The 60,019-nt window shown below is 45.8% G+C and overlaps 2 long non-coding RNA genes across 3 annotated transcripts; both read right to left on the bottom strand.

Annotated features, from left to right (window-relative positions):
• Positions 1-15,470: 15,470 nt before the first annotated feature.
• Positions 15,471-16,929, bottom strand: LOC123579626. The gene is made up of 3 exons (XR_006702858.1): positions 16,599-16,929; positions 16,039-16,237; positions 15,471-15,596 (listed from the first exon to the last, which is right to left on the bottom strand). It is a non-coding gene; the product is annotated as an uncharacterized LOC123579626 (long non-coding RNA).
• Positions 16,930-25,442: 8,513 nt separating this feature from the next.
• LOC123580044 lies at positions 25,443-30,161 on the bottom strand. 2 transcript variants are annotated; one of them, XR_006703100.1, is made up of 3 exons: positions 29,280-30,160; positions 28,172-28,277; positions 25,443-25,897 (listed from the first exon to the last, which is right to left on the bottom strand). It is a non-coding gene; the product is annotated as an uncharacterized LOC123580044 (long non-coding RNA). The 2 variants fall into 2 exon arrangements; XR_006703101.1 differs by lacking the exon at positions 25,443-25,897 and adding an exon at positions 27,384-28,012 and having other exon boundaries at positions 29,280-30,161.
• Between the last annotated feature and the right edge of the window lie 29,858 nt (positions 30,162-60,019).

The raw sequence follows: 60,019 nt of genomic DNA, 5'->3' as shown, positions 1-60,019 counted from the left end.
CAATTATCAACGTGAGGACTTGGGTTGAGAGACGCTGGGCTTTACTTATGTCGTTAAACTGCCCCCGCAGCCCTGCAGTCTGTGCTCTTATTATTGCTATTACACAAATGAGGAAACTGAGGCTCCTAGGGGAAGCAATTCCCCCAAGCCTTGCAGTAAGGGCTCAAATCAAAACTGACCTGTCTCCCAAGGCAGACCTGTGACCACTAGGTGGTAACTTACCTCAACATTACATCTGGCTACTAATTCACACCCTGCAAGCTGGTATCCTACTCAGGATAGTGTGTGTGACCATAACCAAAAGAATGCTTTAAGATCAGCCCCAGGTCAGAAGAACCAGCCCAGCTTCAAGAGCCTTCCAGCTGAATTGGAGAGGAAAGTGTTCCTGGTGTAGATACATCTCCCAGGAACTGTGAGGCTGTCTTGGAATGCCAGAAGCAATCAGGAGGGATTCTTTGAGAGTCAACAATAATCCCACTTTCTATTCCTAAGGTAATTTATACTTTTTGCAGTGTCTGAGCCTGTAAGTGAGGGCTGTAGAGCCAGACTGTCTAGGTTCCATGGCTCCTATCTCTTCCATTCTTAGCTGAGTGACTTCAGGCAAGTTGCTTAACCTCTCTGTGCCTCTCAGTAAAATGGCGGATATTATTAGTAACAATTGCATCCAGTTGTTGCGAGGATTTGAGTAATCCATGCCAAACCAGGCACGTGGTAAATGCACATAGGTAAATGCACATAGCTCTCACCTAACCAACACCCCTGGAAAATGGGATGGGGCAGAAGAAGCTTAAACAACAAAATTTCTCTGCTTTTCTCGGCAGGGAATTTTGACTCGGATCTGGGTTCAAATCTTGGCTTGGTCTCAGCTAGCTATGTGACCATAAACAAGTCGTTTACCCCTCAGATTCTATTCATTGCCTACAAAATGGACCCAGTGTTGCCCACCTCTACAGGGACGTGATTCAGAGTAAGTGAGAGCTGAGTTGAGGCCCTAGACCAGAAATCTCAAACTGGCTGGAATAATCTGACCTGTAACTCCTTTTTGTTTGGCCCACACCATGGCCCCTGCCCCACCATGATCTCACAGTTTGTGAGTTCGAGCCCCACATAGGGCTCTGGGCTGACAGCTTAGAGCTTGGAACTTACTTCGGGTTCTGTGTCTCCCTCTCTCTCTCTCTCTCTGTCCCTTCCCCACTCTCACTCTGTCTCTCTCTCAAAAATAAATAAACATAAAAAAAATGAACAATTGGGGCACCTGGGTGGCTCAGTCGGTTGGGCATCTGCCTTCGGCTCAGGTGGTGACCTCACGGTTCAAGGGTTGGAGCCTGCATCGGGCTCTGCTCTGTCAGCGCAGAGCCTCCTTGGGATTCTCTCTCTCCGTCTCTCTCTCTGCCCCTACCCTGCTTGTGCTCTCTCTCTCTTTCTCTCTCTCTCTCAAAATAAATAAATAAACTTTAAAATTTTTTAAAAGTGAACAATCATACTGTAAATATGCTGTAATAGCCAGTACATTCCCAAATTTCCCAAATTTCCCCAATTGTTTAAGGAATGTCTTTTATAACTGTTATTTTTTTTTCAACAGCATCAAATCAAGACTTACAGATCGCATTTGGAATTATTTCCATAGTATGTACTTACTTACCTACAACCGTCTCTGTACCTTTTTTCATCATTTCTCCCAATATTTTATTTAAAACATTTTTAAACCTATAGGGAAGTTGAGCAAATGATACAGGAAACACCCAGATATTACCATGCAACGTTTTGTTTAACCGAACCAGTGCTGGATCCGTTGGATTTCCATGGGGGGAGAAAAGACTCTTCACTCCTACCTCACACTATCCACAAAATCAATTCAAGATGGATTGTAAATCTAAATGTGAACGATCACAAAAAAGCTTTTAGATGAAAACAAAGACTATCTTCATGTCCTTGACGTGGGCAGAAATGTGTCAGAGGACACAAACACCAACCAGGAGCGAAAATTGTGATAAATGAGGCTGCATTAAAATAAAACATTCTCTTCATCAAAAGACACCAGTAAGAGAAATGATAGGCAGTACAGTAAAAGAAACAGAAATACGTAGCTTATAAAGAACTCATGCAGAATTAAAAAAAAAATTTTTTTTAATGTTTATTTATTTTTTCAGACACACACACACACACACACACACACACACACGCAGGGGTGAGTGGGGGAGAGATGGAGACACAGAATCTGAAGCGGGCTCCAGGCTCTGAGCTGTCAGCACAGAGCCGGACGCGGGGCTCGAACTCACAAACCACGAGATCATGACCTGAGCTGAAGTCGGACGGTTAACCGACTGAGCCACCCAGGCGCCCCCAGAATTTTTAAAAAACCCACAGACGTATAGAAACAAGACTGACAACCAAATAAGGGGTGGGCAGGGGAAGACTTGAACAGGCATTTCATAAAGGAAGGTATCTAAATGGCTAATAAGCATATGAAAAGGTGCTTAAAGCTCTGAAAAAAGCAGAGGAAATCCACACCTCCATAGCGGGTGTGGGCCGCTGGTTCTGAGCAAGGGAGGGACAGCTTACAGCCAAGGCTTGAGGGCGCTTCAAAGGGCAGAGTAGTAGCAAAGTGAGGCTGTCAAGCTGACGGAGAAGGAGGAGCAAAGCCGGGAGGCTGAGCGCTCGGTGCCTCTGTCCCTGTGAGTAGGCCGACTTGTGCACTTCTGACCACGCTGCGGCTGGGAGAAAGAGGGTCCAGCCCCCTTGGATGACGCAAAATGGGCTTCAATTAGGAAAAGGCTGGTGGAGACCCAGCCCGCTTGAACCAAATGTCTCTACAATTGGATTCCCTTACCATCCACCCCCACCCTCGCCTGGGTGGGCAAGGAGTTCAGCTGTTCCACTGTGAAAGAGAGACAGGAAAGCCTCCCTACCCCTGGCCTAGGTTCTGATGACCAATCTCTACCCCTACTACTCCATCTGAAATAACAAGATCTTGAAAAAGATTGGGTTTTTTTTTTTCAACTTCTTTCTTTGATTTTTTTTTTTTGGAGCTTGACACTTTTTTAAGTTTATTTCTTTATTTTGAGAGAGAGAAAGGGAGAGCACAGGGGAGGGGCAGAGAGAGAGGGAGACAGAGAATCCCAAGCAGGCTTCGCACCATCAGCGCTGAGCCAGACGCGGAGCTCGATCTCACAAACCGTGAGATCATGGCCTGAACCAAAATCAAGAAATCAGGATTCTAAAGCTTAACAGACTGAGCCACCCAGGCGCCCCCGGGGTATTTGTGTGTGCATGTACGTGTGTGTGTGTGTGTGTGTGTGTTTCAACCTTCTCATTTCTGAGTTAGGCTTCCAACTCACTCAAATACGCATTCATTCATTCATTCATTATTAATTTCCTATTCAGCCGCTCAAACAAGCTCACTGCATTCTGGTCTCTGCTCAAATGTCACCTCTTCTGAGAGACCTTCCCTCTAAAATATCTTCTTCCCCACCCCAGGACTCTCTCTCCCCTTACCCAGCTCTATTCCTCTCCATAGTACTTTTCATTCCCGACATTCTATTATACACGTGTGTGTTTGTTCGTTCATTTTCTGTCTCCCCTATCAGAACATAAGCTCTGTGATCTCAGAGATTCTGTTTCATTCTCTGCTACATCCTTGCATCTAGCACGGTGCCCAATAATTGTTGGAGGAAAGGTGAAGGAATAGCAGGTGTGCACTAAGCATGATGGGCAGGTATCCAGGGTTTTTTGCAGCCCAGGGGCAGCACTGACAGGAAAATGGGTAACTGGTATGAGGTGTAAGGATAGGACCCTTGGGCTAGCAGTCAGGGGAACTGTTCTGTGAGACTCCAGATGGTCTTTTTTTTTTTTTTTTTAACATTTTATTTATTTTTGAGAGACAGAGCATGAGCGGGGGAGGGGCAGAGAGAGAGGGAGACACAGAATCCCAAGCAGGCTCCAGGCTCCGAGCTGTCATCACAGAGCCCAATGTGGGGCTCGAACTCACGGGCCATGAGATCATGACCCGAGCCGAAGTCGGTCACTCAGCCAACTGAGCCATCCAGGCGCCCCTCTAGATGGTCCTTGAAAGGGAGTTGAGACAGGCTTGCTGCCTGCCTGATTGGAACAGCCGCTCAGTCCGAGGACAAGGAAAAGACGAGGGGTGAGGCTGGAGGTGGCTGGACCCCATGGCTCAGCAGGGGCCCCTGAATTGAATCGAAAAGACCTACCTGGAGGCCAGCCAGGCCTGCCTCTTCCTTGTTCTCTCCCTGTGATCTGGGCAAGTCTTTTCACCTCTCTGAACCTCCATTTCCACATCGGGTTCCTTCTTCCAGGGTTTCTGGGAGGATTTGAGATAGTACCTATAAAGTGACTGGATGTAGCAATACTCAATCACTGTTGGTATTCTCACACTTTTTCCTGTGGGCCGTAGGGAGCCCTTGAAGGTTTTGGAGGAGGAGAGTGACCTAAAGAAAGGAAGGCCCCTGGAGAAATCCCAGAAAGCACAAGTTGGCCCTCATGTCTGCTCGTCAACACCTAATTAACAGGCTTGCCCAAAGCAAACACATAAAGAAGAGGCTCCACAGCCTAAAGTAAAAGATACCATGCCCCTCCTACCCCCTCATACTTTACTGGGAAAGATTCCAGGAACCCGCCCTGAGGAAGACATTGCATAATCCGTGGACAATAATCACCAGTAGTGTGATAACATCATACACTTCAAACTATCTCAGGTCAAACTCCCAGAGGCGTGAGCAGATAAATATCATTGACTTGTGCATAACTGCTCTCTATGTCCAAGGAGCCCTGGCATTGAGTCCTTCAGACGCCAGGGATGCCTATTGGCTGAGCATCGACTAGGTGGCTCACCCTGGTAAGCTTTAGCCAGGCAGTAGTTAATCAGCCCCTTTCAGAGAAACTGAGGCTCAGAGCAGAAGTGACTATCACTTCCTGCCAGCAGCTCACGGAGCCAGTGTCCTTTGCCACTCTTTTCCCTCTGCCGTAATAATGAACGATGTTCTGCAGAGCTGAGGCCCCACCAGCTGACTTCCAGAGTGAGGAGGAAACTCCCCTCACCCCATCATGATCAAGAAATGAGGGGTGCCTGGGGGGCTCAGTCAGTTAAGCATCCAACTTCAGTTCAGGTCACGATCTTGCGATTTCTGAGTTTGAGCCCCGCGTCGGGCTCTGTGCTGACAGCTCGGAGCCTGGAGCCTGCTTTGGATTCTGTGTCGCCCTCTCTCTCTGCCCCTCCCCTGCTCGCATACACTTCTCTGCAACATGCTTTCTCTCAACATTACTTTTATAAGACATGTCCACAGTGAAGCACGCAGCTTGAGTTTATTCATTTTCACGGCTGTGTAGCATTTCACCATATATTGAGGCCTGTTTTTAAGTCCTTTTTCCTGATGATGTCAATTTAGGTCGTTTCCCCTTTTTTGCTACTACTGGTCCATGGATTCTTAGCTAAAGTTCAAAATCCAAGAAACCTAAAACCTAAAAGCTTTTTCATAGTTTATTTCGCAGCAAGACCTGACCTGACCTGAACATCTTTAGTGGCAAAACTTGACCTCAGTAGACAGAAAGCTGCCTATAATCTTTATCTCACTGTGAATATCTGCAGGTTCCCCCGAGGAAACATGTAGATCTTCCTTTACAGAGTAACCCCCATCCCTCTCAAGAGGTGTTCTGTAAATATTCAGTGTATGTCTCATATTATCGTTTTTATTTTCATGTTATCTTTCAAAATTCTGTGATTTTCAAAATTTCAAAACACATCTGGCCCCAAGGGATTTGGGAAGGGGATGTGGACCCAATTCACACAGTGGGGCAAGGAACAACTGCGGCAGAATGCATTTTCCAAAGATGGTCTCAAAAATATTTTCCATCCTCCTGCTCTTCTAGAACTTTCTTCATTTCCCCCTTCTTTGCAGCTGGGTGGGGTTGTGAGTCATTTATAGCCAATAAAAACGCGTGGAAAGTGACACTACACAGCTTCTGACTTGTTGGTGGGGACACACATCTCTGGAACCTCTGGCCACCATGTGTGAGGAAGCCACACGGAGGGGCCACCTATGGGTGCTCTGGTCAACGGCCCCAGTGGGGATCCCAGCCCACGGCGGGCATCAATCACCAGACGTGAGAGAGAACAAGCCTTTAATTTTTTTTTTTAACATTTATTTATTTTTGAGACAGAGAGAAAGAGAGCATGAACAGGGGAGGGTCAGAGAGAGAGGGAGACACAGAATCTGAAACAGGCTCCAGGCTCCGAGCTGTCAGCACAGAGCCCAACGCGGGGCTCGAACTCACAGACCGCGAGATCATGACCTGAGCTGAAGTCGGACGCTTAACCGACTGAGCCACCCGGGCGCCCCAAGAACAAACCTTTAGATATTCCAGCCCCCATCTGGGACCTTCCGGTCTTCTCAGCTGAAGCCCCCCGACATGCTGTCCCCACTGCGCCCTTCCCAAATCCATGAGCATAATAAAATAGTTACCGTTTACACACAAGTCTGGTTTGCTACACAGCAGCAGTAACTCTAACACCACCCTTCTGTGCAATCCTATGCATATGGGCAAGAGTTTCTCCAGAGCACATACATGCAAGAGTGGATTTGCACATCTGCTTAACTATTTCTGAATTGCTTTTCAAAATGGGTGTACCCATTTAAACTCCCGGCTGCAGTAAATGAGGGTTCCCGTGACTTCCTGCCTCACCCACAATTGCTATGATCAGACTTTTCCAAGGTTCTATCCCTCGCCCATGAAACGCCTCTATAGAGACAAAGATATGAGGAACATCCCTTTTAAAAATTCTGCCACTGTCTTTCTATCCTGGACAGGTAGGCCAAAGGCATAACAGGGTTGCGGCCGGGGAGTATTAGCTGATAGAAGTAATTTTCTCATTCAACAAATATTTATCAAGTACCAAACTATGTGCCAGGCATTTTTATAAATGCTAACTGGAAAAGATGATGATGATGATGATGATGATGATGATGTCGTCCTGGTACCAGGCATTTATTGACCTTTTATGGTCACTTAACATTCATTCACCTTCTGCAACAGCTCCGATTGCCTTCACCTCTTGCTTTCATTCTGTGTGGTGCTTTGGGGTTGCTGACTCCATTTCTACCTTCAGACTTGTTATGTGAACCAGCCTGGTCAGTCATAACATTGTATCCCTCTGGTAACAGTGATTGGTTTGGAGTTGGGCAGACTGGTCAGAACCAATGAGACTCAACTCCCAGAAATTTAAATTTGTGCCTTGGAGAAGCCAACCATGTCTTTCACACTAGACTTTAATATGAAGCGTTGTAAGCCTGGAGCAATGGCAGCTATTTTGTCAGCATGTGAAACCTGGGAATGAAGCTGATGTATGCAAAGAGACTGATGTAAGCAACAAGGAGAAATTGAGGCCTGACGACATAATTTGAGTCCTGAATCCACTTAGCCCTGGTGGCCATCATTTTACCCCCACTTTGTACCTGCTGAGGTTTTCCTGTTTTGTTTTAACTGAAGTATAACATAAATACAGAAACATACGCATATCACAGACATATAGCTCTCCCACATAGGGTGACCGTAGACCCCTCTAGTAGAGCACTAGTCACAGTGCTTCATATGTGCATATGTGCACAAGGATGTAAGTTCAAGTGTAAGTACATATTTAAAGAAGCACTTAAATAGTACTTACTCGGTGTCAGGCACTGTTCTAAGCACTTTATACACAGTTACCTTACAAAAACATCTTGAGGGAGGTACAATCATCCTCATTAGCAGAGAAACTGAAACTAGAAAGATTAAGGAACGTGACCAAAGTCACAGAGCTGGTTTCTTTCTTTCCTCTTTTTTTTTTAAAGAGGTGGGTTTTTGGGGTGCCTGGGTGGCTCAGTGGGTTAAGCATCTGACTTCAGCTCAGGTCATGATCTCACGGTTTGAGGGTTTGAGCCCCGTGTCGGGTTCTGTGGTGACAGCTCAGAGCCTGGAGCCTGCTTCGGATTCTGTGTCTCCTTTTCTGTCTGCCCTTCCCCCGCTCACACTCTGTCTCTCTCTCTTTCAAAAACATACAAACATTAAAAAAAATTTTTTTAATCAATAAAGAGGTGGGTTTTTTGTTTTGTTTTATTTTGTTTTGTTTTAGAGACAGAGCTCAAGAGCATGAGCAGAAAGAGGGGCAGAAGCAGGGAGAGAGGGAGAGAGGGAAAGAGGGAGAGAGACAGAGAGAGAGAGAGAGAGAGAGAGAGGGAGAGAATCTCAAGCAGGCTCTACACTGATCATGGAGTCTGACGCAGGGTTCAATCCCACAACCCTGGGATCATGGCCTGAGACAAAGTCAAGAGTAGGACACTCAACCTACTGATCCACCCATGTGCCCCTCACACAGCCAGTTTCTTATAAATCATATGACAGTTATGGCTAAGTTACACATTTCCTTGAGGGCAAGAGCTGTCTCTTTTCCATCTTTGCACCCCCAATACCCAAATCAGGGCCTGGCATAATGTAGATCTTTGGTAAATATTGGTTGAATGAATGAATGATGAATGAATGAAAGAAAGAAACTTTATGAATTCAACTGAGTCTGCTGTGAGAAAACTTTAAAATACCCAAAAAATCCAAATATTTAAAAAAGACTCCAGGGTGTCTCTTAGTAAAGAGCCAGATAGTAAATGTTTTTGTTTTTGCAGGCCTTACATTCTCTGTCACAACCACTTAATTCTGCTATTGTACAACAGCTAATGTGGCTGTGTTCCAATTGAATTTTACTTTCAAAGACAGGCAGTGGGCCAGGTTTGGCCCTTGGGTTGTAGTTTGCTAACTCCTGCTCTAGAGAATGAGTCTTTATTTTATCAAAGTATTCGCTGTCGATTATTGCAGTTAGTAAAATCAATCAGTACCTTGATTTTTGCTTTGCTTTTTTTTTTTTTTTAATTTTTTTTTTAACGTTTATTTTTGAGACAGAGAGAGACAGAGCATGAATGGGGGAGGGTCAGAGAGACGGAGACACAGAATCCGAAACAGGCTTCAGGCTCTGAGCTGCCAGCACAGAGCCCGACGCGGGGCTCGAACTCACGGAGCGTGAGATCATGACCTGAGCCGAAGTCGGCCGCCCAACCGACTGAGCCACCCAGGCGCCCCTGCTTTGCTTTAAAAAATTATTTTTAAGCCACTGCCTTCCGGTTTATCCCATATACTTCCTTCACTATATTAAGCTTCCTAGAACATACTTTTCATCATGTCACTGTATTAATCAAAAAACTTTAGTGGCTCCCTATAGCTTATAGAAAATGGCTACTCTTCCTTTGACTTTTAAGACCCCTCCACAATCTGGTCGTGACCCTTTGCAACTCTTACTTCTCTCCAACAGGTAAGTGGGGGTGTAAACATCTCAAGTTTTATAGTGGGGAGTGTGGTTAGTAACGTTCTATGACTGTAGACCATAGGGCACTCAGTCAACATTCCAGGATTCTACACAGAAGAAGGGGGTTCAGCTAACATTCTTTAAGTCTGTACAGATAAGGAAGCTCTATAGACATTCCATAATGATTAGCAAAGAGGCTCTGCAAACACTCGATGATTTTGTAGAGGCAGGCATCCTATAAGTAATATAAGATTCAAGCCACAACAAGTGGCTTTGCAAGCATTCCATGATTCTGTGGACCTGAGGGTGTTCCTCAAAGACAGTTCATAATTTTATAAACAGGAAGGAAAAGATGTTCAAACACCCTCAAATTCCATATACAGGGAGTGTTCTGTAAGCATTTTATGATTTTCTACCCAGGAGGAGACTACAAATATTACTTAATTCCATAGAGAGAATAAGGCTCTGTAGATCTTCCTTGATTTTCCAATGTGCTTTGCAGATAGTTAGCGATCCTTGAGAGGGCTCTGCAGACAATAATTCTACATGGAGGAGAGTGTTTATTCCCTGAACAGGCTTTCTAGGTAGATTCCTATGGTCGATAAAGATTCCATGGTCCTAAACAATAGGAAACTCTGCCTGCGGTTAGTGATGGTACAGATAGGACAGCATTCTGTGAATATTTCTTCTTTTAATTTTTTTTAAATTTATTTATTTTGAGAGAGAGAGAGAGAGAGAGAACAAGAGGGGGAGGGCCAGAGAGAAAAGGAGGGAGAGAATCTCAAGCGGTCTTGATGCTTTTAGCGCAGATCCCCACGCGGGGCTTGAACCCACAAACTGTGAGATTGTGACCTGAGCCAAAATCAGGAGTCAGACACTTCACCGACTGAGCCACCCAGGCGCCCCTGTGTAAAGAGTTCTTGTTTTCACACAGAGGAGGGGCAGGGAATATAGGCCATGACTGTAAACAGAATGGTATTCTGCAAATAACTCTTACGATTCTATACATAGGAGAGAGCTCAACACAGTCCCAGATCTTACACAGGTGAAGGGGGTCCAGCAAATACTCCTTGAGGAGTATTTGGTCCTCTACCAAGAGGACCAAGAATCTCTGCAAATATCCCTTGGTGTTACCTATAAGATGATTTGGAAGCAGGTCATGATTTAATACACAGGAGGGTGCTTGGCAAAACCTCGGGGATTTTGTGGGCTCTAGTGGGCTTGGCACATCTGGTCTTACGAAGGAAAGCTGGGGGCTGGGCAGTTTTACCAAAGGACACGAGAGGCCAGAGGCCACAGGCCAGAGTCTCCAATTGTTTCAAGTGCACATAAAAATGCAATATTGACTCCAGAATATAAAAAGGAAGCTCCAAAAGTTGAAATTAATTGATGTTTAATTAAAATGTCTACAAAATAGTAAATCAACTAATCAACTGCCTCTGAACTCACGTGATTACATCTCATGTATCTAGTGGGCCATGGGGGTACATTTTCTTATGCTTAATAGGACATGGGTGGGCCTTAAAAACTCAAGACAGAAGCCCAGGAAGATCCTAAAATGGCCCTAGACTTGGAAGGGGCTGGAAAGTTCATGTGGGAAGGTCAGAGGACTCTCCAAGCCACCTGCTGCCCCTGTCCAGCCTCGTTCCTGAACAGGACACTGACATTCCAAGGCTGGGACTCTCCCAAGAGATGGACCGGGCCCCAAATATCACCACTGATTAGGGGAAAGGCCGCCCATGTCAGCAACGGGGAAAGCCAATTAGCCAAGGACATTATGTTGTGGCAGGTGTCTGGAAGAATCAGATATTGTCATGGTCTCGGGAAGGAAAAGCAGCTGTTTCTGTTTCTCCTCCATCATCCCGAGTCCCAGGAGAGGGCTTTGAGCTAGCAGCATTACTTGGAGCAGGGTAATGGGGGCCAGAGCAAGGATCTGTGGCCACAGGTAAGCCCCAGAGTCACAGGCAGAAATGAACAGTGTTGATCAAAGACAGTGAGGGAAAATCTGAGTCTAGGGTCTTAACATCCCAGAGCCCAGCCATAATCAATCAACCCACATGACAGCAAATGTAACATTGCCCTGAGCTAGAGGCCACAGGATGGCAGAGGTTATAGCTTTGTTAGTCAGTTTTCTTAACCCATACCCCATTTCAATGAACATAAAAGCATCTCAATCTCCTTTGACATCATTTTAGATTATAAAAAAATGTTTTTTTTCTTCGAAAACTCCAAAATGATTAAAGGAACACATAGAAGAATATCTTTATGACTTCGGAGAGAAAGGGATTCCCTAAAATGGCACAAAATGCACAAACTATAAAGGAAAAGATTAATATACTGGAGTACATCAAACTTGAATATTTCCTCTATGGCAAAAGACCTCACAAAGGGGAAAAACAAGTGACGAGCCAGGAGAAGATACAACCAATGTAACAAAGGAATTAAATCCAGAGTCTATAAGGAACTCTTGTAGATTAATAAGAAAGAAAAGATAGTCATCCCAATGAAAGAAAGCACTAAAGGATTTGAAAAGGCATTTCTGCGAGAATAGAAAGCCCAAAGGGCCATAAACATATGAAAAGAGGCCCCATCTCAAGATTAATCAGGGAAATGCAAATTAAAACCAGAGTCAGACACTGCTTTACGTCCAGAGATTGACAGAAATTCTACTTCTAGGTATGTGCTCCAAAGAAATTCTGGCAAGTGAGCACAAGGAGACATACATACAGGGTGTTCGTTGCAGCATTGAGTACAAAATTTGCAGACAAACTGAATTTCATTATTAGGGGAACAGGCTAATAAAATACAGTTTCACAGGGGCACCTGGGAGGCTCAGTCGGTTAAGCATCCGATTTCATCAACTCGGCTCAGGTGACGATCTCACGGTTTATGAGTTCGAGCCCCGCGTCGGGCTCTATGCTGGCAGCTTGGAGCCTGCTTGGAATTCTCTCTCTCTCCCTCTCTCTCTCTCTCTCTCTGCCCCTCCCACCACTCGCGTGCTCTCTCTCTCTCAAAATTAATAAATAAATTTTAAAAATATAATGCTTTTACTAGTGACATGATGGCGTGCTATGCAGCAGTTAAAACGAATAAACTAGAGCTTCTCTGTGTATCAATGTGAGAAAGCAGCAAGCTACAGAATGAGACACATGGTTGGATAACATTGGACTGAACTGTAAAACATATAAAAAACAAAACCATAGATATTATGAGAAAATATGAAAGAGGGCTTTCTAACCATGATTTAAAGTCCAGAAGCCATAAAGGAAAAGATTAATACATTTGACTACATTAAAAGAAAAAAACCTTATGGCAAAAACAAAGTAATAAAGAGAGAGAAAAGAAACAACCCATCCTATACAAAGTCAAAACACACATGACAAACTGCGGAAAAATTCTTGCAGCTCATATCACAAAGAGTTACTTTCCCTCATGTCTGAAGAGCTCTTAGAGGCAGATAAGAAAAATGGACAACAGCCCAATAGAAAAATGAACAAAGGGTGCAAACAGACAGTTTATAAAGAAGGAAACTCAAGTGGCCATTAAACATGAAAAACGGCTCCATTGCCACTATGCTCCATCTGTCACACTGGGAAAGTTCCAGAAGCTTGATAAGACTTCAAGGCCGTAGAGCACCTCCATGATTCTCGGTGGGGCATAAACTGGCCCATCCTTTCTGAAGGGCAGTTCAGCAAAGTTTATCAAAATTAAAAATGCGTACACCTCTTTGATCCAACAATTCTATTTCCGGGAGTTTGGCAAATAATCCCATGTATGTGTGAGATGACATTTGTATGGAATTACTTATGGAAAGCATGGGTTATAACAGAAAAAAAAAAAAAAAAGGAAAACCATTGTCTGTTATGAGGAGACTGGTAGCATAAATTGTGATCCACCAAATCATAGAATATTATGCAATAATAGGAAAAAGAATAATGATGTTCTCCACACATTGATACGGAAAAGTGTTTAAGTAACACTGATTGGTGTGTGGAAAAGCTAGTGTGATAGTATCTACCTTGCATAAAAACAGTAGGAAGACAAACACGTGTGTGTTTGTATTTGTTTATGCATGCAAAAAGAAACTCCAGGGGCGCTTGGGTGGCTCAAATGGTTAAGGGTCTGCTTTCAGCTCAGGTCACGATCTCATGGTTCGTGGGTTCGAGCCCCGTGTCGGGCTCTGTGCTGACAGCTCAGAGCCTGGAGCCTGCTTCGGATTCTGTGTTTGCCTCTCTCTCTGCCCCTCCCCTAGTCATGCTCTGTCTGTCTCTCTCTCTCTCTCTCTCTCTCTTTCAAAAATAAACATTAAAAAAAAAAGTAACTCCAAATGAACACATAAGAAATTAAAACACTAGTTACCTGTTGCAGGGGGAGGGGGACATATGAATTATCATCCACTTAGGGATTAAACGTAAAAACAAAATACACATTACACACACACACACACACACACACACCTAAATCAGTTTGTTTCTTCTCCACTTAAAAGGCTCCCAGAGCTGTCCCTGACATCACAATAAAATCCAACACCTGACTGTGAGGCCTCCCAGCCTTCCATGATCAAGTACCAGCCTTTCCCTCCCAGCCCATCTGTTCACCTTTCCTCACCTCCTACCTAGATGCTCATACAGTTGTGTGTCTCAAAAAACCAGCAGGTATGAAAAGGCATCTCCAAATCGGAACACTTACATGCAGCTGGTGGGAATGTAAAATGGTGCTGCCGCCTTGGAAAACATTGTGCAGTTACTCAAGATGGTGAAACATAGTTACCATATGACCCAGCAATTTCACCCGGAGGTATACATACAAAAGAATGGAAAACACACATCCAGGAATGCCTAGGTGGCTCAGCCGGTTAAGCATCTGACACTTGATACTGGCTCAGGTCTTGATTTCAGGGTCATGAGTTCAAGCCCTGCATTGGGGTCCTCGCTGGGTGTGGTGCCCACTTAAAAAAAAAACAAAACAAAAAAACCCAAAAATGTGTCCACACAAAAACTTGTACACAAATGTTCATAGCAGCATTAGTCATACGGCTCCAGAGTGGAAACCTTCGGTGCAAATTACTAAGTGAAAAAGCCAATCGGAAAAGGCTGTATACTGTATGATTCCAATTATATGACATTCCAGGAAAGGCAAGACTATGGAGACAATATAAAGATGAGTGGTTGCCAGGGGTGAGGAGAGGGGGAGATGAAGTGAGCACAGAGAATTTTTAGGGCAGTGAGAATACTCTGTATGTTAACGATGGATATACACCATTTCACATTTGTCCAAACCCATAGAATGTATAACACCCAGAGTGAATGTTTAACTGTAAGGTAAACCGGGGACTGTGAATGACTATGATGGGTCAGTATAGATTCATCCTAATAGCAGAGGCTGTGCATGAGACGGGGCAGGGGGTATATGGGAAGTCTCTGTACCTCCCTTTCAATTTTGTTGTAAAGCTGAAACTGCTCTTAAGAGAACGTGATCTTAGGGCACCTGGCTGCCTCAGTGGGTGCAACATGCAACTCTTGATCTCAGGGTTGTGAGTTTGAGCCTCATGTTCGGTGTAGAGATCACTTAAAAATAAAATTAAAAAAGCAAGAAGATCTTAAGAGTGCACACACACACAGACACACTTACCCCAAGACAGAAAAAGACATGTATATTTTTAACGTTTATTCATTTTTGAGAGAGAGAGAGAGAGAGAGCATGAGCAGGGGAGGGGCAGAGAGAGAGAGGGAGACACAGAATCTGAAGAAGGCTCCAGGCTCTGAGCTGTCAGCAAAAAGCCTGACGCGGGGCTCGAACTCACAAACCGCGAGATCATGACATGAGCCACCCAGGCGCCCTGAAAAAGACATAATTAAACAAAAAATTATTGAATGGAAGTGAAACTGAAGGCCACCTGTAGCCAAACCAGATGGCAAGCCAGGAGGAGCAAAGTGCCAGTCCGAAAGACTGAGTGAGCTAGGGAAAGGCAAATCCCACTGTGCCCTTCCTTCTCCACCGCCCCCCACCCCACTTCCCCATCCTCCACCTCTCCTGCCCACATACACACCTTTTCTCTGAAACCCTTCTCACCCTCCTAGGCTCACATACACCTACACCTACACACCTGCCAGCCTCAACTCAGACTTCACCTCCACCAGGAAGCTTCTGTGATAGAGGTTACAGCTCGCACTAGAGCCCAGGGGAGGGACCAAGGTGGTGAGTCGGGGCAGCAGGGAGGAGGTCAGTGTGGCTGGAGTGGAGCTGGGGGGAGCTGGAGGAAAGAGATCAGAGGTAATCTGATCAGGGAGGGTGATCACAGAAGGCCTTATTGATCATAGTAAGGCTTTTACTCGAATGAGGTGGGAGCCACGGATATTCTGAGGGACACCGGCTGGCTTAGGATTCCTTTGCTTCTGGAGAGTGGTTGGTGACAGCAGAAGCAAGAAGCGACACCCTCAATCAGAATTGGGGCGCCTGGGTGGCTCAGTCAGTTAAGCGTCCAACTTCGGCTCAGGTCACGATCTCGCGGTCCGTGAGTTCGAGCCCCGCATCGGGCTCTGGGCGGATGGCTCAGAGACTGGAGCCTGTTTCCGATTCTGTGTCTCCCTCTCTCTCTGCCCCTCCCCTGTTCATGCTCTGTCTCTCTCTGTCTCAAAAATAAATAAACGTTAAAAAAAATAATAATAAAAAAAAAGAATTAATTGGCAATGTACCCAGACCACATGCGTGAGCTCCTTCGACCAAGCGAAAGCCTTTATTTCTTCTGTTTTATGTTCCAGTTGACTATAAGCAGGTGTGAAGCATGGTGGTTAAGACCAAGGGCTCTGGAGGCTGGCCTCTGGGTTGAAGCCCAGTCTCCCCCATCAAATAGTCTGGTGTTGTTTCGTTCGTTGGAACTTTGGGTTTTTTCATCTGTAAAATGGGGTTGATAAATTGTATTGACCCCCACAGACTTTTGAGGATTAAATGAGTAAATCTACATTAAAGGATGCCAAGAGCATAGTGAGTGCCCAGTAAATATTAGCAATTATTAAAAAGCGTCTGTCTGCATGACTGTAACCAGAATTTCTCAGGAACTCTGTATTGATTTAAACAGGTACACTGAGGCAGCCCTCGGGGGAAGCTGGATGGAGAGTCAATTCTCTACTCACTGCAGGTCTCCCTACCTCCCTCCTTCACCTCCCCCTCTCCCTCCTTCCCCTCTGACCCTTCCTCCCCCTTCTCCCCCTGGGTTTGTTCTGATTCTTGTACCAGGTTCCTGCAGACTCTTTACCTGTTAACACTTCCAAATAACTCCATCCAGCAATCCACGCGTCTCTGGACAGGTGGAGAGACTGATGGAGGCATTCAGTCACACGGTGGAAGGGCTGGCAGGGCCTCAGAGCCCTTGCCTCATGCGCATTAAGGTAAAGAAATGGAGGAACAGAATGGTTAAGCCGCCACTTCCTGCACGAGTTAGGAACAGAACCGGGGCAGAAATACAAGTTTCCTCTCTCCAGGAATGAGGTACTTTTGTTTCCTTTTATAAATTTCTCATTACACAAGTAAAGCAGTCTCCTCATTTAAAAAAAAAAAAAAAAATGCAGGTGAGGGGCACCTGGGTGGCTCAGTGGTTAAGCATCCGACTTCTGCTCAGGTCAAGATCTCATGGTTTGTGAGTTCGAGCCCCGCGTCGGGCTCTGTGCTGACAGCTCGGAGCCTGGAGCCTGCTTCCGATTCTGTGTCTCCCTCTCTCTCTGCCCTTCCCCCATTTGCAATCCTTGTGTGTATCTCTCTGTCTCTCAAAACTAAACAAACATTAAAAAATAAAAATAGAGGGGCGCCTGGGTGGCGCAGTCGGTTAAGCCTCCGACTTCAGCCAGGTCACGATCTCGCGGTCCGTGAGTTCGAGCCCCGCGTCAGGCTCTGGGCTGATGGCTCAGAGCCTGGAGCCTGTTTCCGATTCTGTGTCTCCCTCTCTCTCTGCCCCTCCCCCGTTCATGCTCTGTCTCTCTCTGTCCCAAAAATAAATAAACGTTGAAAAAAAAAATAATAAAATAAAATAAAAATAGAAAAATGCAGGCAAGTGTAAAAAACGTCTTTAATGATCACCCTGTGCCATCTGCTAGCATCTTTATCCAAAGCACCCATTTCCACGACCTACCACCCGCTGGAACAAAACCCCCAAGAGGGCAGGGAGTTGGGTCCATTGTATCCACAGCTGAGGTCCCAGTGTAAGGATAGTGCCTGGCACAGAGTAAGTGCTCAATAAACACCTGCTCAAAGAATAAACGATATTCTGCAATCCTTCCTCTCTCCATGCCGGGGTAATTGCTGTTATCAATTTGACTTTTTTTTTTTTTTATTCCAAGTTAGTTATTGCATGCAGTAGTTTCCCTCAGTTTGGCTTTTTTTTTTTTTTTTTTCCCATCCAGACCAGCACCATCCAATAGAATGTACTAAAACGATGGAGGTATTCTATACCTGCACCGTCCAATATGCTAGCCGCCAGCCACTGGCCACATGACGCTACCGAGCCCTTGAAGGGTGGCTGATACCACTGAGGAGCTGAATTTTAAATTTTAGTTAATTTTAATGACTTTACATTTAAATGTAAACAGCTGCACGTGGCTCGTGACAGCTGTAGCAGACTGCTGCTCTTCAAGATGGTTTTCCTGTGCGTTTGCATATGTATGTTACTGATAGACGGCTTTGCGTTTTTGTGTTTTGCGTACGTTTTCAGGCTTTTTGTATCCTTCTGCTTCTTGGGTTTTGTTTTTTGTGTTTTTTTGGCTGCACACCAGATTTTAGAAGTTTTCTGTATCAGGCCACACGGCTCTGCTGCACTCTCTTTTAACTGCTGCACAGGATTCTATAGTGTGGATGTGCCATGATTGGTTCAGCCATTTCCTACTGAGAGATATTTAGCCAGTTTTCAATCTGTCACTATTAAAAGTCACGCTGCAATGAATATTACTATCCATATCTTCCTGGGCATAAAAATGACCTTTCTCTTTTGAAAATTAACAATAATAGTTATTGTTATAATAATAACCACTTGTACTTACTCAGCCTGTATTATATGCCAGGCATTGTACTGAACCTTTTCCTTGTATTAAATGATTCAGATCCTATTTCAGTCTGATAAGGGAGGTTTTTGTCATTCTCTCTGCAGTACAGATGCAGAAACTGGGCACAGAGAGGTTCAGTAATTTTCCCAAAGTCACACAGCCAGTAAATGGCAGAGCCAGGATGTGAGCTCAAGGAGTTGCGTCCAGAGTTGCACATCCAGTCTCAGTTTTCCTAGCCCCTGCAAACTACTCTGCAGAGGGTAGAGAGGCTGTGCCAGTGTCCACACAGCCACGGGTCCTTCCCACAAGGGTGAAATGTCACCCTAGGGATCTCTTTTCTGGGATGAGACCCTGGGATCCTCATTCTAGGGTCAGTCACACATCCCTGGAAACTGGAAACCTGGCGGGGCCACGCTGCTATTTGGGTCTGTCTGGGCAGCAGCAAACTCCTGCTGATATGCCCTGTGTCTTCCTCCCAGGCTGGTGTGAGCTCCGAGCGGTATGGAGACAACAGCAAGAGAGAGACAGTGCTTAGCAGCCGGCAGACTTATGCAATCCGGTGATACAGGCCGACTGGCTGATTGGAAACAAACAGGAAAGGAGTCAGGCAGAGCTTCCTGGAACCCAGGTCTAGGAGCTGCCGAAAGCAGGCCTCTTCTCTTAGGAACAATTGAATGTCACTGGGGTAACTGAACTCTGCTGGCAACAGAGGCCTCCTGCCCACGGCCTCACAGAGCGGCCTGTGTGAGCCAGGCCGGGCTCCAGAGGAAAAAAGGGCCTGGCAAAGTGCCCTGTGAGGCCATCTGAGGAGACACTGCAGTCTCTCACGCTGGACCGGCCTCTGCTGTAGCCAGGCTGACGGGCCACAGGCGTGGGGATTCCCAGGGTGAGTCTCAGGCACAGAGACAGCTCGCGGGGAGGGCCCTAGCCCAGTGGTCAGGCCCTGAGCTCAGGAGGCAGGATGCCTGAAAAGCAGAGACAGTAGGTATCCGCTCTACCACCCAGCTGTCTTTATGTGAGAACCGCTGTTATCATGCCAAACACAGGGCAGGAAGTGCAGTGGCTTCAGACGTTTCTGGAACCGGCGTCCGAAAAGTCACCTGGAATTGTGGCATCTGTATTCTGTGTTCCTTTACCACTCTGCCCACAGATTCCTTCATCTCTGCTCTCTGCTTCGCCTCTCTCTCTCTCTCCTTCCCCAAGCCCATGACCAAATATAGCTGCCTCACAGCACCTGAGGGTGCACCCATCCCGTAAGCAACAGCTCACGAAAATCACTAGATCATAACCCCAAAATCTCAGGAGAGAGGATCCAGTTGGCTCAGTTAATCAGGTCCCCGTCTTTATCCAGTCAACTCCGGCTGGAGGGTAGGGTTGTGCAGTTGTAAGCATGACTCCCTAGGGCGTCCACACCTGTTCCAAAGAGAGGGGTCACCATGGACTGGCCCAACCCCACGTAATGTGTCCATGATGCTCTGTACGTGAAGGAGACAATCCACAGAGAGATGGGAGCCAAGTTGCAGAAGCTGTGCCAGCAGCCAGGAATCTGTTTCCTCGGGACGAGACCGAGTCCTGCCTGTGGGGAAGGGCTGAGGCTGCTTGCCTGAGCACAGGACCCAGCTGTTGGGTGGGGCTCTGCATCCTACCAGAGCCTCATTCCAGCAGGAAGCCACGAGAACATCTGCAGGAAACCGAAATCATGACAATATAAAATAGTGCTACGAGTAACCCTTAGTCAGTGGTAGTGCAGACTTCGGGTAGGTATTGTACACGCTTCACATTTTTAATCCTCACGAGGATACAATAGAGTAGGTCTCGTGCTTATTTACAGAACACTTGTCGAATGACTTAGCACTAACTGATCACTTGTCTCCTTTGTCCATTTAGTCCTTCACTCACTCCCTGGACGAACATTTAACGGAAGTCAACTCTATGCCAGACATACATGTGTTGCTGGCTGTTGGGGCCACAGTGGAGAGCAAAAGTGATCCTGCCCTCACGAAGGCTGGAGCCCCCGAAGGACCGATAGCCACTAAGTAGCCATAGAGGGAAGGGAACAGCATCCTGGCACAGGGAAGAACATGTGCTAAGGCCCCGTAGGGGGAGGGAGGGTGTGAGGCAGCAGGAATGCTGTTAGACTAATGTAAACCAGGTAGACAGAGAAACAAGCAATTTACGACAGCTAACTCTCTGAGCCCTTACGATCCCGTGAGATTGTTTTTAATCTTACTTTGAGAGGACGAAGAGAGGGCGAGAGAGAAAGAAAGAATCCCAAGCAGGCTACACACACTGTCAGCACAGTGCCCAACGTGGGGCTCGATCTTACGAACCATGAGATCATGGCCTGAGCCCAAATCACGAGTCAGACCCTTAACTGATGAGCCACCCAAGCATCTCAATCCTGTGAGATTTTTTTAAAATATCACTTTGCAGATGAGGAAACTGGGGCACAGAGAAGGTGAGTAACTTGCCCAAGAACACACAGCTCCATCAGCAGTGGGAAAACCGGGGTTAGAACCCAGGCCTCTTCGACTGGAATCCCAAGCAGCTCTAATCTTAGGAAAGAAGGAGACATTCATCCAGTGGGAGCAGGTGTGTAGTCTGGGGGCCCTCCAGGACTATTTTTATTTGCAGCTGTAGCCACAGGATTTGTGGTTTCCATAACAGAGGGGAGAAGAGTGCACGCAGCCTTTCTCAGCCACGGACAGGAATCCTTTCAGGCCGTTATTGATATTCGGCTGCAGGAGATGCCACAGGGAGACACGCAGACGAGCCAGCCCAGGGAGAGGAAGTGAGGAGACCGGCATTTATCCTGGAGGGGCCCGTTTCCCTTTCCGTTAGGGGACAGTCTGTTAGAATGGAAGGAGCTTGGACTCTGCAGCCGGGCCAGCCAGCGTCTGTTTCAAATGACAGCCCCTGCCACCCACATGCTGTGTGGCCTTAGGCGAGTTACATCAGAGCCTCCATTTATTTCCTTGTACAAGCAGGATAAAAGGACCCAAAAACAGTAAGCCTGTCTGTCTCTCTTCCTTCCCTATCCCACTTCACCCGGTCCCCCACCCCAGAACGTATGCGTTATTGCTAGGTTCGTATGTCACCTTCCAGGTAAATTTTAAATCAGAGATACATGGATAGATAGATAGATAGATAGATGTACACCTATATATAATATATAGGGGTGCCCGGGTGGCTCAGTCGGTTAAGCGGCCGACTTCGGCTCAGGTCATGATCTCGTGGTCTGTGAGTTCGAGCCCCGCGTCGGGCTCTGTGCTGACAGCTCAGAGCCTGGAGCCTGCTTTGGATTCTGTGTCTCCCTCTCTTTCTACGCCTAACCCTCCCTTACTGAACACCTGGTTGCTCAATCCCAAAGGCTCATTAGAATCACTCTCGATTTCTCTCTTTCACTCACTTGTTACATCCCGTCCAACAACCAGTCCTGCCTGGCTTTCCCGTAAACCCAGAGGTAGATCTGCCATGAAGTGGATGAAGCATGAGTTCAGCACCCCTCAACTGGACAGCCCTTTCAGTGTGGTCACAGCGTCTTGTGATTCTGTAACGCCTGCCAAGGGAACGTGTTACAACTACAGCCATCAAGACCACTGTCTCTCCAGCTGCCCTCCCCCCGCCCATTCCCTACCTCAGTGTCAGGTGACATGGGAGAGCCTTGGGCACTTGGAGGGATCAGCTAAAAATAAGCTGAACTGGGGAGTCCACTCAGTGGGGTTTAGTGGATGTGATCACGAAGCTGTCCATCTCTTTTAAGCACAGTGGAGGTATGGCCTGCTGTCCTGGCATAGCAGTGGTGTTCGGGACACTCTTATAGCCCACATACCGAGTCACCTAATATAGAGACACAAAGGTGCAGGGACAGATGTCATACCTCTAAGGAGGATGCAGCAGAGGGACAGAAAGAATCTGGATCTTTGATGATATCATTACTTTCCCAAATGAACCAACTCTGAAAGTGTTCTATGAAAAGTCATACATTTGTACGTTAGATATTGGCTTTTTGGGATTTTTTTTGTTTTTTAATTAAAAAAAATTTTTTTTACATTTATTTATTTTTGAGAGACAGAGACAGAGCACAAGTGGGGGAGGGGCAGAGAGAAAGGGAGACACAGAATCCAAAGCAGGCTCCAGGCTCTGAGCCGTCAGCACAGAGCCCCACGGGGGGCTTGAACCCACCAACCGTGAGATCATGACCTGAGCTGAAGTCGGACGCCTAACCGACTGAGCCACCCAGGAGCCCTGGTTGGATAGTGTTTTGTACTGAGAGCCAAATCATCTCAATAGATACAATGATATATGCTTATATACATGTAAGGTTTACCTGGAAGGGGATGTGCAAAACTGGAATCCCTAGATGCCTCCTGGGATGGGGACAGGAGTCAGTGGGAAGCGGATGAGAGGGAGACTCACTTTTCCCGGATATTTTTATCTGCTTGAATTTTGTTTACTTTGGGTCAGCTTTTCCTATCTCAAGAACTAGAAAATAAAACTTCAAAAGTCAGTGGAACACTTGAGTTTTACATTTCTTTTAGTGTATGAAATAAATAAATTTAATCTGACAAGACTGGTCCTTGCTGAAATAGTCTCCAAGAGGCTGTTAGGATGGTGAAAGAAGAAATGTTGACAAGTTCAGTTACTTAAGGGTCAGAAGGTGATCTGGGACCCAGCACGCAAAGCTCAAGGGACATTCAGAATTTTTCCTGCCTGCTTTCCCGCCACTGAGCAGCTCAGCCAACCCAGCCTGATGTTCCCAAGGATTTCCAGGAAACTAACACCGGCCACACCCCTGGGAAGTTCTTTTGAATGACTGTTTCAAATGCATCAGGCTCCTTCCTTTTTAAAGACAGTAGAGAAAATGTTGCTGACTAGCCAAGGAACCTGGAAGATGGTTTTGCCATCTGTTTTAGAAGTCAAGGGGTAGGGGGTGCCTGGGTGGCTCAGTCGGTTAAGCGTCCGACTTCAGCTCAGGTCACGATCTCACGGTCCATGATTTCGAGCCCCGCGTCGGGCTCTGGGCTGATGGCTCAGAGCCTGGAGCCTGCTTCCGATTCTGTGTCTCCCTCTCTCTCTGCCCCTCCCCCGTTCATGCTCTGTCTCTCTCTGTCTCAAAAATAAATAAACGTTAAAAAAAAATTAAAAAAAATAAAAATAAAAAAAAATAAAGAAGTCAAGGGGTGGAATTTTTTTTTCAAGGTCACACAAAGTCAATAGATGACCAGGAGGGAGTCATCAAGGATTTCCCCGTCTGCCTGTGTGTACTTGGCCCCTTCATGTTCCCGGTTTGCCCAGGGTTCCTTATCTCCTCCAAGAGGCTTCCCTGATTTTCAATGTTAGCAAGGGGAGGACCTGTATGAAAAAAATGACCTTGACATTCAAAGTCCATGAGTCCAGAGAACAGCTGCATTCTATAGCCCCTTTTGTGGAGATGTACAGTGCATAATAGATGAAAGTCTCTGGAAAATTCTGTTGTAAAGAAAACCACTTAAAAAAAATTTTTTTTCCTCATCAATAAAATGAGGATACTAAAAGGACCCATCTCACAGAGTTGTCATGAGGATTGAGAGCACAAGTCCACAACCTCTTATCAGAAATCAGTGTTTCAAAATTTAGATATTTCTAGATTTTAGAAAAGCCATGTTGTCTATGTTCCACATATTTTAGAGCCATCCCATAATCAAACATATTGATATGAAACATATGAATACGGATTCACATGAAAAGGGTTTGATGAGATTATAAATAACCTCAGATCAGGTCAGGGTTTGCTCCCAAATGAGTTTGGGGTGCCAAATTTGTGGGAAACTGTTGGTTTTCACAATTGTAGATAAAGGAATGGGGGCTTAGAACAAAAATAATTACTAACATTTATTGAGCATTTGTTTGTTTATTCATTTATTTATTTTAAAGATTTTCTTTTTAAACAATCTCAACACCCAGCGTGGGGCTCCAACTCAGAACCCCGAGATCAAGAGTCACACGCTCCACCAACCGAGCCAGCCAGGCTCTCCCTTGAGCATTTATTTGAGTCAGGCAATGTTCCGAGCACTTCACATTTAACGAAGGGAATCCACAGAACCCCAAGTGATAGATAGATACTATTGTATCTCCCCATTAGGCAGAGGAGAAGACTGAGGCATACAGGGGCTAAGGAACTCACTCAAGCAGCAGAGCTGGGATTAAATGAGATTATGAATACGAATGGTTTATCACAGTGCCTGGCACATAATCACCATTCCATCAATGGTAGCTATTTTTACCTTACTAATATCATCCTCATCGATGGTGGAAGAGTTATGATTGATTCTCATCTTCTTCTCTGCACATATGTGAAATTTCCCATTTTGCTATAATGAAAATATCCTATGTGTGAGAAAAAATGTTTTTCTAAAGGTGAAACTCAATTTCTGAATTGAGCCTAATCTCTCAATGGTTCTTCTGATTCCTTCTGTCAAACTTGATGCTGCACCTGGGCAGAAATGGATTTGTCACCTCAAGTTTGACTTCTTTGGGCATAGCCAGGCCAGACACTGGGCACCCTATGACAGTCCTGGAGGGGCACAGCTTCAAGAACTTGCTAGCTGCCTGTGAAGAACGCAGCGAGCTGACAGCCTCCAGCTGCAACGTCTTAAGGGTCTGTCTCAACTTTCAAGCCAAGGCCATGCTCTTCCTGCGTTGCCCCAGGTCAATGACTGAGTATGGCGGGACACCAGGGCTGGCCATCTCGCCCAATGTGGGGCTCCTCTAACCAACAATCTTTGCTCCGGAGCCCCCCATGGAGTTGACAAGGACTTCGCGGACCTGCATTGAAGTGAGGCCCCCTTGATCAATTCTGCTTTCTCTCATATTTATTTTTCACAAGCAGAACACCTCTCCTACCTTCTACAAACCTCACTCTGTCTGACACACTGCCCCTTGCTACCCCAGAGGCATTCCCACCCCGCTTCCACATCTTCCCTGCCCAGAGAACCTTGATTTGGGGCCCAGCTAAGGGGTAGAAATCCCTTGATCTTTGGAGGGTGGCTGGCTCTCCAGCCCCAGCAGATAAATCATGACCCATCTTAAGTAAAAGTGCGCATTCTCCTTAAGCAATGATTCGTCCAGAATGGGCATATGATCCAGCTCTCAGCCAATGAAAGGTCAGGGGAAATCTGAGGATCCACTTCATTAATAATATAGAGCTTCAAGGGGGTGAAAGCCTTTTGTCCCCCCATCCCTTCCTTCCTGCTTTGATCGGTGTCCTGTGATCAAACGTTCTATGATGCAGCAGTAGCTGGGATGGGCATGAGTCTGAGGCCAAAAGCCAACCACTGGAGATGATGTAGCAGAAAGATAAGCCTGGGTCCTTGACATATCAAAACGACTTTGGAGCTGCCGACCTCCAGACTTTTTGTGATAAAGGATAATTCCACTTCTTCCTCGCTTAAACCATGGTCAGTCAGGCATGCTGTCACTTGCAGTTGAAAATATCGTAACCGGTGCGGTCACTTTCCCCATGTTCTATTGCCCAGATTGCCTGGGGAAATAGAAGGAAAGGAAGGAGAAGGAAGGAAACCAAAGTTAGCAAACCCTCGAAGATGCAGGGCTCAGGGTTGCCGTAGAGCTATTTGGACTTTTCCTGGAAGGGCGACATCAGAAAATCCTCCCATGTCCAACTTGCTAACACCTCTGTATGACACGTCCCTCCCCCTGCTTCAAATCCTTCCATGACTTCCCGTTGCTCCTAGGACAGAGTTCAAACTCCTTGTTATAAAGATCTGCAAACACCCTGGCATCGCCCTGACCCTCTTTATCTCATACTTAGGCTCCAGTCAGACTGATCTACTTTTAGCCCTCCAATATCCGATTTCACCTCTAGGCATTTGCATGTGCTAATTCCTCCGCTCTTCCCCCATTTCAACCGGCTCTCTCTTTACTATTTAGGTCTCAGCTCAAACGTTGTCTACTCCAGGAAGAGTTCCTTGGTTTCTAGACTGGATCCAGTAAACCCTTGCATCTCTCATTGTACCTTATGTTTGCTTCTATTAAAACACTCACTAAGGGGTGCCTGGCTGGCTCAAGTTGGAAGAGCATGCGACTCTTGATGCCAGGGGTTGTGAGTTCGAGCCCCATAACGGGTGTAGAGATTATGAAAACAAATGAACTTAAAAAAAGAAACACTTGTCAGACCAGTTTTGTAGTTGTTCTGTTCTCATGATTGGAGAACTTGTCTTTGCTTTCCACTATTCCACTTCTAGCTAGTCCTGCTGGCCAAAAGCTGTCTTAGGCCCAGGCAGCCTCACAGAGGTAACTACTTCCCGTAGATCTCTCCATTAACTCCCTACAGAGCCTGACGTGGGGCTTGAACTCACGGACCAAGAGATCACGACCTGAGCTGAAGTCGGACGCTCAACCAACAGAGCCACCCAGGCGCCCCAAGAAATATTGCTTTTTAAAAAAGAGAGCGAGACAAGGGGGTGGGGAGAGTATTATTCAAAAATTTCAAAGTCACACAAGACAAAGAAAGACTGATGCTCCAGATGAAAGGAAATTAAAGAGACATGACAACTAAATGCAATATCTGACCCTAAACGGACTGGTTCTTGTGATGGAGGAGAAAAAACACTTTAGGACATTTTTGGATCAATTAGCAAAATTGCATATTATTGTATATAATTGTATATTATTGGAATTAGTAAAATTTGTATATTATTGGAATGCAAATGGTAGAAAAGGTAAAGATTTTTTATCAATAATTTTAAAGTATGAAGGTTGAGGGGCGCCTGGCTGGCTCCGTTGGTGGAGCACGTGACTCTTAACCTCGGAGTCGTGAGTTCAAGCCCCACATTGGGCGTAGAGATTACTTAAAAATAAAACGTTAAAAGGAGCGCCTGGGTGGCTCAGTCGGTTAAGCGTCTGACTCTTGATTTCAGCTCAGTTCATGGTCTCACAGTTCGTGGGATCGAACCCCGTGTCACACAGCCTGCTCGGGATTTTTCTCTCTCCCTCTCTCTCTGCCCCTCTCCTGCTCATGCTTTCTCTTAGGTGTTCTTTGTCCCATTTTTATTCATCCAACTCTTCTGTAGGTTTGATATTATTAACAAATAAAAAAAAAAATTCAACACAAAAATTACAACGTTAGAGGCCAAACTCCTAGGTTAGCCCCGTCTTACCCTCTACACGGTAAATGCTTGCACAGGGCTTCAGGAAACCTTCAGACTAACAAGGAAGTTTACACAATTCAGCCCAGAGTGGTGGGGTCCTGATGAATTATTAATGCTTATTCAGCTGCAAGAGCTTCACGAGGAAAGAGTCAAAGAGCAAAGTGGGAGAAGCCTGACCGGCTGTAGAACCAGAACAATCTCAGAGAAGCGGCAGCCTTTTTTGTTCTGCCTTCCGTGCTTTAAACTTCTAAAGTCTGCAGGTGGATCCGTTAGGGCACGTTTGGGCTGCAGGTAACCTGACACTCAGTTAAGAGAGCCTTAAATGTCGATCTTTATTATCTCAGGTAACAGTAAGTCAGTAAGTAAAATGTTTTGGGATTGAGAACTTCGGCATCTCAGTATTAGGGCAACGGGTCAGTTTCTTGAGGATTCCCTCGGCCATTCCCTTAGAGTCTCAAAGTAAGTGCTCTAGCTCCAAAAGTCACGTCCTAGTACAACCGTGTCCAAAGAATGGAGGAATATATGTATGAAAGAAAAGGGGTTGGGGAGAAAACTTGTCTCTTTTAACAGAAAGGAGAATCCTACCCAGAAGCCCTCAGCACACTACCCCTGCTGCCTCGTTGGCCAGGATTGGGTCCCATGCTTACCCCAAGACTAGGTCAAAAGGACACAGGATTCCCATGCTGGCTTAGACCAAAAAGAATTCATCCTCTGGGCCTTGCACGCTGCTCCTTGGCCCCGCAAAATTCGGTTCTGATGGCCAGGAAGGAGGGAAAAGAAGCAATCAACAGAGCCTGCTTTATGGTTTTGGTTATTTCCTGAGTAGGAGCCTAATATTCTCCTTTTGTGATCTGAACCAAAGAATAACTTGGAGCCACAAGGGTGCCAAGAAGCCCAGAGCCCTCAAGATACATGGCCTACACCAGGGACTCCACACTGACCACAACCGTCCTTGCCTGTCCAGAACTCATTCCCCCATGTTTGCACACACCGCTCAGTACTCCTTCAGGGAACTTCCTCTCCCTATGTCCAGGTGGGGCCATCCCTACCCCAACAGGCATGTGACCAGACCTGGACAATCTGAACGTCACCTTCCTTTGGTGACAGTGACTGGTTCAGAGACAGACCATGTCCTAAGTTAGTCCAATCCGAGTGGATGCTGGAACTACAGTAGGGTTTTCGGGAAATGACCGTCCTTTTCCCACCGGACTTGTACCCAGCAGAATGCAGGCCTGGAGCCCCACTTGCCATCTTGTCAAGTGGAGTCTGAGAACGGAGCCAACGCACTGAAGAGAAAAGGCAAGAGATGGCAAGAGACTGTCTGGCGACCTCATCTGAGTTCGTGAATCCAGCTAGGCCTAAAGCCAGAACTCTTCGGTTACTTCAGCCAGTCCTTTTTCAGTTACTTCAGCCGATAAACTGCCTCTTTTGCATAAGCCAGTTTCAAAAGGGTTTTCTTCACTGAAATAAAGGAGTTCTAAGTTTCTTAACCTTTGGAGAAGCGTGTTTGAAAGACAAATTCCCGGGTCTGGTCCTCAAAGGTTATGACTGAGTCCCCCCAGGGCTGGGGCCTGAGACTCCACTTTGGAACGAGGTCCTCCAAGGCCCCCCTCGTAGGTGGTCCTGCTCACCACAATCTGAGACTCTAGGACCTTGGGGAAGGACGGCCTGATTTCCTAACTGGGGGTAAAAGGAAACCCAGATCTTTCGATCACAAAGTCCAGCTACCTTCTTGGCACAGAGTCGGGGAAATACCTTTCATTCTTTCCCAATGACTCTGGAGTTGAGGAAATGAAAAGTAGTTGATTTCTCAAACAGGTTATTCCGCCACCTTGAACGTTGGTAACTCCCCTTGCTCCACAATGTTGCTAAAGCAACGCAGAATACTCAGGCAAGAACGATTTCCCGGCCAAACCCAGGGACTGCAAACCCTGTCACTTGAGGGGCCAGATAGGGAGGGCAAACCCGAGGAGCTATGGGAAATAGGCCTGCCTGTGGGGAGCAAGAGAGCTCAGGATGGACCAGGCTAATAAACGGCACTTAAAATTATACACTGCGTTGGAACCAGGGATGCACATAAGGCCACCTGGATCTGATTTCGCTTCCTCAGCTCAGCACCAGCATCCTCTGAGGCGGCTTCATCCTCAGAGAACACCGGCCCCCAACCTAACGTCCCAAGAGTTTGGGGACCGCAGCAGAAAAAGGCTCCTGTTCCCAGTCGTCTCGGTAGAAGTCCAGGAAGAAGCTGTCATTGGCCTGGTTGGGGGTCACGTGACGACCCCTGAACCAATCACTGTAGCCAAAGAGGTATGGTGGTGTGATTGGTCAGCTCCGAGTCATGTGCCCATCCCTGGAGTTGGGGGATGGGGGTCGGTCTCATTTTAACCGCATAGACAGAGACCCGGAAGTGGGGGAGATAGTCGCGTGCGTTAGCTTGGCTTCCCGCACGAGGAGACCCTGACACAAAGATCTCGAGTACAAGTAGATTACTTGGGAGACGATCCCAGGTGGCACCATTTGGAGCTTGAGGGAACGAGACAGGGAAAAGAAGGCAGTCGATGGAGGATGTGTTTTCACACAAGTTACTACTATAGTCAATTGGAGCTTAATCCCATCGGGGAACTCTGGGAGCCAGCATAGAACGTATGCCTCAGAGTTATCCCATTTTAGGGTTGAAAGCGCTAAGAGGTTTAGGTACCAGCGCCTGTCAATCCTTGTTGGAGAGCTGCTCCCACTGGCGTTAACTGCCAATTGCATAATTTTAAGTATGTAAGAGCAAACTGGTCCCTGGTGACCTAAGACAGTCCTCGAACATGGAGTGTTAGAACAGCGGCTAGGTCAGGAGATTGGAAATGGGCAGTTCGAGCAGAGTGACCAGACACCCCAGTTGGGGACAAGAAGGGTTCTGGTCAATGGTAAAACCCAGCTGCAGGATTTGTGGCCAATCCCACGTCGCCTGAAACCCCAACTCCAGTTTGAGAAGTTTATCCTCTGTACTGTCTCCTCTTCCTAACAACCTTCTCTTTCCCTGTATCAACTCCTCTTTGGCTAAAAGACGGCCGGGGCTTCTGCCTATGCTCTGTCCTCGTTGTTGGACCTCCTTGGCCCCCAGCTGTGCCCTGCCTCCTGGGAACCCCAGTGATGCCAGAACCTCTGTCCAGCTCCCCAAATCCCCCACGTCCTACCATCTTGTTTTTCGATCATCTCAGCCCTGAGAGACCAGGGCTTGCAGAGCTAAAAATGAAGGATCAGAGTAGAGAAGGCACGTGCCGGTGTTTCTCACAGAAACAAAGTCAGGACTCAAACTCCTGGCCCAGGTGTTTCCCTCTGTACCCCTCAAAATCCTTAGTGTCTGTCATTCAGCTAACTAGACATTTCTCCAGAGCGGAGATAAAATCCTCCCACATGCCCCTGTGCTCAGCAGGGGGCAGAGGGCATGGCATGTAATGTGGTCTCAAGAAACACTCTGCAAAATACCTCTAGGGTCCTCTTCCCTCTAGCTCCCAAATGATCTCAGGGACTGCTCGATTTGTCCAAACACAAGCCTGTCCCCCACCACCCCAGACAGCTGGAGATGGCTTTTAGTGTTTGTTTGTTTATTTAGTTATTTTGGAGAGAGAGAGGGAGAGAGCAAGCAGGGGAGGGGCAGAGAGGGAGACAGGAGACAGAATCCCAAGCAGGTTCTGTGCTGCCAGCACAGAGCCCAATGCGGGGCTTGAACTTGCAAACAATGAGATTTTGACCTGAGCCGAAATCAAGAGTCAGAAGCCCAACTGACTGAAGTACTCAGGTGCCCCTGGAGGTGGCTTTTACCCCAGTAACAACAGGATCCTGGAGAAACTGGAGTTTCTCAACATCTGCACTATCGACATTTGGGGACAAATGACATTGGGGGGTGTCCTGTCCTGTGCCCTGGGGGATGTGGAGCAGCACCATTTGGGCTCCACCTACTAGATGCCCCCACTATTGTGATGATCGCAAATGTCCCTGACACTGCCAGATGTCCCCTAGGAGACAAAGTCACCGCTGGTTGAGGACCACTGATAGAGACCATGGATGTTTCCTGACTATTCTATAAAGGATAGCAATAAGCAACTGAGAAAATACGATCATTTTCATCGCGCTGTAGATACCATCTACGTTAACAACCTCAAGCCCGTCACACAAACGCAGCTTGCAGTGAAGGCTCTGGCAACCGCTGCCCGTCAGTTGGCTTCTCCCAGTGGGTCACACACAGATTCTGGCACCGGGGCCACCAGCCGCCTCCTCCCCACCCCAACACATGCGCAGCACACACAGAACAATGGAGCCCTCTTTGGCTCTCTGAGCTACTCCACACACCCACTTAGCTCTATTTTCCTGCGCCGGAGAAGGTCTCTAGGTTGTGGGCAACTGTGTTTATGCTAAGGCAATAGAATGGTCTCCCTGGCCTCCAACTTCATGGCCCATTAATACATTTAACCTGAGTTTTTTGACCTTGGCACTATTGACACTTAGGGCTGGATAATTCTCTGTTGTAGGGGGCCATCCTGTGCCCTGAAGGATGTCCGGCAGCATCCTTGGCCTGTACCCACCAGATGCCAGGAGCACCCTCCCCCCATTGTGACAACCAACAATGTTTCTAGACATTACTGTGTGTCGTTTGGGGTACAAATTCACCCCCAGTTGAGACCCCTTGTCAATCTGTCCTGCAAACGCTAAAGTTAATAATATCACCATCACTTTACGGATGAAGAAACCAGGTTATGGATAGGAAGGGATAGACAGGAACACTTGCCTAAGCGGTAAAGGGCAAAGTCAAGGATTAGCGTTAATGTCCCAAACCAGTGATTACCAAATTCTCCAACTGATAAAAGCCTCGTTAACCGAAGTCCCAGACCCACCCAGACCCAATGCCTCTGAACTTTTAGGGATGCAGCGGGCAGTTCTGTATTTCCCAGCTATACAAGCCAGACATCAGCAACCCCCAGAAAACAGCAGTTCTCAATATGCCACGGCTCCCGTCCTCCGTCCTTACAGCTTTTCTCCTCATATGCACCCCCAATGTGTTGACATTACCTTGCTTATCAAACAAAACCTGCTTCTAATGTAATCACTCATACATATTCCAAAAGGATCAGCTGGATTAGCAAACTGAGTTAATAACTGTCACTCATTGAGTGCCTATGAAAAAGTCAAAGGTGTCCCCAAACAGAGAATGAAGCCAACAGTGTGTCAAAGCACTGTTACTCTAACTTCTGCTGTATGTTGGGCCTTTTAGCTGGGTTATTATTTTTTTTAATGTTTATTTCTGAGAGAGAGAGAGAGGGGGTGGGGGGGAGGGACAGAGAGAGAGGGAGACACAGACTCCGAAGCAGGCTCCAGGCTCTGAGCTGTCAGCACAGAGCCTGATGCAGGGCTCGAACTCGTGAACTGCGAGGTCATGACCTGACCTGAGCCGAAGTTGGACACCCAATACCGACTGAGCCACCCAGGCACCCCTTAGCTGGGTTATTTTTAAGGCCCACAGCAAACACTGGAATGTAAGAACCATTCTCATTTTAAAGAAGAAACTGAGGCACAAAACTTTAAGTGAGATCGAGCCCAAAGCCACATACAAAGTGAGAAAAATGTCATTACCTGCCTAAACCCACCACTGGCAAGTAGATGTTATGGCATTATCGTGATTCAGTTAGGCTCTATAGGATTTACATGTATATGTGCACTCAGACACAGAAAATTCTAGCTGGAGACGGGCCCAGCCTTCCTCTTAAACACATGGCCATCCAGTGTTCCCCACCCCCAAATTGAGGTTCTGTAGGCAAGAAAGAAGGGGCAGGATGGTTATTAGATAGGTACCCATCAGTGTCTCCCTCATTTTATACCTCCCTCATTTTATAGATGGGAAAGGCCCCACAGCGAGTTAATTGGCAAGACTGGACCTCGAGCTCCAGTCTGGGCCAGCAGACTCTCTATACTGTTCCAAATGAGGACTGAGTATCTGCTGGAGGCTGTTTCTTGGGGAACAGCAACCAGCCACTGGCCACAGGGACACACAGGAGCCCCCCTCCCCTGACAGCCAACCCCCCCCCCCCCAGAGACTCTGCCCAGAATCCACCTACTTAAGGAACAGAAGGTGACCCTTTGGTCACTAGGGAACTCCTTGTCCACGTGAAGCCCTGTGAGTCATTCTCCAAGGCTCCAAAAGGACTTCCAGACAGGGGCCCATCCCAGAAAGAAATAAAACGTTGGCTCAAGGCCCAGACTTTCAGGGAAACCAGCTGGCTCACTGGGGTGGGGGCAAGGGGAGGGTCACCTTGAACCGAAGCCTAGAAAAGAACTGTTTTCTTATTCAATAATTTGCGCATCAACTATAGTTATGCCTTTATTCCTTTATTCAACACATATTATTGAGAGGGGCAAGGTAACTCCTTATACCCTTTTGAATTGTATGCGTTTGGTATTACAAAAAGCACACACTCCTTTGTTCAGCTTTGTTTTTAGTTAATTTTTAATAACAAGTGATACATAAGCACATTCTCCTTGTAACCAGCGTGAGACAAGGTAACTCACACCGTGACTCACAGGTAGTCTCTTTCCAGACTTCTTCTGTGCATATCCATGCAGATCCACAGAAAAGTTTTGAATTGTTTTGTGTGTGTTTGCATGTACGCTATCATGAATTCGTTTGTAATTTAAAAAAAAAAAAAACAATGAAAATAGAATTTATTGAGATGCTATTACGTGCCAGGCCCATCTAGGTGCTAGAGATACCGCAGTAAACAAGGTACAGCTGCTCTGTGAGTCTAGCGGGAGATAGAGCCAAACAAAGCGATCGTTATGGTACAATCTAATAAGTGCAAAGAAAGTGGAGGAAAAGGGTCTCTTGTGAAAGTCCAAAAGGGTACCCACTCCAGCCCAGGGTGTGTTCGGGTCCAGAGAGTATTCGTCAGGTGACAGAATACCCACTAATTACTGAAAAAATATAAAGTGAAAAAAAAAATAAAGAAAGGGAGGGCAATTCACTGGTTTATGAGAAATCGTGACATACAATTGCCTTCACACATGACTGGCTCCAGGGGCTCAAATGATGTCAAAATCTACATCTCTGTTTCCTTCACCTCTCTCATTCTATCTCTCCATCTTTCAGCTCTGGTTTCCTCTGTTTTGGATCTACTTTCAGACAGGCTTTCTGCACTTGTTGGCAAAGATGGCCAGCAGCAATTCCAAAGCCAACTCAAGTGTTCTTTGTTGCAGGAATACATGCCCATCCAGGAGCCAATCACCATGGCCAGGAGGATGGAATATGCTGATTGGCCAGGCTCACCCAAAGAGCCGGGGGTGGGGGAGCTCATACGGGAACCCTATAGATAAGTGTAGGGGAGGGAGTGGTTCCCCAATGGGAAATTGAGATGCTGTTTTCTGATCCAGAGGAAATCAACGTTGCAAGGTCAAGGTAAAAGATCCCCACTACTGAAAGTTTCCAGGAGAAGTTGACTTCTAAGCTGACAGGGAGAAAAGAAGTAGAAAGGGCACATCTGGTAGAGGGAACAGCATGTACGAAGTTGTGGAGAACATTGCTTGTTCCAGAAATTGTGAGTGATTTAGTGTGACCCGTGGGTACTGTGGGAGGAGGGAGAGGAAGTGATGAGATCAGAGAGAAAGGCCGGGGCGGGGGGGGGGGGGGGGGTGGATTGCAATTTTAGCCGGGCCCCTCCCCTCCACCTCTCCACCCCCATCCCAGTCCCAGGACCATGACTCAGTCATGGGGTATTCACACTCCCCGGCTTCAAGTTTGGCACAGCTTCTGTATCCTGAAAATGTGTCATCCATCAGCAGACCACATCACCCCATTGATCCACTCTGTGGGTTCCTGAATGTCAGCTGATTGTCACGGATTAGACAACAACTCTTCCAGAGTTTCGTAAGGCAAAGGAACTCCAACTTGAAAATCAAGGGAGGATTAATACATATGACACAAGCCGGATGCATAGCACACAGATGTTCACGCAAATTTTTTGTTCAGTTGGAAAGAGGAGAATCACATTATAAGCAGGTCTACAACCGCCTTTTGTTTTTTAAGTTTATTTATTTATTTTGAGAGAGAGAGAGAGCACAAGCAGGGGAGGGGCATAGAGAGAGGGAAAGAGAGAATCCCAAGGAGGCTCCAGGCTGTCAGCATAGAACCTAACACAGAGCTTGATCCCATGAACCGTGAGATCATGACCTGAGCCGAAATCAAGAGTCGATTGCGCAACAGACTGAACCACCCAGGTGCCCCTGCAACCACCTTTCATTGAATGTGTCCTGTCCCCTGACAGCTCAGGCTTCTTTCCTCCTCAGAAGAACCTTATGAGGGAAACGCTTTGGCTGTCTCCACTTCCCAGATGAGAGCAGGATTGAGGAGACTTGCCCCAAATCTCACGTGCATGAGCTCTCTTTCATCCTCGCTGCGGTGCATCTCCAATTTAGAAATGGGAAAACCGAAGCCCAGAGAATTGAAACAACTTGCCAGAGTCATACAGCAACATATGCTGCTGTGAGGAATGAAAAATGGTGTAGCCTCTGGAAAACAGTTTGGCGTTTCCTGCAAAGGTGAAACATAGCATTACTAACCATAGCACCCAGCAACCCCACTCCCAGGTGCAAACCCAAGAATGGAAAATGCATGTCCACGCAAAAACATGCGCGTGTAGCTTTAGAGCGGTGTTATCGTAGCCAAAAGTAGAAACAACCCAAAATGTTCAACAGCTGATGAATCAATTTCAAAAAATGTGGTCTACAGCCCCTCTGGAAAACAGTATGGAGGTTCCTCAAAAAAACTAAAAATAGAACTACCCTATGACCCAGCAATTGCACTACTAGGTATTTATCCAAGAGTTTTGAAGGGGCACATCCACCCCAACATTTATGGCAGCACTATCAACAGTCACCACAGAATGGAAATGTCCAAAGAGCCAAAATGTGGAGCCCAAATGTCCATCGATGGATGAATGGATAAAGAAGATGTGGTGTGTATATATGTGTGTGTGTGTGTGTGTGTGTGTGTGTGTGTGTGTATGTGGAAGATGTGGTGTGTATATATGTGTGTGTGTGTGTGTGTGTGTGTGTATATATATATATATATATATGTATATATATAATGGAGTATTTCTTAGTGATCAAAAAGAATGAAATTTTGCCATTTGCAACTATGTGGATGGAACTAGAGGGTGTTATGCTAAGCAAAATTAGTCAGAGAAAGACAAATATATGACTTCAGTCATGTGGAATTGAAGACACAAAACAGATGAACGTAAGGGAAGGGAAGCAAAAAGAATGTAAAAACAGGGAGGGGGACAAAACATAAGAGACTCTTAAATACGGAGAACAAACTGAGGGTCGCTGGCTGGGTGTTGGGTGGGGGGATGGGCTAGATGGGTAAGTATCATAAGGAAGACACTTGTTGGGATGAGCGCTGGGTGTTATACATAGGGGATGAATCACTGGAATCCACTCCTGAAATCATTATTGTACTAGATGTTAACTAACGTGGATGTAAATTAAAAAATAAATTTTTAAAAATCCAAAAAAGTAATATAAATAAATAAATGAATGAACGAATAAATAAAGTGGTCTATTCATAAGAGATACATGTTATAACATGGATGGATCCTAAAAACATGCTAAGTGAAGGAAAGACCCAAAGAAGCACATATTCTATGATTCCATTTATATGAAATGTCCAGAATGGGCAATTCTCGAGAGATGGAAAGTAAATTAGTGATTGCCTGGGGCTGGGCTGGGCTGGGCTGGGGGGTTGGAGGGAAATGGGGAGTTACTGATGATGATGTTTTGGGGTGATGGTGTCTGTGGGATCCAGAGCCAACGGCCAAGAAAGAATTCTCGAAGACGTCTTTGGTGCAAAAAGTGATTTTATTAAAGCACGGGGACAGGATCCGTGGGCAGAAAGAGCTGCCCCAGACCCTGCAGAGAGACTGGTTATATGCTTGGGAGTTGGGGGAGGTAAAGTCCAGGGGAAGTTTCCAAAGAGATTTTCATGTGCTAAAGAAGACTCAAGGCTACAGGAAGCCTAGCCATTGTCAAGCTCAGGTTGTGTTTCCCTCTGGCAAATCATTTTACTCTGCCCGCCTCTAGTATTTGTCAATGGGCTGTAGGCGGTAAGGAAATTTAATTTTATCTGCCATTTCCTTCTGCCTTTGTTTCCCACATCAACTGATAATGGTGGGAGGTTTCTCTTTAGGGTGATGAAAATGCTCTTTGTGGGGTGATGGCTGTGCAGCTCTGAATATATAAAAAACCACTGAAGAGTGCACTTGACATGGGTGAACTGGCTTGTATGCGAATGATACCTCAATAAAGCTGTTAAAGAAACAAGTGTGACAGGAAGGGCTATGGTTATGACCACGGCCCCTGTTTTTGAGTATCTGCTACTATGTACTTGACCAACAAAAGGGGAAAGAGGTGGAACGGAAAAGCTCACAGACATTTCAGGTTTGGCTACATCCAGGAGCTCCAGAAAGGTCAACGGGCCTTGTCACGCTCAGATCTGCCTCGGTTGCCTTTCCTTTCAAAGAGAAGGCCTTGGTCACCCCAGGCTGCCTCACTCTTTTTTTTTTTTTTTTTTAATTTTTTTTTTTCAACGTTTATTTATTTTTGGGACAGAGAGAGACAAAGCATGAACGGGGGAGGGGCAGAGAGAGAGGGAGACACAGAATCGGAAACAGGCTCCAGGCTCTGAGCCATCAGCCCGTAGCCTGACGCGGGGCTCGAACTCACGGACCGCGAGATCGTGACCTGGCTGAAGTCGGACGCTTAACCGACTGCGCCACCCAGGCGCCCCAGGCTGCCTCAATCTTAAACATCCCCGCCACCCTGGGGAGTACTGCACAGCTTCAGTAAAGGTTTGGGGGAGGGTTCTCATTGGCCTGGCAGGGATCACCTTTGAACTACTCACTAGGACCAGGACAATTTGTTGCTCTGAGGGCCTGGGGCTAGGTGACACTATCCATCCTAGAGTCAAAGAGTATGGTCAGCCCCACTCAGACCACATGGTCGGAAGTGGGGGCAAGAGGGTCCCCAAAAGATGATTGGGGTTCTGGGCAGGTGCAAGCCACAGATGCCCACAGTATTGCGGGATCACGGACCCACAACCCAGGTTTGACTCCTGCTTCCTCCACTTGCGAGCTCTGTGACCTTGGCAAAGTACTAAACCTTTCAATGCCTCACTACCCATAAAATGGAGCTAACAGTCCTGTGTCCCTCACAGGCCCGTTCTGAGGTATAAATGAAATGAATTCAGGGACGTGCTTACAGGGGTGCCTCCCACACGATGAGCAGTCATTACATTATCTGTTACTATCACACACGCACTGCTAAACCATCTCCGGTTACCCATGTCACTTTGGGGGACAGCAGGAAAGCAGATACTAAAAATATCGATCAAGTAGGAGTTGAAGGCAACCGTGAAGACAGAGGAAGAGACAACCCTGAAACTTCATGGGTGACTGGCTCAAGAGTGTCCACGGCGCCTTGACCTCCCCCAGCAGAGTATCTGTCATTGTTCTGTAATAGCTCAACCCCATCCCTGGAAGCTCCCTCTCTGACTCTTGGTGGTGATGGGCTCTGAAGTTCATGCAGTTTTAGAAAAAGAATACAAAGCTGTAAATATGAAATAAGAAAGTATTTATTGACAAAGAAAAAAATAGCTCATCTCGAGTTATTGGACACTTGGAGAGTCAGGACCCTTTCTTCTGAGATCTCTTTAGGCAATTTTCAGAGAAATGCTTCCTGACTGTACCCTAGCTGCCCTTCAGTGACCCCAGAACATTCTAGAACTCTTAACACCTCCCAGTACCGGTAAATCGTGGTAAACCTGCTTTTGGGCCCAATAACGATTTTCAATAAATGTCTGTTGAATGACTAATTGGTCAAATAGCTACACCCTGGATTTTCACAATGGACAGTGCACACCCACAGGGCTAAGAGCCATATGCTTTTTTATTTCCTTCCTTTATTCTTTCATTTAAACAATGAAAAAGTTTTTGCGAAATCTCCTCTCCTTAAAGGCAAAGGTCCTGCCCGACTGACTTCAAGGTCTTTGAAATGAGACTGACCTGGGTTATATAACTTCTGATTCTGGTGAATAACCTGCCTTCTCTGAGCCTCAGGTTCCTCCTCCAAGCAATGGGCCTCATTGAAAGGAAGAAATGGGAATCATCTCAAGCATGTAATTGACTTCACACACTCCCTACAACAAGTATCTAATAAAGGAACTTCTGTTATGTTTCACTTTTTACTGGTTTATTTGGCTAGGTCATATCTCTAAAAAGTACAAAAGGTTGAAAAGTGGGTTCTCTTCTTCCTTGTTCCTTTCCCCACCCATTTCCCCTCCCCCGACACAACCACTATTATGGGTTGCAAAAAATAGCTTCAAATTTACAGAAATGTTACAAGAATAATTTTAAGACTTCCAGTATACCCTTTACCCAGATTCACCAATTAAAAAAAAGTTTTTTTAATGTTTATGTATTTTTGAAAAAGAGAGAGAGAGCAACAGAGCACAAGCAGGGGAGGGGCAGAGAGAGAGGGAGACACAGAATCCCAAGAAGGCTTCAGGCTCTGAGCTGTCAGCACAGAGCCCGACGCGGGACTCAAACTCACAAACTGTGAGATCATGACCTGAGCTCGGCTGCTTAACTGGCTGAGCGACCCAGGCACCCTCCCCCTGATTCACCAATTTTTAAAATATTTTGCCATGTTTGTTTTATCATCCTCTCTTTCTTCATGTGAATATATGTATTCATTATTAATATTTATTTTCCTGAGCCACTTGAGAATAGATTACGTACATTATGCACCATTTACCCCTTAAAATTTCAGCACATACTTCCTAAAACAGGATATTATTTTCTGTAACTAAGTAAGCATGGTTACCAAATATTCCCGTTTTTGTCATCTATTGCAGTAATGTCCTTTAACATCATTATTTCCCTCTAGGACAGGATCCAGCTCAAGACCATGTTTTGCACTTAGTTATTATGTCTCTTTAGTTTTCTCTAATCTGGAATGATTCCTCAGCCTTTCTTTGTCTTCTGTGACATTAACATTTTTGAAGATTACAGCCCAGTATTGCATAGAATGTTCCTCATTGAGGATTTGTCTGCTTAACGTTGCTTTGTAACAAATTACCCCAAATTCCTACAGGACAGGAATTCAGAATCCTGTATTCAGAAAGAGCATGGTGGTGACTCCTGTAATAATATGAGACTTATTCATTCACCTGTCTGTTGATGCTGGCTGCTAGCTGGGGTTTAGCTAGGCTCTTGGTCTGGACCTCCACACGGGGCATCTCCGTGTGTCCTGAGCTTCCTCACAATATGGTGGCTGGGATGAAAAGACGAGCATCCAAGTCAGAGAGAGAGAATGGGGGAAGCCATATTGCCTTTTATGACCTAGTCTTGGAGGTCATGCACTGGCTCTTTGACTGTTTTCTATTAGTCGAAGAAACTACTGTGTTCTGCATAGGTTCAAGGGCAGGGAACGTGGACTCCACTTCTGGAGGAGGTATGCCAATGTCACTTTATAAGCAAAGCATTTGGGGTACAATAAATATCGGTGTGACCATCTTTGGAAAATACAGTCTGTTCCATTTTGATTCAGGTTATGCATCCCCGGCTGAAATATGGTTTAAGTGGTTTGTATTTTTCTCAGGGAGTCACATGTGGAGCGACATGATGCCCCTCTCCTCTCCTTGATGATGTTGGTTTTGACGTTGATTTTGAAGGCATAGTTCTCCTTAAAACTGATACATAATCTGATTAGGGGACACGCGAACACCAATGAAATATCTTGTTCCTCATAAATTTCTCTGAGCTCTCAGATGAAGCATTCATTGATCATTTTTGCCTGAATCAGTCTGGGATGGTTTTAAAATATTATGTATATTTTTGTTCACATAAATCTACACATTCCTCCACTTTAGTTTTGTTTGTTTTGTTTTCTTGTAAAGATTTATCTTGGAGTCTATCCCATCGTGGTACAGTCGTTTCCAAGGTTAGCTTTTATTTTAACAACGATGGGTAAGTATACTTTTAGCGATGGTTGCTCATGCTACTTTGCTGCTTTTCCTCATGTCTCTGACCTCGATCATGTTGGATGTGCCCCACACCTCAGTCCTCAGGCATCTTCTCCTGCTGTTTCCTGGCTCGAAATAGCACCTCAACACTGACACCCTGGATGTATGTCTTCAGCCAAGACCTCCACATCCACGTCAACCTCAGTCTTTTTGGTACCACCTTCAAAACCCATCCAATAGCAACACTTCTCTGCTGACACCATTTCGAGCCAAACCACTCTCACTTCTCATCGGGATTGTTCCAGCAGCCTCCTTATTGGTCTCCTTGCTTTTTTCTTAAAAACTTATTCTCAAACCAGTAGCTGAAGTTAAGATAGAATCAGACCACGTCCCTTCCATGCTGAAATCCCTCTAATAGCTGCCATCTCACTCAGAGGAAAAGCTGAAATCCTCCCCTTGGCCCACAAAGACCCGGGGGATCTGCACCCTGCAACTTCTCTGACTTCAGCTCCCTGCTCTCTTCTCTTGCTAGAAAGTTCTTTCTTCACATCCTCACATGGCCCGTACTCTCTCCTTCTTCAAGTCTTTGCTTAAACATCACCTCCTCAAGGAGGCATTCCTGAACAAAAGTTGCAGTCCCACCCCAACCCGACTATGTCTTGCCTTCCATATCCCCATCTCTGCTTAATTTTTCTCCATAGCTCTGGTCACCATCTAAACCTTCATTAACAAATCAGCTCTGAGAGAGCAGGGACCACATTTGCTTCAACACAGAGACGCCCCCAGTACCTAGCACAGTGCCTGGTAAGTTGATATTTATTGGTTCAGTTGATATTTATTGCATGGATGAATAAATGAATGAAGCACCTTTGTACCAAACACAAACGTGCCTACAGCCACATGCTTATTGGGTACCCAAAAAGGGTTTGAATTAATGAAATAAAGAATGGACAGCACTAATCCCACTTGTGAGATCAGTGATTTCACTACTGTTCACAGTGACTTATTGAAATTTCCCTGTCTAAACAAGTCTGTCCCACAGTGCAGGGGCTGATAATGCGGGCAGTCAGGCTGGCTGGCACCAGACTGGACCCGGATGTGGTAATCAGGCCACATCACAGGGGGAAGGGGAATTTTGTGGCCAGAGGCTCCAGGGGTGGGAGCCAAGTTGGGTATTCGGGGAAGCTGATGCCTGTACCTCAGGATGAAACAGAAACTGCAGCGGCTGGTAAGGAGGGTTGCCCACTAACGGCTTCTGATACACCACAGATACTTTCTGGAGGAAACTCTTTATTGAAATGTAACATACACACAGAAAAACGCACACCTAAGTGACATTTGCACAAAGGCAACACACTAGGGTAACAGCCCCTAGACAAAGGAACAGAACATTCCCGGTCCCTTAGAAGCCCCTTTCCAGTCTCTGCCACCACCCTCACCAGTAACCATGACCCTGATTTCCAACACCAATGATTATTTTTGCCTGTTTTTGAACTTCCCATAATGGCATCATACAGCACATAATTCTTTTGTATATTACGCCTTTGCACCACAGTATGTTTGCAGCAACAAACTTTTGACCTCACCTCTTCCTCCATAAGCTCAAAGTGGGGGTGGAAACCTAATAACTTTGCTTGGCTGGTTTCAGTGCACCAAGCCATTCCTTGGAGCCTCAAAGCCATTACGTGGCTGCAATCGTCATTGTTTCCATTTCACAGATGAGAGGACTAAGGCACAGAGAGCTTAATCTGTTCAGCTACGAAGTGAAGAGTCTACATTTGAACTCGGGTCTGTCTGATCTCTGAGGTCATTTTCTTACCCACCATGCATGTTTCTTATTGATAAAATGACCATTTATTGAACACTCTACCTGGGCTGAACATTGTTCTTGAGCTTAATTTGATTTTCCCAGCCCCTGAATGAGTAATATACCTTTATCCTTGCTTGACAGATGATGATGAAGCCAGGATTCAGAGAGGTAAGTAACTTCTCCAAGGCCATACATTCTAGAAAGGCAGGACAATAAAGATTTAAACCTGACTATATTGACTCCAAAGTCCAATGCCGGGTGGTATCGGTGGCAGCATGGATGAGCATCTTTCAAATACACCTACTGAGTTTTTCAAAGAAGGGACAGTAACAATAGCAGTTATCTTTTGTAGGGTTTCTCGGAGTCAGATGCTTTGGGTCAAGATTACAAATGATCCCCAGTACTTCCTGCCTTCTCGCCACTATTAACAGAACAAAGGGTTTTTAGCTGGACACATGGCTTCCCACGGCTTCACCGCATATCCCAGCCTTCTTTGCGGTGAGGTGGGGCCACGTGACTAAGTTACAGCCAATGGGAAGCTCTTCTCCCACACAGCCGCAAGACCAGCTTCCGGGTCCTACCTTTCCCAAAGAATGGTCGATGCTCTTCCTTCCACTGTACCCCTTCCCTCTGGCTGAGATGACAGCCATTATTGAGGAGCCATCCCGGACCTTGTAGATGAGGATGCCTCTTTAGGGATGAAAGAGTGGCACGGTGAAGGAAGCCCCGGGTCCTGCCCCGTGGAGCTGTGCCTTCCTGGCCCTGGAGCACTGACACCCACACAGTTCCAAGAAAGATTAAAAAAAGAAATTAAGGGGCGCCTGGGTGGCTCAGTCGGTTGAGCGTCCCATTTCGGCTCGGGTCATGATCTCGTGGTTTGTGGGTTTGAGCCCCACGTGGGCTCTGTGCTGACAGCTCGGAGCCTGGAGCCTGCTTCAGATTCTGTGTCTCCCTCTCTCTGACCTTCCCCTGCTCACACTTTGTCTCTGTCTTTCAAAATAAGTAAACATTAAAAAATAGTTGAGGGAGTTAATAGATGCTCTAGATCACCCGGCTGGGAAGTGCCAGGGCCCACCCTCTGGGCCACCAAGTCTATGTCCTTCCATTACACCTAGGATTGGCAAACGGTGGCCTGTTGGCCTTGCAGCTAAGGATGGTTGTCATATATTTAAAGGGTTGAAGAGGGGCACCTGGGTGGCTCAGTCGGTTGAGCATCCGACTTCGGCTAAGGTCATGATCTCACAGTTCGTGAGTTCGAGCCCCGCGCCGGGCTCTGTGCTGACAGCTCGGAGTCTGGAGCTCATGCTCTGTCTCTCGCATTGTCTCAAAAATAAATAAACGTTAATTTTGTTTTTAAACGGTTGAAGAAAGGAGGAGGAGAGGAGAGGAATACACAACAGAGGCTTTATGTGGTCTGCAAAGCCTGAAATATTTACTATTTGACTCTTCACAGAAAAAGTTCGTCACCCCCTGCATTACATCATTTTTTTAACCTCTCAGTTTCTCTGCCTAGGAAATGAGGGTGTAGGCATTTAACAAAAGCAGGGACATAGGTATCAGAGTCACATAAGGCATGAATTGAGAGAAGCAGCTGGGTTGGGAGGGCGCTAAAGGGGTTATGGTTAAACATATGCTGTTTATTGAGAAGCCACTGGCTTCTAGAGAAAAGATAGGTTAAGACAGAAGCAGGGTTGCTGCTGTCAGAAAGAGTGACCTTTGGGCAGGGAGTGTGGTTCTCATCTCTGCACAGGGTGCAATGGGGGTGTTGGACAACATCTGTCCTCTTGGTCTTATCTACTCAGAATCAAGTCCCTGTCCTCTGGTAACAGCACCCTGATTTTCCTGGGACCCCCCTTCTCTACTCCCTGTCGGCTCCAGGGAGGCCAGGTGCCATAAGCTGGCCAATGAACACGGCATCCCTGTGCCCACAGGGATTGGTTCGGGGGTGGGCATGCATCCCACGTGGAGCAATGAGCCAGCCCTCGGGTTCTGGAATCACTGGCATTGCCTTGTTTTTCTTTCTGTTGTTCTAGAAGGGTGTGATGAGGGCCCGCAGCTCAAAAGTGAGTGAGAGACTCAGCTCCTATAACTGATGAACCCCTGAATCTAACTCGCTGTACCTGAAGCCAGCGTATCCTTGGACATGTTATTCTCCAGGAGCCCATATGGCTCTGTTTTGGTTTACATCACCCTGGCAGATGATATTGGTCTTCTGCCCACATCCCCCCTTGGCATTCATCATTGTGAGGCTCAAAGACCTAATGGTTGCCAGTCCCCTGACCTCGTAGTCCGTGTTGAGTTCAACTGTCTCCTGAGGGCAATGGTGACCTACCAAAGACACATGAGCGGGGCAGTGACATAATAACAACTAATATCTATTGAACACTTATTCGGTGATAGACCTTTTTCTAAGCACTTAACAAGTACCGCTTAGTGTCTATTTGCAATGATCCTAAAGACCAGGCTCTACAGAACAAGAGTGAGTTTCTCAGACCTCTCTCTGCACCTCAGTTTTCACCTATGCACCGTGGGGGTAATAATAGAACTTGCCACAAAGGGTTATCACGAGGATTACACCAAGTGGCCCATGGGAAACTACGTACATGTTAGCCTTTTCAACTAGTATTCTCATCGTACACATGAAACAGCGGAAGCCCTGGGAGATGAATCAACTCGCCTGATGTCACACAGCCGATAAGCAACAGAACGGTCAGAATAGTGGAGGAGAGGCGGCCTGGTGAGGATGGAGAAGCCACATCTTTATCCATCCTGAGAGCGATGGGAACCGGGGACCGCCCCTCGGGGTCCGCACGGTCAGCGTTAGTTCTGATTGGTTGGTGCCTGGGTCAAGCCACTCGTTAAACCTTTCAGGATGGCCCCTGCTATTGCTATATATATCGATATCGTTATCGATAGAGATAGAGATAGAGATAGAGATAGAGATAGAGATAGGGATACAGATAGATATATAATATTGTGTTGTGGCTTTAACAACTACATAAATAGTACTAGACTAAGGGTTTACTTCTGAAAATTTCTCAGTCGACAGTGTAAAGACCTATTTAGATCTAGATTATTCATTTTTACTGCTCACTGGTATTCCTTTATGGGAGTATGTCACTGTTGATTTACCCACGGATGCCCATCCAGTTGGTTCCACTGTTGGCCAACTACGGGTGAAGCCACCACACCCATTTTCACATATGCTGGAGCTCCTCTGGGGTGGATACCTGGAAGGAGGATGGCTGGTCACAGGGTACGTGCATTTCGGAGAGTGTGCAAAGTTCCCATTTCCCCACTTCCTCACCAATAATGATGTACCACCACCATATATGGCACTCATTACGTGCCAGGCACTTTCTTGGCATTTAACATGGAAGAACTCATGGAACCCTCCCGCGAAACTTTGAGGTAAAAACAATTACCGGGGCGCCTGGGTGGCTCAGTCGGTTAAGCGTCCGACTTCGGCTCAGGTCACGATCTCACGGTCCGTGAGTTCGAGCCCCGCGTCGGGCTCTGTGCTGACAGCTCAGAGCCTGGAGCCCGTTTCAGATTCTGTGTCTCCCTCTCTCTCTGCCCCTCCCCCGTTCATGCTCTGTCTCTCTCTGTCTCAAAAATAAATAAACGTTAAAAAAATTAAAAAAAAAAATTACCATCCCCATTTGATAGATGGAGAAATGGAGGCACAGAGAGTTGGAGTGACTAGCCCCAAATCACTCAGCTAGGAATGGCAGAGCTCAATACGAACCCAGAGAGGCCGGTTCCAGAACCCGAACTGTTAACCACTCTTCCGTACTTTGGTATTTTCTGATTTTTCAAAGTGTTGTCTCTGGCTGTGAAACATCAGAAAGTATTTGAACTAGCGTTGCCTACTTTGGACAGACCTTGAGGATCTTTCCATCCATTTGCTGGCCAGTTAGGTGTCCTCTTTGGAAAAATGCCTCTTTTTTTAGCCTTGGCTGCCCCTGAATTTCTGATCTTCAAAGCAAATGCTCCTGGAGTCCAGGACTCTAGGCAGAGCCTGCCTGGCACAGGGTAGGTGCTTGGTAAAAATATACCAGACTGGACTGGCAGTCTCTCACCCACCTTTCCTCCCAGAAGCCTGATGGTGATTAATAACACTTCTGCTTATATTACTGGCCCATCATGTTTGTGCTGGACACGTGAAGAGCTCCCTGGCTCCCAATCCATTTTCTCCTCTGTGACCTGACTCTAGTTTACCTCCCTGAACTCACTCATCTCCTTGTTTCTCATGAACCCCGTTGGCCATCATCCTGTCCCTTTAGCTGGCCAACTTCACTCCCACCTCAGGGCCTTTGCACATGTTCCCATGGCAACTCCATCTCATCCTTCAGACCTCAGTTCAAATACCACCTCCTCAGAGAGGCTTTCCTGACTACCCTTTTTCGAGGAAACAGAGGCATGAAAAGATTGAGCATAATGGCCAATAATTATACAGCTGGACTATGGGTAAGGTTTTTGAATTTTGTTATCTTATTGTGTGCCTGTATTCCCAATTTGTCCTGATTTCTAATTTAAAATTAACTGAGAGCCAATCCTGAGAGAGGACACATGAGCTTCTGAGGCTCTTTTTGCCAATTCCTCTGGCTCAACGCTCCAGTGAGATTGAAATAAGATCCCAGCATTTTGCAACCTCCAGGATTTCCTTCCTCCCCACTCCCACCCCCCGACCACCTGACCATTGTCTGCCCTTGGCTCTGAATCATAAACCTAAAAGCAAAGCCTCAGATCCCAAAGCTTATCTGCTAAACAGTCTACCTCCCCTTTAGAGGTTTCTGACCAGCAAAATGGGGATAATTGAAGGACTTACTTCCAGGCTAGTATGAGGATTCAGTGTCATGGTGCTTAAAAAGCATCCAGCAGAAGGAAAGCTACTACTGTGTTGGAAATTACTGTGTGATAAGTTCGGAATCAGGCAAATCCTGGCTCAGAGCCCAGCTCGCTGTGTTACCTTGGGCAACTCACTTGATCTCTCTGAGCCTCAGTGTCCCCATCTGTGAAATGACAATTTTATTTCATCATTAATTTTTTTTAATGCACGGGACACTCTTTTTTTAAGTTTTATTTATTTATTTTGAGAGAGAGAGCACAAACAGGGGAGGGGCACAGAGAGAGAGGGAGAGAGAGAATCCCAAGCAGGCTCTGGGCTGTCAGGCAGAGCCCAACATGGGGCTCGATCCCATAAACTGTGAGATCACGACCTGAGCTGAAATCAAGGGTCAGACACTTAACCGACTGAGCCACCCAACGCCCCTGAGATTTGGTGTGTGTGTTGTGTTGTGTTGCCTTCCCAGTCTTCCCAGTAGCAACTTGGGTGGCCTTTTCCCCCCTCAGTAGATGTGGTTCAAGTGAGGGAGACTCCTCCTTCTGACTCCGGGAGTGGATGCATTATCCTCACCTGGATTCCTGCATCCCCCAGGAATGTGGTGGGGGTGGGGGTTCAGGGGATACACGTGATCCAAAATGGATCCAGAATTTTGCTGGTCTTGCCAGGGAAGAGGGTGGTCTCTTTTGTCTCTAGGATTGCTGAGCCAGAGCAGAAGCTGGGAGCTGCTAGGGACTATCCTGGGCACCTCTTGGTAAGAGGCTGCCCGAGAGTAAAACCAACAAAAGGGGAAGCAGAGATAGGAGATAAGATAGGCAGAGGCCTGTTGACGCTGTTGAGCTCCTAGATCCAGCCATGCCTGGAACCAGTTTTGCCACCGGGCTTTTCCTTAAGTGAGCCAATTCTCCTTTCAAGTGGTTTGAGGTTCTGTTACTTGCAGCGATGAGTTCATAGTGCAGCCTAGCCCCGCTACGGTGGAGAATCAGAGAAGGAGATAGTCCTCTGAGGGCAGAAGCATGCCTGCCCAAATCAGTTTGGTGTCTTGAGAACTTTGTTCAGGCCAACGCATGGAGTAGAACTCTAGAAGTAACGGGAGTTAAAAGGGCAAACAGTCTGATGAGTGTCCCTGCAGACTTTTTCTCGATGCTCTAATAAACAGACACACACACACACGAGAAATATTTTTACAAAAATGGAATCACACTCTACGTTTTCAGTTCAGATGCCTTCTCCTCAGGGAGACCTTCTGTGACTGCCCCGGCTAAACAGTCCCGCCTCCATCACACTGTCTGGCATCACAGCATTTTTCATCACCCAGATTAACTTATTTCGTTTAGTTGTGCACTGTCTTTCTCTTCTGGCAGAATGTCAGCTGTATGAGGGCAGGGATTTTTCTCTGTTTGCCATTGCTATGTCCCCAGTGCCTTGAACAGAGTGGCTGGCTATTCAATACCTATTTATTAAATAAATATTCTGTGGCTGGTTGTTTAACTGAGCTGTGTGACCACAGATATCTTTGCAGGGTAATAGATATAGACCTGCCTCAATCTTTGATTCAAATGCATGGCAAACTATTGATTGGTTCGGCCATGTTCATTTTCCCAAACCCAGTTGGATGACTTGAATGAAATAAAAGGCCAAATGAAGCAGGGCTTGGGCGGGTCAGTACCTCCTCACCTGCAACACAGAGCAGGGCAGTTGGGGAGGAGAAGCTGGCCAGCCTTTAACAGCCGCATCCTGATTCACAGGGAGAGGACGTGAGCAAACACGGGTGACTTCGTGTTCTAGCCAGAATTTCCCAGGCCAAAACGGTCCTCAAACACACAAAGGCGAGAACAAACAAAGAATTCGGTGACCACTTCGGCCCCGGAGGGCAGGGTTGTTTATTAAGCCCTCCCCTCCCTAATGGAATTAATTCCATTTTTTCCATTCCAAAAAACTTTTCCTGGTTACAAAAGTAGCATTGAACTGTTATTATTTTTAAAATTTCCAGACAGTACAGAAAAGCATGGAGAGTGAAAAGCGGTCACAATTGCAGAGCATTTTGTAAATTATATCACAGACTTTTTTCAATCTGCTGATACATATTTAACGCTAAAGTGAATTTGCGCTATGCTTTGTCCAACAGTAATCACTGAAGTTTACTGAGTATTACAATGCATTTGCTAGTCGCTCCCTGTATATACACTCATGTTATTCTGATAATAAGTCTCTGTGGTGAGTACTTGGATTAACCCCATTTGGGTTAAACGAGCCAATATTGATGAAGTGCTTAGAACGATGCGCAGCACGTGATAAGAGGAGGAAGCTGAAACACAGAGAAGTTAAGTGGTTTAGCCAAGCTCACACAGCCGTAGGTGGCCAAGCTGGGGTTTAGACATGGGTGTCTATAGCTTCAAGGCCCGTGACCTTAACTACTACATTACGTTGTCAAGGCAGGGGGCAGGCTTCTTCCGACGTCATTCCTGATGATGATATGAGTCACCGTTTTCAGTATTTCCATTTATTCTTCTATTAATGGATAATTGGGACTTCTAATTTTTCACTATCAGGAAAGAGAGAGGAATTTCCCTTTTGGTCTTCAAATGAGGTAAGAAAACTGGGTGGGTGTTGCCACAACCAGTATTTCTAATCCAAGAGATGTGTAACCCGTGTTTAATGACTTGTGCTGGGCGCTAGTCTAGATATTGAAGCTCCTGAGAGTTTAATGGGGATAAATAAGGAGGTAAGTTTTTAAAAAGAAACAGAATATTATGCTAAGTGAAAGAAGACAGACACAAAATATCACATGCGTGATTCCATCTCTATGAAATGCTCAGACAGGCAAATCCATAGTGACAGAAAGTGGATTAGTGCTTGCCACGGGATGGAGGAGAGAGAATCAGGCACAAGGTTTCCTGTGGGGGTGGTGGAAATGTTTGGAAATCAGATAACATTGGTGGTTGTGCAACGTGATAAATACACTAAATGCCATTGAATTGTATACTTTTAAATGGTGAAGCTTATATTACGTGAATTCTATCTCAATAATAATTTTTAAAACATTTTCAAAAAAGACAGAAACAGCATTCGACACGCGCCACAAGGCCGAGAGTAAAATGTTGGAAGGGAAATAATAACCGGTCGGGGAAGTGGGCAGGGTGGTTGCTGAAGGCTCTTCTGAGGAAGTGACATTGGTGATGGGACCTGAATTATGACTAGGAGGCAGTGATAAAAATATCCGGAAGAAGGTAGATGAAGGATCAGTATGTGCAAAGGTCCTGGGGTGGGGACAAGTCTGGCATGTTCAAGGGGCAGATAGGTGAGCGGAGCTGGAGCCCAGTGAATTGGGAGCGGTGAAAAGGTACAAGGGGGAATCAGAGACTCCTGCAGGGGCGGGAAGTAGACCAAAGCAGGCCCTGCAGGCCACTAAGAGGACTTTAGATTTTGTTCTCAGTAAAACGAGGAGCCAAGGAATGGTTTGAGCAGGAGAGTAACTCGATCTGATAAATGCTTCAAAAGGACTTCTTGGACTGCCGTGTGAAGTAAATAGCAGGTGAGTAAGCGTAGAGGCAGAAGATGTAAGCAAAGACCTTTGACACTGTGCCCGAGACTGGAAACGCTCAGTAACTGCCAGTCAGCTTTCGTAAATTAGCAATATGCCAGCTTGTCATATTTATTTAAAAACAAGAAGTCAAGGCCACGGTTACTTGATACTTCTGTCTTTGACACTGCCTCGCCTCGCTATTCTGTGAGTCACCAAGCTCTGTCCGTTCTTCCTCCCTCACCCCTCACCCCTTCACCCTTGTATCCTTCCAACTGCCCCTACTTTGCAACCTGGTGACAGATAGAAACACTAGTTTCCAGGCTGCCCCTGGGCATGGCTTTTTTTCTTTCTCCCTTTTAAAAGTATCTTTTCTTCTCTCGTATTTTTTTTCACACTGTATTATCATTTGCAGAACAAAACTATTAAAAAATATGGGGCGCCTGGGTGGCTCAGTAGGTTAAGCGGCCGACTTCGGCTCAGGTCACGATCTCATGGTCCGTGAGTTCGAGCCCCGCGTCGGGCTCTGTGCTGACCACTCAGAGCCTGGAGCCTGTTTCAGATTCTGTGTCTCCCTCTCTCTCTGACCCTCCCCCGTTCATGCTCTGTCTCTCTCTGTCTCAAAAATAAATAAGTGTTAAAAAAAAAAAAAGAAAAAAAATAATAACAAATAAGCAAAAGAATAGATCCACAATTCAGAGACAACCATTATTAAAACAACATTTTAATATATGTTATTCCTGTCCTTTCTTATTATTCAGTTTTAGATTTTGATTGTATCAAAATTATATAGTCACATAAATTGAAGAGTCACATTTTCTTTTCTTAAAAATATTTAAGTTTATTTATTTATTTTGAGAGGCTAAGCAGGGTAGGGGCAGAGAAAGAGGGGGAGAGGGAGAATCCCAAGCAGGCTCCGTGCCATCAGCACAAAGCCCAATGCAGGGCTCAAACTCGTGAACTGTGAGATCATGACCAGAGCTGAGATTAAGAGTCAGATGTTTAACCAACTGAGCCACCCAGGCGCCCCAATGAGTCACATTTTCTAAAAACAGAAATCTTTGCTCCCCCCTCCCATTTCCCCCTCCCCGAAGACAACCACTTTGACCACTTTTAGGGGACCTTTTGATATTTAATTCCATAGCTCTAAATAACACGTTTCTATTTCCACTTCTAATTTTTTTTTCAGTTTCCGGTATAATCTGCTTTCCCACCATAGGATGTGAGGATCCTTCTCTCTTTCCCTCCCCACACTTGGCCACAGCACATATGCACGTCCTTCCCATCCCCCCCAACCCCCCCCCCCACCCGCCGCCCTCTCAACACGGTTATATGGTAACTTCAGTGAGATCAATATATTCACTATTTACATAATTGTGACTATGTAAATGCCATTCACAGCTGAGCTCCACGGTAAACTAAGATGTCCTTTGCTTTCCTGCACAGCTTTTTAATTTTCCCTTGAGTTAATCATTGTCTTGTTCCCTACTCCCACCCCAAGCCAACCTAATTTTCTCAACATTTGTTATCAGTTCAACTCCATACTCTTTGCCAAGGTCCAAGTGTCCCCTCAACACCTTCTAATGCATCAGAAATTGTATCCATTGACCTTGTGGAAGAAATCTCTCTGGAGCCTTCAGACCTGTTGGAATCTGGACTGGTACCTGTTGGTACCTAGCTGTCATTCTGGATCTCCCTTCGTTTTCTGGGAATGCTATTTGTTTCTCTCTTGTACCAGGTTTTGTTTCCTGGGTCATGTGTCTTCCTTGTCTGATCCCCCCCCCACCCCCACCTTTTGGTAGCATAGCCTTCTGTAGCTCCCTGAGAAAGGGTGTTGGGAAATTGAAACATTGTGCCTTTCCACGTCTGAAAATGTGTTTATTCTTTTTGTTCCCTTGATGATTGCTTGGCTGGGTATGGAATTCTAGGATGGAAATCATTTTCCTTCTGAGTTTTTTTTTTTTTTTTTTCAACGTTTATTTATTTTTTTGGGGACAGAGAGAGACAGAGCATGAATGGGGAGGGGCAGAGAGAGAGGGAGACATAGAATCGGAAACAGGCTCCAAGCCATCAGCCCAGAGCCTGACGCGGGGCTCGAACCCACGGACCGCGAGATCATGACCTGGCTGAAGTCGGACGCTCAACCGACTGCGCCACCCAGGCGCCCCCTGAGTTTTGAAGGTACTACTCCATCATCCACTTGCTTCTACGTTTTGGTTGAGAAGTCTAAAGTTACACTGCTCTCAATGCTTTAAATGTGACCCGTTTCCCCCCACTCTCTCCTGGAAGTTTGCTCTTAGTATTTTGAAATATCATGATGATGTCCTTGCTATGCATTTATTTTTAGCCAACGTACCGGGCACTCAGTAAACTTCTACTCTGAAAACTCATGTCTTTTAGTTCTGGAGAATTTTTGTGAATTGCTTTATCCGTGATTCCTCCCCTTCTCTTTCTCTTCTTTCTTGATAAAATGCCTATTTTTTTCAGATGTGGGATTATTTTAGACTGGTCCCCTAAACATCTTATCCTTTCTCTCCTATTTTCTGTCTTTGTCTTTTTGTCCTACCTCCTGGGACAAACCCTCAAATTTATCTTCCAACCCTTTCATTACATTTTTAAAATTTCTACTGTCATGCTTTTCATTCCCAAGGGCCCCTCTTTGTTCTCAAAACATTTCTTTTTTATGGCATCTTGTTCTTGCTTCAGGGTAGCTCTCTGAAAAGTTGTTTTTGCTTTTTTGATTTTTTTTCTCTTGCACTGTTTCTGTTTCCTCTGGTTATTTTTCCTTATTTGTTTTAGTCTCAATTTTTTATGTAAGAGGGCATGCTCTGATGTCTGATATGTATTCATTTTCTGCTCATGTTTAAGTGCAAGGAACCTAGAAGCTGATTATCGTGTATGTTGGAAAGGGGGCTATTGCCTTGGAGCTTTTGCGGGGGACCCCCGATGTTAAAACATCTTTAGGTGATTCCTCCGAGTCTAGTCAGATTTTCTGGAGAAGACTCTCCCAGTCTCCTACCTGGAACAGAATGAATGGCCTGGCTGGCCTGGTTCTTCTGTCGTGTGGGTGGGGCCACCGTATCCAATTTGCCGGGCCCCCCTGGATGTGAGCAATGGGGCCAGCCCTGCAGATGTAGAGAAAGACGAGCGGAGCATAGCCCAGCATGCAGACCAGAAAACGGCCCGCAAAAAGGTATCCACATCAAATCCCTGGACCCTATCCTAATGTGAACGTTACCTATCTCTGCAGCTAAATTAAGGCTCTTGAGATGAGGAGATAATCCTGGATTATCCAGGTGGGCCCTAAGCACCACCACGGGCATCCTCATAAGAGAGAGGCAGAGGGGGGTCAGAAACGTGGAGGAGAAGACAATGCGAAGATGCAGCAGAAAGAGATATGTCCACAAGCCGAGGAGTGCCAACAGCCACCAAAAACTGGAAGCCACGAGGAATGGACTCTCTCCTAGAGCCTCTGGAAGGAGCACAGCCATGCTGACACTTTGATGTCTGACTTCTGGCTTCCAGGACTGTGACAGAATACGTTATTGTGTGACACCCTACAGTTGGTGGTGATTTGTTACGGCAGCCCCACGAAGTTGCTGAGGTTACTATGTGGTTACTAGTGTCCCCTGCTTTCGTTGTAGTGCCGCTGCCCTAAAGCATGCTGGGGTCCACAAGTCCAGACACACTCTGTTTTACTGTCTGCAAAGAATAGACCTTCAGTCTTCTGCCAGCAAGGGTGCCCACATACCTAGAATGCGGGGTGGGGGGGGGGGGGCGGAGAGCATGCAAAAATCTGCTTTTTAGCCAATTTCCTTTATTTCACACCCTCTTCTCCTCTGCCCACCTCCCACTCCCCTTTCAATTTTACTTTCAAAGGTACCTGGTGTCACCAATTCTTGAGTGTTTTGGAGGAATTTTCCGGGTGGTGGTGCTGGTGGTAAATCAGGCTGACCATGGCTTTCCCCTCTGCTGCCTGAGAATTGGATTTTCTCAGTTCCGTGGAGCCCTTTAAACCATCTGCTTTCTCTTCCCCAAAATATTCTTTCTGTCATCTCCTCTCTCTGTTCTCCAGGCTTTAAGAGCTTATGCTTTTTAAAAAATGAATCCCTTCATTGCCAACCTAGTGGGGCCTAGAGGAGGAACAGAGTAGAAGCATGTTTAGTTGGCCCTCTTCTCCCAAGTCTCAGAGGGCTAATCTTAAAATGGCGCTCTCTACATCAGCTGCAATCCCATTCCTCCTTCCCTAGAGGCCCAGGTCTGACTCAGCTCTCCATTCCCCATGCCAGAAATGGAGCCTGCACACACACGGTAAACAAGGGGATGTTTTTTAATGGATCTTCTTCAGCAGCAGTTACCTAGTGTGATCGCCATAAGCAATTGTGGAGGGGAGTGTCCTACTTTCGTTTGCCCAGATATGGGAGTGGAGAATTCAGACACCCAAGAAAGAGAAGTCAATATAGGTGTGTTATCTGTCAATTACATCTTAATTAAAATGACATATATGTTATATAATATATATTTTATATAATATAGGTGAGATTGTAGATGAGATATATTATAATATATATTATTATTTTATATAATATAAATAAAATATAATATATTTCATATAATTATATATTTTTATGTTATATTTACACAATATATTATTTTATATAATATAAACAAAATAAAATTTTATAAAATAAAATATAGTTATATATTTTTATATAATATATCTCATCTATAATATCATCTATATTATATAAAATACATATCACATAGTTTATATATTGTTTTATATAATGTATTTAAATTTTTTTAAATGTTTATTCATTTTTGAGAGAGAGAGAGAGAGAGAGAGAGACAGAGTGTGAGCCGGGGAGGGGCAGAGAGAGAGGGAGACACAGAATTGAAGCAGGTTCCAGGCTCCGAACTGTCAGCACACAGCCTGACGTGGGGTTCGAACTCATGGACTGCGAGATCATGATCTGAGCTGAAGTTGGATGCTTAACCTACTGAGCCACCCAGGTGCCCCTATAGAATGTATTATATAGTATACGTATAAAATCTGTGGGGAGAGCATAAAAATTCTTAAATTGCTAGATTTCAGAGTCCTGGAATCTACATGGTATTAACTTGTTCAGTTTCATTTATAAACTGTATTTTCAGGGTATGTATTTTTGATTAAAATATAATTAGGAAGAAAGTTATTTGGGACATTTCCTATTATGCAGAATGCTAATGCTTATGTTTGTCAAAGGTATTCTTTCATTTCCTATGCTTTCAATGGTCTAAAAACCAAAAATGAATATAAAATTTAATATAAGTAATAAGAGTTGCTGTATGGGCATCAATATTTAAACTCTAATAACAAAAAATTTAACTTTTCTATTTCTCCCTGTGCCTTACAAAAAATTATTCATGAATTAGACAAGGAAGTAAATCTCTGTGAAGTCATAAAAACAGAGTAATGTTAGTTTATATCACCTGGTAAAATATAATGAAATTTGGGGCGCCCGGGTGGCTCAGTCGATTGAGCATCCAACTTCAGCTCAGGTCATGATCTCATAGTTTGTGAGTTTGAGCCCCTCATCGGGTTCTCTGCTGTCAGCGCAAAGCCCCCTTTGGATCCTCTGTCTCCCTCCCTCTCTGCCCCTCCCTCGCTCGTGCTCTCTCTCTCTCTCTGTCAAAAATAAATAAACATTAAAAAAGTATAGAACAAAAGAAAGAGAGAGAGAGAAAGAAAAGGAAAGAAAGAAAGAAGAAAGAAAGAAAGAGGAAACTATGGGGGCGCCTGGCTGGCTCAGTCGGTAGAGCATGTGACTCATGATCCTGGGGTCATAAGTTCAAGCCCCACGGAGAGGACAGAGAGCTTACATTAAAAAAAAAAAAAAAAAAGAAAGGGGCGCCTGGGTGGCTCAGTCGGTTAAGCCGCCAACTTCGGCTCAGATCATGATCTCGCGGTCCGTGAGTTCGAGCCCCGCGTCGGGCTCTGGGCTGATGGCTCAGAGCCTGGAGCCTGTTTCAGATTCTGTGTCTCCCACTCCCTGACCCTCCCCCGTTCATGCTCTGTCTCTCTCTGTCTCAAAAATAAATAAACGTTAAAAAATAAAAATAAAGAAAAGAAAAAGAAAGAAAGAAAAGAAGAAGAAACTATAATGAGAGTGTCATGGGTCAAAACTCATGATATCCTCAAAGCAGATTTTCAAAACAAAGTAATAATCCTGGATGTTTATATCAGCCAAAAAGAAAGAAAGAAATATACATGTAGGCGTATTGTCAAACAGGTCACCCCTGTGGGAAGCTTGCGCTTAACCCCACTGGGGAGCTCTGCTTAGAACACACATTTCAGGGGCGCCTGGGCTGGCTCGGTCGGAAGAGTGTGCAAGTCTTGATCTCGGGGTCATGAGTTCGAGCCCCACAGTGGGTGTAGAGATTACTTAAATATATGAATAAACCTTTATTTTTTTAAAGTTTATTTCTTTATTTTGAGAGAGAGAGAGAGAGAGAGAGAGAGAGAATCCCAAGCAGGCTCCATGCTGTCAGCACAGAGCCTGAGAAGGCTTGATTTCATGAACAGTGAGATTGTGTCCTGAGGTAAAATCAAGAGTCAAGATTCATTTTTTTTTTTTATTTTGTAATGTTTATTCATTTTTGAGAGAGACAGAGACAGAGTGCCCATGGGGGAGGGGAAAGAGAGAGAGGGAGACACGGAATCCGAAACAGGCTCCAGGCTCCGAGCTGTCAGCACAGAGCCCGACGTGGGGCTCCAACCCACAAACCGTGAGATCATGACCTGAGCCAAAGTCGGACACTTACCTGACTGAGCCATCCAGGTGCCCCAAGAGTAAGATTCTTAGCTGACTTAACTGACACCCAGGTGTCCCAATAAATACACTTAAGAAAATAAATACATAAATAAACTTAGAAAACAAAAAAACAAAAAACCCCGCACATTTCAGACTTGTCTCACCCAGTGGGTGACAGAGGGGGGACATTTATCCTCCACTTGTGCCAATCATTGGTTGAGGGCTGTTCTGGGAGCATTCACTCCCTGGCACAGCTGGCTTGTGCTGTGCTGAGAGGAAGCCTCTAAGAGGTTATGAACAGGCATCAGCAGAGTCTGCTAGGGGAGAGAGCCAGAAAGAAATTCAGAGTCCCAGGCCCCATACCTGGGACCCAGTAGGTCAGTAACAGGTCTGGACTCTATTTTTTCACAAACCCTCTCAGAAGTTGCACCTGATACCACTGAATTCTACAAGCCCAACCGTTTCATTGCTGCCTAGTAATTCTAGGACCTGTGACCTGCTCTGTGGCCAGGGCCACATTAAAATATTCAAGTTCACAGGCATTAAAGAATTATACCAACTCATATGTAAATCTATGTGAGACAATACCAAATAATAAACGTGAAGGGAAGGTCAACACAGATTGTGTTTTCCCCATGGTGTTGGTAAGCAGAATAAAGTCCCCCCCCCCCGCAAAGATGCTCACGCGCTAACCCCTGGATTCTGCAGTATGTTATATTACGTGACAAGGGGGAATTAGGGTTGCTAATCAGTTGACCTTGAGATGGGGAGATCATTCTGGATTATCCAGAAGGGCTCAATGGAAAGAAGGAAGGAGAGTCAGAGCCAGAGAAGATGACCAAAGCAGTGGTTGGACTGAAAACCTGAGACTAAAACAAATAGGGAAAAATAACTAGAGGAAACAGAAACTGTGCAAGAGAAAAAAAAAAAAAAAAATCAAGACGGTGGAAGGGGCCACAAGCCTTGGGCCAGCAGCCTCTAGAAGCTGGAAAAGGCAAAAAAGCAGATTCTCCCCTACAGCCTCCAGAAGGAACGCAGCCCTAGCAACCCCTTGAACTTAGCCCTACGACACTTCTAACCTACAGAACACAAAGACGATAAATTTGTGTTGTAGGGTAAGGGTTCAAGAAATGTTAGAAGAGGTAAGGAATGGAAGAAAGACAGAAGAGAGAGACAATCTCCTGCCAGGGAGCTTATATCCTAAGAGAGGAAACAAGATGATCAACTCAGGAAGAAAAAAAGAAGGAAGGAAGAAGGACAAAAAAATATATATATATCTGATAGTGATAAGTGCCTCAGAAACACTGACGTTTAGGACTTTATATCAGGGGTCAGCAACCCTGGGAGGGGCAAATCCAGCCTGCCACCTGCTTTCATATGGCTCATGAGCTAAGAATAGTTTCCGCATTTTCAAATGGTTGAAAACAAGTATTATGAAAATGACAAGAAATTCAAATTTCTATATC

The sequence above is a fragment of the Leopardus geoffroyi genome, chromosome A3 (genome assembly GCF_018350155.1).
Source record: "Leopardus geoffroyi isolate Oge1 chromosome A3, O.geoffroyi_Oge1_pat1.0, whole genome shotgun sequence".
Lineage (NCBI taxonomy): Eukaryota > Metazoa > Chordata > Mammalia > Carnivora > Felidae > Leopardus > Leopardus geoffroyi.
The sequence above is the reverse complement of the archived record's forward strand: the minus strand, read 5'-3'. Positions and strand labels throughout refer to the sequence as shown.